The following is a 72,089-nucleotide window of genomic DNA, read 5'->3' as shown; positions in this document are numbered from 1 at the left end:
CATGCGTGCACTTACTTGCTTTGTGAGCGTGCATGCCTTCAACTCATGCACTTTGCTCATGTGCGTGGCTTGCACACATGCTTAGTAAAACATGGCTAAATAGGATGGCATAGAGCTGTGGTCCACCCATAGGTTGCCACTACCGGTTAGCCCAAACCGATCCGAACCGGCTGAATACCACTACTGTTCAACTCCATTTATGATACAAATTCATTCATCTTGTAATATGTACACTGACCTCTTCTTTATTACATCATTATGTTGCACTGATTGTGGGCTAACCTTACAGATGATGCCCAATATTACCACTAGAGTCATATGTATATTTGGGACATATTTGTGCCTTTGGGGTGACTGTTGTATACAGTCAAGGATAATGTAAGATGCTGATGCTTCCCCATAATGATATATTTCAGATATATACTGTATGTTTTATACAATATATATTTTAGATATCCAGTTCCATGACGCCATTTCACCCAATAGACTACATCACCCGCTAACTTCTGGGATAGGTTTGTTCATGATCCTGCCTGTGTAAGAAGTTATTAGGGCATATGTTTTTAAAAAATCCCTGGCCTTAGACACATTTGTTGATGAACTCAAATATAAAAGTTTGCTTGCTTCAAAATGAATCTCTCCTTATGAGCTAATAGCTACTTGAGCCTCAGGTAATTGTGATATAGATTCAATAGATACATTTCTGTTGTCTTGCTTCATCTTGAGTTAGGTGTATTGGGTGAGCTTGATGCCAACCATCTTTCTGGCTACCTTGATTTCTCTTCCTACATAATTGTATCATTTCTTTGTTTTGGCTCCTATTCCTGCAATTCCAGAATATATGTGTTTTCTCATTCTTTGGGGCTGCTGAAATTGAAAGGATCTATAAAATGTTTTGCTCTCTATTGTTTTGGAGACTGGCAGCCCTTAACCCTAAGAGTTAAGGTCCATGACCTCGTGACCATTGCCTAGATTCTTGTTGCTTTATAGGCTAATATTGTGAGCCTCTCCAGTCTTGTCCTACCATGCATCATTCCTTCCATTTGCCTTTCAAACTCTGCTTAGGTTATAATGAGGTGAGGCTTCTAGTTATATATATTGTTATCATATACATCAGTCTACCTTTTATCCAACAAAAGAAAATTGTCTTGTTTCATGCTATTTTTTGGCAATCTTTTTACTAACTGCACTTTATCTATACTGTAATATGTTTTTTCTTCTTTTTGCAATGTGTCTAATGGCTGCTTTTTTGCAATTACTTAGAAAGGGTGTTTTTTTTAGAAAATAATGTCACAAATTGTGAGCAATTGCAATATCTGTGGATACTTAGATAGACCTAACCCCCAATTTATTTAAGAAATAATAATAACATTGTTTTTTATTCGTATTCAGAAATTTTGGTTCTTTCTTTGTATAATCCAACATAAAGTATTACATCTCTTTTTGGCATCTGTTTTATTACATTCAAACCATCATATTTTAATCTTATGTTCTAATACTTTTATTTGATATGAATTTAGCAGTTTTTTAAAAAGAATAATCCTATATATCCCCCTCATTATTGGCTATGTAGTCTCCTATGGAGTTGAAATAAATGTTTGACCTAGTTATTTTTCTTTAAAATAATATATCAAGTTTCTGGTGACTATTTTTTATTTCTTTGTTTTATGAAGGAATTCAGGTCAAATCAAATCCCGCTATTTCAATCAATGACTAGATCATAATCTGATCTATGGAGATGGAATTAAATTTGGAAAAATAAGAAAACGAGCTATCTCCCACTGCCTGGATTTCTATTACAATGGGATTCTGATTTGTGATTTAAATTTGCCCAAATGTTTTTCTTTGTATTCTATTTAATGGTGATTTAGAAGTTAGAATATAATCCAGCCTACAATGGTATTGATGCCTCCTGAAAAATATGTAAAACTCCATTCTAAAGGATTAATTGTCCCCCATGTTTTTCGTACAACATAATCCTTTAAAAGGTTTAACATTTGATTATATTTTACATTCTACTTTTTCCTCTATCTCTTTTAAGTTTTTACCTCTTGCATTAATATTTAAATCTTCCCCATTATTAGATTCAAATAATTAATTCCTCTCTACTCTAAATGCATCAGTATTTTTGCAAGAATGATAGTTGCTGTTGGTTAATTGATGCAAATGAGTGGGACATAAATAAATATACCTTGAACATATAAAAATCTATTCTTATATTTTGGGGGCTTTTTTCATCTAAAACCACTATTTGCTCTAATGAGAACAGACATTCCCTTTGATTTATTTAACCCTGGAGTAAAATATTGTTTGACATAAGTTTGCCCAAATTGTTACATTTTGATTTTTACAACATTCCTTTTAAGTCCTAAGCTTCTTGAATCAGGGGTATTAGAGAGAATAAATAGTTTATAATCTTTTAACCCCTGGACATTTAAAGATTACTCTTTTAAGTATGGCTGCCATAAAAGTAGACTGAAATAGAAAACAAGAGGGGGAAAACATAAGAGTCCTCAGGTACTTTCCCTTTCTTTCTAAAGATAACATTAATTCCATTAAGAAATGTTAATAATGTGAAGAATGTTTTCAATCCAATTCTGAAAAGATACTTCAGAGAATCACAGAGTTGTGGGGGACAAACTCCAAGGTCAACCAGCCTTCTATTCAAGTTTGCTAAAGCATTGCAGATGCATGGCTGTCTAGCCTCTGTTTGAAAATCTCCAATGAAAGGGAACATTTGGCATTCTGACAAGTTCACCATCAACAGGCATCTGAAGTTTATGTCTAGGTTTATCTGGAGTGTATTTACCATTTGAAAGATGCCATCAAAAGTCAAAGCCCAAACCACAGTTCTGGCAACCAACAGCCAGATAAGCAAGAAATAGTACCAGGCAATTGGTCAGGGAGGCCACAATTTGCGCTTGTGACGTCCCGGCTAGACTACTGTAACGCTCTCTACATGGGGCTCCCCTTGAGATGCACCCGAAGACTGCAGTTGGTTCAGAATGCGGTCGCCAGGGCAGTCTCGGGAGTCGCTAGATACTCCCAAGTAACACCTCTCCTGTGCGGGCTGCACTGGCTACCTGTAGCTTTTCGGGTGCGTTTCAAGGTGCTGATTATCATCTTCAAAGCGCTCCATGGCACAGGGCCTAGTTATTTGCGGGATCGTATCCTGCCCCACACATCCCTTCAGCCAATTCGCTCACACAGAGAGGGACTCCTCCGGGTGCCGTCCACTAGGCTGTGCCAGTGGGCGACGCCCGGGGGAAGGGCCTTCTCTGTGATGGGCCCGACCCTCTGGAATGACCTTCCCCCTGATATTAGAACAACCACAGACCTCCGCTCCTTCCGTAAGAAGCTCAAAACCCACCTATTTAATCTAGCCGGCTTGGCCTAATTCCAGCTCTCCCACCTCAGTCTGTATTTTTAAATTTTTGGTCTTAGGCTAAGTTTTTAATTTTTATAAATTTGTACAGGGGTTTAAAGTTTAATTCGATTTTAACTATATTTATGATTATTTGTAAGGTTTTTAATTTGGTACCTGTACACCTCCCCGAGTCCCTTCAGGGAGAGGGGGCGGTCTAGAAATCAAATCAAATCAAATAAATAAAATAAATATCCGATCAAGAAATCCTAAGGAAAAAAGTACACCCAACCAAGATTTGCCAGGCAAGCTATAAATAAGCAGCTAGCAAGCTCCATGCTCCCAGACACTGCTGGTGTTACCCAGCCAAGTAAAGAAACATCTGCAGAAAAACAATCAATCTCAGAGAAGACCAAGAGTCCAACAAGGAACAGGCCACATCATGGAGCAGCCTGACGCAATGACTAACAGCTCAGTAATTTCCGCTACAAAGAGAATCTTCAGAGGACAGCTAGACCTAGGAAAAAGCAGAGCTCTTGCATGGCTTGCAGCTTTGACATAGAATCTGAAGTGCTATGTAGTCTTTGTTTTTTTCAAACAAAAATAACTGATTTAATTACATAACTCTTCCCACCAAGTAATTCTCTCTACTTCCCTTATCAGTATCCCAACATTATCCCAGTTCCTTTACATTTTCTCATTTTATGAGACCTCATGAAATGAAGGAATTATATACTCCTAACCCCTAAACTGAAGCTCCTTTATGCATTACTTGCTACATTAAGTTACATGCTAAGCCCTAAAGCCATAAAAAGTGCTTTGAAAAGGGTAGCCCAATGCCTTCTTTAAGTTGAATTGCTTTTTAATAAGGATAAGCATAAAATTGCAAGTGTGGTTTTTTTGGAGACTAAAAGCAAACAGATGATGTTTTATAGTTTAATTTTCCACAGAATTGAAATGCAGAATATTTTAGATAGACTGATTTTCAGTTGAAAAGTTGAGGTGGGGAGAGGGATTAGTATAGTGAGTAGGGTAAATCTGATGTATGATACTCCCTCTATTTTTCCATGGTCTGTGCTGGTCCACCTCCTAATCTTTTCAATATCTGTGTTTCCTTCTCTACTTATCTTAGCTGCTGCCATTCATTTTCAAGTATGGCATGTCAAATACACCTGTTCCTGATCTTCCAGAGTACTGGACATTGGTTTAAGTCTTCCACGTTTATTAGTAATATCCTATTCTGTCTTCTTCATTCTCTTGAAAGAAGTTGTTAATGAGAAAGTCTAGGGATTTACAGAATAACAGAGTTGAAAGGAACATTAGACGTCTTCTGGTCCAACTTCCTGTTCAAGTAAAAGACCCTATACCATTCCAGACAAATGGCTATACAGTCTCTTCTTAAAAACCTCCAGTGATGAAGTATCCAGAACTTCTGAAGGCAAGTTGCTCCACTGATTAATTGTTCTCATTGTCAGGAAATTGCTCCTTAGTTCTAGGTTGGATCTCTCCTTGATGAGTTTTATTTGTTACTTCTTGTCCTGCCCTCATGTGATTTGGAGAATAAGTTGTCCCCCTCTTCTTTCTGACAGCCCTTAGATTTTGGAACTCTGCTATCATGTGCACACTCACCCAACCAGTCCATCTCTTCACTAGACTAAATATACCCAGTTCCCGCTATTTTCTGGATTTGCAGAATTTGCCTCCCAAATGATACCAGGATTATTTCATTCTCCAACCCCTTTGGTTTCATGCCACTCTGAAAGATGTTCAGATTATTTTGGGAAGCCTTTATACATATCTGCAACTAGGCTAGTTGGACAATAGTAGCATGCCAACCACAATCTTGCTTATATCTGTTTTTTGTCTTATTTAACCCAGATTCTTCTGCTTGCTAATATCATTTTTAGGACAGGAAAAGCAAAGTTTAGCAAGTAAGAACAGAACATATCTTAGTGTCTCCTTCAAAAAATTAAAGTCAAGATATTGATATTCTGTCAGGTATACTGAGGATTTAATAGCTGCCAGCTGATGTAAGGTTGTAAACTGTAATCTGTAAACTGATGCAATAAGGATGATTCAGCAATACAAACATATCCTCTTTAAAATTCTGATGGAGTCCACACAACTCATTTGCCCCTTTAAGATGTATCTACTTAAAGGAGGCAATGAGAGGCCATGTATTTCTCTCCTAGAGGATCTCTCTCGTGTTTCTCACTTCTCTTGTGTCCGTAGCTGAGTGGTAAGGAATTTATCTCCATGTGTATGTTTGTATATATTTGTACATACTGTAAACCACTATTAATTGTATAAAAGCTTTGCATGCTGTGTGCTGTGTTTTGCTCCTAGGGTTTATCTCATAATGATAGTCATGCTGCCAAAACTCTGACATATTCCATGTAGTATATTCACTGAAAGAACACCAGATGAAAATTTAGTTCAGTTTAGTTTCAAGAAAAATACCCAATCAGCAGTGCTTTTATGGTATTGGTGATTTGCCACCTAATAAAAAGTGAATCAATTTGGTTTCCAGATTCAAAAGTTACAGCAGCTTATCTAAGAAATAAAAGTGGGTTAGATAAATGCTTTGCTGATTGTCCCACTATTGTCTGTTGAAAGAACCTTTTAAGATACAATTAGAATAAATAATAAGTTACAAAAATAAGAAAGAATGATGTCTGATCCACTTTAAAAACAAAACAATTGCCTGGCCCTGGAAATGTAGGCAAAATAATTTTACATTGGCTTGATTAATTTAACTTGCTCTGCCATTATATATTTTAATTATTCTTACAATAACTTCAATAAGGTAAAATAAAAAAACTGATTCTCTTATGTTTTCTATTTAAAGTAAAGTCATCTAAATCTTGAATAAGACATAATCATTCTAAATGAAAGGTTCTATTTTGGGATTTCTGGTTTTTATTATGGAACTCTTAAGTTTGATTCTTAAGGTGGGCTGTGAATAGTTGGAGAAGGTAGAACCTGCATCTTCTATTTCATTAATTTTGATTTCTGAACAGGAATGGATTTTTTTAACATAATAACATAGCTAAATGTCTATGGAGATTCTCAGTTATCCAGATCATAATTGTCCCAAAGGTGCTTTTTCAAGAGACAACTGGATTTTTTTTTCCTTGAAGTTATTTCATTTCTCATCCAAGAAGCTTCTTCAGTTCTTGGATGAATAGGCTAAAGAAGCTTCTTGGATGAGAAGCAAAATGTTTTCAAGGAAAAACGAACTCCAATTGCTTCTTGAAAAAGCTCTTGTAGGACAACCATGAACTGGATGATTGAGAATCTCCATAGATAGAATAACTACAACTTCCTCCATTGTCATTTCTTGTTCATTTTGTACAAATTGTATGTCTTGCTTCTTATTTATTTATTTATTTATTTATTTTGATTTATCAGTCGCCCCCTCTCCGCAAAGGGACTCGGGGCGACGTACAATTAAATAAAAATGCAAGTGTGGCATGGAGGAGGTTCTAACAGTTATGTGCTCACTTACACCATTAGTAAAAAGCTTTTCCATTTTTTCCTCTCTCTCTTGTTGGTCTTCCATCAGCTACATACAAAATCTTGGAAAATTTGTTTGGGAGTCTCCCTTAAAGAAAGCAAACTTCTATAAGCATCTCCAGGACTAATCATGGTTTGCTTTTAACTGAAGCCAGCAATATATGTAAACTCTGAATATATTTGACTGCAATATGGATTTCTAGAATTAAGTAATTAAGCCATTAATTAAGTATTTGTAAAAAAAACAAATGTATTAGATCTTTCAGTTCATGAAAGCATATACATAACACATTTGCTTTGATTTTTTTTTTTTTTTTTAGAATAACTCTCTAGTCAGTTCTATTGTATTCTTAGATTATCGATTTCACATGAATGACATGGACTGGCTTCTAATGGTAAGAAAACTGCTTGTCTATGTAATCTAATTTAGCAGGATGAAAAAAAAAAGGATGTTACTTAGCAGTAGGTCAAGACCTATTCATTCTCACTCTCCAGTGCAGCACAGAAAATATTGGATTTCAGTTACAGGACAGCTGATTCCAATTAGATGCTATAAGAACTTTTTGAATAATAGGAGCAACGTGATAGTAAAACCAGTCAAGCAGAAGGAAGACAGCCTCTCTGGGGTGTTTTAATTTGACTTTCTGCACTGATCATGGAGTGAGATCATTATGATTCTGTAAGAAAGACCTAGCTACCTAAGTCAGTTTTTGCAAAATTCTTTCATTCTCTTTCACAAGAGAATTTTTTTTGTTTTAGAACTGTTTTATTGATTCAATGCTCTCAGCTTTGATCATTGAAATATCAATAATTTGAGAAAAAGTGAAATTTTGAAAGACCTCACTATTTTCTAAACTGCTGGATCTTCAGGAGAGATAAGAAGAGTCTTGCACCCTTCTTGGAACAACTTATATCCTCCAACATTACCTTAACAATTCCTTGATCTTTGGTTAGGACTCGAGCTGTTAGGCTACCAAGCAGTCCCAAAGGCTGTGAATCTCACCAAAGATTAACCACATAATAATAATAAATTAATAATAATAATAATAAATGCAAAAAGCTGCACTGCTTGGATCCACACGTATATTACGAAAATACGTTATGACGTCCTAGGCCCCTGGGTGGGGCCCGACTAGTAATCAATGCCAAATCCGGCAAAACAACTGGCTGCTGTGATGCAATTGAATAATAATAATGATGATGATGATGATGATGATGATGATGGAGTTTTTAATAGTGGGATTTTAAAAATAATGTTCTCATTTTATGGCTTGTTTTTTATTGTATCTACCCAGTGTCATATTTTGTGAGGTGGGCAACTTTTCCTTTTCACTTTCAGCCAAGTACATGTGGTAGAAGAGAAAATCAGAAAGCAAGGTCTCTGTTAAGGAGCAAATTGTGACTTCACTTCATTTTGGATGTGATCTCACCTACTATTGGTATGATTCCAAATACTATAGCAGGGTGATGTTGCCTCCAGTTGTGGCAATGTTCTCTTCTTGGGGGGGGGGGGGGGGATACTTGTCTTTGATTTGGAGTTGTAGGGCTTGTGTGATTTGTATGAAATATAAGTAGAGTAAGAAAGAGGAGTGATAGAGAAGAAGAATTATTTGAATAAAAAGTAGAAGTGTTGACATCCTATTCAGTTGCATTTTTTCCACACATTTGGAGAATAAGTTGTCCCCCTCTTCTTTCTGACAGCCCTTAGATTTCGGAACTCTGCTATCATGTGCACACTCACCCAACCAGTCCATCTCTTCACTAGACTAAATATACCCAGTTCCCGCTATTTTCTGGATTTGCAGAATTTGCCTCCCAAATGATACCAGGATTATTTCATTCTCCAACCCCTTTGGTTTCATGCCACTCTGAAAGATGTTCAGATTATTTTGGGAAGCCTTTATACATATCTGCAACTAGGCTAGTTGGACAATAGTAGCATGCCAACCACAATCTTGCTTATATCTGTTTTTTGTCTTATTTAACCCAGATTAACCCTTGCACCAAATGATTGAGTTCACAATGCCATAAACATTAAGAAAATGGCATGTTTGGTAAAAGTCTATTGGCTCAAAATCCCCTATGATGTAGTAGCAAGAGTTTCAGTACTATTGGCAATTTTTTTTATCCAAGTAATTAGCATCTATACTTAGTATGCAAGAGAGGGCCACTTAAAGAATGGCCTTGTTTACAAGGTCTTTGTCAGTGTAATTATGAGCTGGAATAACCATAACAACAAGTCAGTCAATGGGAACTGTTTGGTGACTGAAAGCCATGTCAGGCAGCTCAGAGCCTGGCCATGGCTTAGGTTCACTGGTGTGTGTGTTTGTGTGTGTGTGTGTAAAGTGTTTTGCCAAAGCACCTGGTATGCCTAAATATGAGAGGGAGCATACTGCTTCCCTTTTGCCTTTCAGCCCCACTCCAGGAGCCTTCCATTACCCTGGCTCAGCTGATAAGAGAGGAGAGCTTGTGGCTTAGAGGTTAATATAACTCCCTAAGATATAAAAACAGCCCAAGTTCGAATCCCAGTAAGAGTATGGCTAGGTGATGAGAGCTAAATAGCTTGAAATAGATCTATACTAGTCTCCCTTCATTTATTTATCAGCAAAAATGCTATATGTATGTATGTATGTATGTATGTATGTATGTATGTATGTATGTATGTAGATAGGTAGGTAGGTAGGCAGGCAGGCAGGCGTGCGTGCGTGCATACCAGTGGTGGGTTCCTGCCGGATCGCACCGGATTGCGCGCTCCCTTTCGGCGCTAAACCTGGAAGTACGGTGTTGCCCCGCCCCTGGCGATGGGACGACGCTTGCCTGCGCTCCACCAGCTTGGCTGGGAACGGAGACGTTTCCTCAGCGGAGCGGAGCACCTGAAAGGGACGCAGGCTCAGCCTGCCAGGCTGCCACCACTCCACTGAAGACATTGCTGAGCAGAGAAACGTCTCCGTTCCCAGCCGAACTGGTGGAGAGCAGGCAAGCATCGTCGCGTCGCCAGGGGCGGGGCAACACCGTACTTCTGGGTTTAGCGCCGAAAGGGAGCGCGCGATCCGGTGCGATCCGGCAGGAACCCACCACTGGTGCGTACATACATACATACATACATACATACATATATATATATATATATAATGTTGTATTTGTGCTGATAAATAAATAAATAAAGGGTATGGCTAGCTGATGAGAGCTAAATAGCTTGAAATAGATCTATACTAGTCTCCCTTCATTTATTTATCAGCAAAAATGCTATAAGTATGTATGTATGTATGTATGTATGTATGTATGTATGTATGTAGATAGGTAGGTAGGTAGGCAGGCAGGCAGGCGTGTGTGCATGCGTACGTACATACATACATACATACATACATACATACATACATACATACATACATACATACATACATACATATATATATATATATATATATATATATATATATATATATATATATAATGTTGTATTTGTGCTGATAAATAAATAAATAAAGGGTATGGCTAGCTGATGAGAGCTAAATAGCTTGAAATAGATCTATACTAGTCTCCCTTTATTTATTTATCAGCACAAATACAACACAAATATAAAAAGGCAACATTAAAAATAAAAATATGGTTTTCTGCCTGGATGGTTTTCTGTAATGAGCCGAAGGACAGAAAGGGGGAGTAGTGAGCTTCCTCCCATATTTGGGGATACCAGGGGTTGTAACACAAATACATACCTATTTCCCTGGCTCAGCTGATAAGGAGGAGATCCTGTGGCTTAGTGGCTAAGAATCCTGCCTAATATGTAATACAGCCCAGGTTCAAATCCCAGTAAGGGTATGGCTAGCTGATGAGAGCTAAATAGCTTGAAATAGATCTATACTAGTCTCCCTTTATTTATTTATCAGCACAAATACAACACACACACACACACACACACACACACATACATGCACACACACACACATGAATCCTGCTGAATTCTTTACTTGTGTGCTGGTTGGATTGCTGCAAACTCTAACAGTCTCTTTATCAGAGGCAAGAAAACCTTTTATCTCTAAAGCTGAGGAATGCTGCCTTTGCTATTGATCCCACTAATGAGTAGTCTGAATGGTATTCTGGAAAAATCCTCTTGCAGAATACCTTTGCAACCTACCATTGCAACCTGCTTTAGAAATGGAGATGCTGCTGAAAAACAGTGAGAGCTAATCCTGGTTATGGATATATTGATATAATATAGGCTACTACTAGATTGGATAGTTTGTGGCTCACATTGCTAAAGGATCTCCTTTCTTAGCAGTTTCTCAAATGTAAGTCATGTTAAACAATAATGTGGTTTATAAATCTGGATACAGAATGTTATGTTAATACAAGAATTGTGTTTTATTGCCTGCATTTGATTCACCGTATGAACACAATGTTGTTCCCACTGTTGCTTCTATGGGAAATCTGAGGATTTCACACTGAAAACATGAGTGATAATTATTCACTTCTAGTAAAAGGGAGATTAAAAGCAGTTCTCCAGGGTGTTTTAGTCCAGCTGCACTGTACAGGAATATATGCTAATGAACAGGTTTAATTTCTCCATGCTACTAACTCAATTATGCCAAAGGAAATGGAAAGAAAATAATAAGATTTCTTATGCTGCATAGTTGCTAAAACAGGTCCTACCAATATATACAATTGAAATCGTTGTATATTCCCCTTTCATTGACTATTCTTTTGTGGTTTCCCCAGGGGTGACTTTTAAATGTCAAGTCCACATGTATAGCAACAGCAACAGCAACAGCAGCAACACCTACAACAAAATAGCAGAGTTGCTATGCAACTATTTGTTGATAAGATAAAGATTTCCCTTGCACATATGTGCTAGTCATTCCCAACTCTAGGGGGCGGTGTTCATCTCCATTTCAAAGCCAAAGAGCCAGCGCTGTCCAAAGACGTCACCATGGTCATGTGGCTGGCATGACTAAATGCCAAAGGTGCAAGGAACACCGTTACCTTCCCACCAAAGATGGTCCCTACTTTTCTACTTGCATTTTTATGTGCTTTCAAACTGCTAGGTTGGCAGAAGCTGGGATAAGTGAAGGGAGTCCACTCTGTTATACGGCGCTGGAGATTCAAACCACTGAATCACCGATCTTTCTGATCGACAAGCTAAGTGTCTTAGCCACTGAGCCATCACATCCTATTTGTTGATAGTAATCAACAAACTCACAATAAATTTAAAAACTATCACTTTGACTTTCACAAAAAACTATCTAATCTGAATGTGCACAAACTGCAGTATAGGAATTGCATACACCCTCTTGTCTATGAAAAGAATAATCTGTAGTTTGTAGCATTTCAGATAGTCTTGTCCACTTGTCCCATGGGAAATATGATCAGATTGATAGTAGGAAGAAAAAAACATGAGTTTACGCAGCTCGTAATGGAAGGCAACCAAGCATTCTGGTGACCACCAGTCAGCTGATTAAATGATCTGCATGGATGAGTAAGTCCATGTAATGGTAAAGAAAGCATATTTTTCCCCCTCTTATTCCCAGTGATCATGTTCAACATTGTTTGAAAAAGATACACAAGGGAGAAAAGGCGTGAATGTCTCTCTGTGTGAAGAAATGCCCATTATACACAAATGGTTCAACACAAAAATGCAGCTGTGAAGCCAACAATTACAGTGATTCTTGGATATAAAAATATTTTCCAATCAAATCCATACCTCAGCAGGCAGACAGAAACTCACCAAGAAGACAGCAATGTCACCAACCATTTCTGATCATTTCATTTCTTTTGTCTTTACAGTGATTCCTTCTGCAGCCACTAATAAAAGCAGAAGCTTTTAAAGAACTGTCCAAGGTACTGAATCAAATTAGTTTACTATACTTTACACTGACAGTATTACCTTTTTTGGCCATCTAATAATTGTAAGCTTCTGTTCTCCTGCATATCCACACCGGAAATGGTATAATAAAAATGGTTGATTTAAAAATGGCACCACCTCTGTTATTTTACTCTGGTTGATTGCACAGTCATCAGTATCCTTTTATCAAGTCCTTCTCAAGGACAAACACATTTGTAGTTCTTTAGTTACCCATAGACGTTAGAATTGATGGTTCTTATGCAGAGTTGCTTACAGACATCCTCACATCCTTAAATAAATAAATAAATAAATAAATAAATAAATAAGTAAGTAAATAAATAAATAAATAAATAAATAAATAAATAAATAAATAAATAAATATTTATTCCTTAGCCGCACCCTCTCCCGAAGGACTCGGGGCGGCGTACAATGAAACATATGAAATAAATATGTGGACAAAACAAACATATAACAGAGACATATACCGAGACATACACAAGGAGGAGGTCGGCTGATGAATAAAAAACAATTAGAATACAGTGATTAAAAAAACCCTAAATAATTAAATATAATTAAAATACCCAATTAAAAACCCGTCAGGAGCGATATGGTTAGATCAAAGTTGAGCCAGGCCAGCTACTTGGAATAGGTGGGTCTTAAGCTTAATACGAAAGGAGCGGAGGTCAGAGGTATTCCTAATATCCGGAGGGAGGTCATTCCACAGGGCTGGGCCCGCCACAGAGAAGGCTCTACTCCTAGGCGCCGCCCCCCGACACTGTCTAGTGGCCGGCACCTGGAGGAGGCCCTCTCTGTGCGAGCGGATTGGTCGCAGGGATGTATGGGGCACAATACGATCCCGCAAGTAACTAGGTCCTGAGCCATGGAGCGCTTTAAAGATTGTTATCAAAACCTTGAAACGCACCCGATAGACCACAGGAAGCCAGTGCAGCTCGCGCAGGAACGGTGTCACATGGGAGTACCTAGTACTCCCCATAATTACCCGCGCGGCTGCGTTCTGGACCAACTGTAGCCTCCGGGTGCATTTCAAGGGAAGCCCCATGTAGAGAGCGTTACAGTAGTCCAAGCAAGACGTCACCAGCGCATGAGTGACTGTGCGTAAGGCGTCCCGGTCCAGTAGGGGGCGCAATTGGCGCACCAGGTGAACCTGGTGGAACGCCCCACTTGCCACGGCTGTCACATGGTCATCCATGGACAGCCGGGCATCCAGGAGGACGCCCAAATTGCGCGCCCGCTCCACGGGGGCAAGTTGAATGCCCCCAATGGCCAATGATGGAGTTAATTGGCTGAACCGGGGAGCTGGTACCCACAGCCACTCCGTCTTGGAGGGGTTGAGCTTGAGTCGGTTGTCATCCATCCAGATCCGTACGGCTTCCACACACCGGGACATCACTTCGATGGCCTCGTTGGGGTGGTTCAGGGTGGAAAAGTAGAGCTGAGTATCATCAGCATACAGGTGGTATCCCACCCCGAAACCACGGATGATCTCACCCAGCGGCTTCATATATGTGTTGAACAGGAGTGGCGAGAGGACCGACCCCTGTGGCACCCCACAAGTAAGGGGGCGTAGGGTCGACCTCTCTTCTCCTGCCAACACACGCTGCGTCCGGCCAGAAAGGTAGGAGCCGAACCACCGCAAAACGGTGCCCCGGACCCCCAACCCCTCCAGCCGGCGCAGCAGGATACCATGGTCGATGGTATCAAAAGCCGCCGAGAGGTCTAATAGGACCAGGATAGAGGAACAACCTCTATCTCTGGCCCTCCAGAGATCATCCACCAACGCGACCAAGGCCGTCTCCGTGCTGTGACCGGGGCGGAAGCCGGACTGGCACGGGTCTAGATAATCATTTTCCTCCAGATGACGTGGAAACTGGTAGGCCACCACACTCTCTACAACCTTCGCCAAAAAGGGAAGGTTGGAGACAGGACGATAATTGGCCAGCTCCAAAGGGTCCAGGGAAGGCTTCTTGAGCAAGGGTCTCACCACCGCCTCTTTCAAGGCGGCCGGGAGAGACCCCTCGCTCAACGAAGCATTCACTAGGCCCAGGAGCCAGTCTTGTGTAACCTCCCAGGATGCCAGTACAAGCCAGGAGGGGCACGGGTCCAATAAACATGTGGTGGGTCGCAGTCGTCCACGCATTCTGTCCAAATCCTCGATGGCAACCAAGTCAAACTCCTCCCAGATCGATTCCTCAAGACTCGCCATGGACGTCTCCATTGGACCACTGACAGGGACCCAATCCCTCCGGATTTGAGCGATTTTATCCTGCAGATATTTACCAAATTCCTCTGCCCTGCCCTGTAGAGGGGCCTCCCGCGGCCTCTGAAACAAGAGGGAGCGGGACACCCGAAACAGGGCGGCAGGGCGGTTCTCCACGGATGCAATGAGAGTGGCACAATATTGGCGTTTGGCCACTCTCAATGCCACAAGGTACGTCCTTAAATGGGCTCGTGCCTGTGTTCGATCAAATTCGGAGCGAGAGGATCTCCAACGACTCTCTAGACGTCTCTTGCGGCATTTCATCACCCTTAGTTCCTCGGTAAACCAAGGGGCCAGGGTGGATCGTTGCCGCCGGAGAGGCCGCAAAGGCGCCACCCGGTTCAAGGCCCCGGTAGTCGCATTATTCCACGCGACCACCAGGTCCTCTACCCGGGGGCGGGTCAAGGTTACAGGAGGTGGCCCAAGCTCCGTCTGGAACCTATCAGGTTCCATCAGGCGCCTTGGGCGGAACCATCTGGTACTTTCCGGTTCCGCCTCCCCGCAGCGGGAGGTAGCACCAGGGAAGTCAAGACGAAGGAGTGAGTGATCTGACCATGACAGGGGAGTGATGGTTAAGTCCCCTCCTCCCAGATCACTCAGCCACTGGCCAGAGACAAAAACAAGGTCCAGAGTGTGTCCTCCCTCATGTGTCGGGCCCTGAATCATTTGAGTCAGGTCCATGGCTGTCATGGAAGCCATGAACTCCCGAACCCCCTCTGATGCTTCTCCCATCGATGGCAGGTTAAAATCCCCCATCACTAAAAGTTTGGGGGTCTCAACCGTCACCGATGCGATCAGCTCGAGGAGTTCGGGCAGGGCCGCTGATGTATAGCGAGGAGCCAGGTATACTATCAGCAGGCCCAACTGTCTCCCAGGGCCCCATTTCACAACAAGGGATTCACATCCGGACGTCTGTGGCACAGTAGACTCCCTCGGCTCTAAGTCCTCCCGAATAATTACTGCCACCCCACTGCCCCTTCCCTGGGCCCGGGGCTGGTGAAATGCTCGATAGCCTGGTGGGCACATTTCCACGAGGGGAAGACCTCCCTCGTGGCCCAACCAGGTCTCCGTTATTCCCGCGAGGTCCGGCTCCCCCTCTAAAATTAGATCGTGAATGAGGGGGGGCTTGTTAACAACGGACCTCACATTGCATAACAACAGCCTCAGGCCTTGGGTCTGTAACTCTTGACCACCTAGAACGCGGGGGTTGGTACAAGCGACCGGGTATAACCAGCAACCACGGTCTCCCAACCGACTGTAAGTTCTTAATCTGTCCTCGTATCTGCCCCTCCCTGCGACCGTTGGAATTAAAGACTTAGCACCCAGAAAAGGGAGATTTGGGTTTCTCATACATCAATTTTGCTGGTTTTGACTTTGTTCCAAATAGTTTCTGAATGAGTTCCACATAATTTCCTACATAAAAGAGTTCCTTCACTCATAATGATGAAACAGTGACTAATGTACATTTTTTTAATATTAAAAAATTTCTTCCAGATAAATAATGGAAAAAAAAATCCTTCTATGCTGTTTTCAAACTAATGCCCCTGAGCACAGGATTAAGGATTAAGAGGAGCAGAGAAAAACAACTTGTACCTATGAATAGATTTGACTTCTAGTATGCTTCTCCAAGACCTAAGCAATGGTGCTTGTACTGTAAAATAAGTGCTCTTATGTTTTGTTGTTAAAAATGTAGACTTGTGCATACAATGAACAAACATTATACAATCTCAATTCTACTTATATTTGGTAAATCTTCATATTCTAGAAGATGAAGAAGAATGGGAGCTTGGCTTCAGGAAAGCAGAACATTTTAAAAAAATGGACTAGCTTGTATTCATGGGTGGATGCTCCTTCAGTTGAGTACTCTTCATTTTGACTTTTTAGATGCTCACCCACCTTGTGTTCAAAGCAATACTGGCACATCGAAGCTTTAATTAGTTCATCATACAGATTCTATAGTGCTTCTCTCTCATTTCATTTGAACACATGGTGCTTTTTATCAATAAATGAATATGATAACACTAGCAGTGCATCCAAAGCCATTCATTTACAGGGTATGTGAGAAAGAAATATAAAAAATTCAGTCAAATTCTTGCTTAAGATTTGGGAAGGCAATGCACTGTATAAACCAAAGGGCTGCATACCTGGTGAACTGATGTCATTTAGAACACTGATTGCCTATCTTGGAGATTTATAATCCCTATAAATGGTGCCAGCATAGTTAGTCCTTGCATCCTTAACTGGAACACATTCTTCAGAATGAAATAATCAGGTTTACCTTCTTTATTAATAATTAATAAATAAAACAATATATTCTGTTAAGTAAAGCACTGATTTGCTTCATCTCTTTAAAAGGCAATTTTGAAAATTGCTCTTGAGGCAAGCATGCCTGACTATTGTTAAGGCAAAATAGAAATGTGAATGAGCATTTAGGTCAAGTATACTTATGTAGTTGCATTATAAGGTCAGCTGACTCATATCTAGCTTTTTAATCCCTTTCATTCGGGTTTTAACCATTCCACTTTGTAGTGGACAACATAATGTGCAGATAACTATTTTCACTGTTTATTAAAAGGGAAAGTAAGGTAAAGGTAAAGGTTCTCCTTGCATATATGTTTTAGTCATTCCTGACTTTAGGGGTGGTGCTGATCTCCGTTTCAAAGCCAAAGAGCCAGTGCTGTCCGAAGACATCTCCGGGGTCATGTGGCCAGAATGACTAAATGCCAAAGGCGCACGGAACGCTGTTACCTTCCCACCAAAGTGGTCCCTATTTTTCTACTTGCATTTTTACATGCTTTCGAACTGCTAGATTGGCAGAAGCTGGGACAAGTAACAGGAGCTCACTCCATTGCACAGCGCTAGGGATTTGAACTGCTGACCTTTCTGATCGACATGCTCAGTGTCTTAGACACTGAGCCACTGTATCCCTAAAAGGAACCTAAAAGGAAATTATTTGAATTTGGGTGATGATGGCAATGACAATTGTTCCGTGGAAGGATACTGGAACAAAGTCATATGAGTCATTGTGCCAGCATTTTATAGGCAGGAAATGCACTCCCAACTAGATCACTAGAAAGCCAGGAGGGAGTAGTGGTTAAGGCACCAGGCTAGAAACTAGGTGATTGTGAGTTCTAATCCTGTTTTAGTCATGAAAGCCATATAAGTGAGTTTGGGAAAGTATCTCTCTCTCAGCTCAACTTACCCCACAGTATAGTTGTGGGGAAAATAGGAAGTGGGAGAAGAATTAGGTATGTTCTTGACTACTTATAAAGAAATAAAGGTGGGATAAAAAAATCAATCAAATTGATTAATCATATAGGGTGGATTGCTTCTACCTGAAGAATATTGTTTACAATATATTTTAAATTTTGATGATAATGATGATTTATTTGAAATATTTATAGATTACCCTGCTATATATATGGATTCTAGATAGCATGTAACAGTTTAGAATAATAATTATAATATTATAATAATGATACCAATAAGAGAAGGTAATAGAAAGATGAGGAGGATAATGGTAGTAACAACCATACTACATGGGTAAAATATACTTAAACACAAGACACTGCTATTGAAATTAGGTGTTCAGCAGATGGATGAAATAAAGGGTAAAAATCACAATTTTTTAAAAAAATATTTTTTTAAAAAAAGTAATTAAAATAATCAGTTTGTGACAAAGAATAAATGTTGAGAACTTAGTTGCACAACTGATATGCACATTAAAAAGTTAACTTTGTGGAATTGTCAGACTCCAATATTCTCTCTTTCTAATTTGTGACCGTCCCCATGTGAAAATGGGGGCTTTAGTTTTCCAGACTCTTAATTGTACTGTAGGACATAAGTATTAAATTCAGCTTCTTTTTTGGATGAACATGAGCATACATATGCACCATCATAGACACAACTAGAGAAAAATTATTTAGATCTAATTATTTAGATTTAAATGTATTTAAATTTGAATAATTTAAAATTTATTTAGATTTGAAATCCTGGCAAGTACTTTGCTCTAATTTCAATCAGAATTTAGCTGTGTTCCTAACATTAAAGTCAGCAAGTTATATTTGGGCATTATTGGGAAAGAGTCAGGTAGCATGGGGTAGTGGTTTAGGAGCTAGATCATAGGCAGGGAATTTCATGTTCCAATCCTCCTGTAGGCATACATTCCATGTTAGCTAGTCACTGCATCACTGTTCAAATCAGCATCGGGCTTAAAAAATACCACTTTATAATGCCTTGGTAAGGCCACACCTGGAATACTGCATCCAGTTTTTGTCGCCACAATGTAAAAAATATGTTGAAATGCTAGAAAGAGTGCAGAGAAGAGCAACAAAAATGATTAGGGGACTGGAGACTAAAACATATGAAGAACGGTTGCAGGAACTGGGAATGTTTAGTTTAATGAAAAGAAGGACTAGGGGAGACATGACAGCAGTGTTCCAATATCTCAGGGGTTGCCACAAAGAAGAGGGAGTCAAACTATTCTCCAAAGCACCTGAGGGCAGAACAAGAAGCAATGGGTGGAAACTAATCAAGGAGAGAAGTAACTTAGAACTGAGGAGAAATTTCCTGACAGTTAGAACAATTAATCAGTGGAACTGCTTGCCTCCAGAAGTTGTGAATGTGAATTTTGTATCACCTTTTTTGAAAATCATCTTCTTTTTCCTTTATCTAAAACAGACAAATTGACATTTTCAATCAGCCTCTTCAAACCTGGAACAAGATTATAGGGATTATAATCCCACAAACGTAAATTTGGGAAGCTCCCTTGGAATATTTAGCCCCCCCCCCCCAAAAAAAAACCAGAGATAAATCTAATTTGAGTTGATATTGGTGTACAATACAATAGTAGAGTTGGAAGGGACCTTGGAGGTCTTCTAGTCCAACCCCCTGCCTAGGCAGGAAACCCTATACCGTTTCAGACAGATGGCTATCCAACATCTTCTTAAAGACTTCCAGTGTTGGGGCATTCACAACTGTGAATGCTTAGCCACTCCAGCAAACTGGTTGTCTCTACAGCTTTGCATAATCCTAATGGTATTAATCTATACACCTCCAAGAATCACAGTGACTTGTATGAGACATGAGCTTTTTCTCTTTATCTAACTCCTTCTTGCCCTTTATCTCAGGGGACTACCACAAAGATGAGGGAGTGAAGCTATTCTCCAAAGCACCTGAGGGCAGGACAAGAAGCAATAGGTAGAAACTAATCAAGGAGAGAAGCAACTTAGAACTAAGGAGAACTTCCTGTCAGGGTTCCAAGAAACAACCACAATGAAAGAAAACTCCGAGGTCTGACACTTTTTTGACAGCTAAATAATTAATCAGTGGAACAACTTGCCTCCAGAATTTGTGAAGGCTCCAACACTGGAATTTTTAAAGAAGATGTTGAATAACCATTTGTCTGAAATGGTGTAGGGTTTCCTGCCTAAGCAGGGGGTTGGACTAGAAGACCTCCAAGGTCCCTTCCAATTCTGTTATTCTGTTCTGTTCTGTTCTGTTCTGTTCTGTTCTACTCTACTCTACTCTACTCTACTCTACTCTACTCTACTCTACTCTACTCTACTCTACTCTACTCTACTCTACTCTACTCTATTCTATTCTATTTTTGGTCTGTCTCCCCAATATTCAGGAGAAATACCTGAGAATTTGAAATTAAGATTATTTTACTCAGATACTTGATTAGGCTAAACTGGAATCAGTTTGAATTTCTTCATCATTCTGATTTTCTTGTACAGAATGCAGTTTTACAGTATTCTCTGGGAATATATTTAGACTCAGAGTCTAAATATAAAAAATGTATAAAATCCTTAACTTAGCTGAGGGCAAGAACTCAAGAAAAATAAGATTTATATAGAAATGTGAGGTTATCTTGAAGACGCCAGATCAATTTTTTTGCAGTCTTAACATTTATATCCTTGCTGGCATTATTGCAAAGAACAGCTTAAAGGAATATGTATTTACTGGAGGGGAGAACCCTCCTCTGGTACTGCCAATCTTATATTAGAAGAAATTTCCTGGGTCAGTCTACAGATGAGCATTGCCAAAGGACAAAATATCTTCAAAGAATGCTATTTACTTTCCAGATAAATAACAGTTTGAAATCATTCAAAATTGACAGGTTTTTAAAAGAAAAGATTTCAGAACGACTTCACCAGACTTCTGATGCTTGAAGGATCTCAAACATAAAGGTAGGCCTAATTTTGTGTCATGAAAAGCAGAAATGTTTTATTTGTCAGATTTTATTATAGATTCAGTGTGAAGGAGGCCAATACTGAGAAGAAGAAGTACCAAACTTTATTGACTTCCTGCTTTAGAAGAAAGAGACACCAAACAATGGAAAAGCAAATATTTGCATAGATGTTGAAGGTTACAAGGTGTGAAGTCATAAGGATCTGATTTATTAGTCAATTTGGGAAAGCTAGATAGGTCCTTGTCATCATACCTGGAGTTACTTGTAAGGTAAAGGTAAAGGTTCCCATGCACACATGTGCTAGTCATTCGTGACTCTAGGGGGCAATGCTCATCTCCGTTACAAAGCCAAAGAGCCAGCGCTGTCTGAAGACATCTCTGTGGTCATGTGGCCAGCATGACTAAATGCCAAAGGTGCACGGAACTCTGTTAGCTTCCCACCAAAGGTGGTTCCTATTTTTCTACTTGCATTTTTGCATGCTTTCGACTGCTAGGTTGGCAGAAGCTGGGACAAGTAACGGGAGCTCAATCCGTTATGTGGTGCTAGGGATTCGAACTGGCAAACTACCGACCTTTCTGATCGACAAACTCAGCGTCTTAGCTCCTGAGCCACTGCATCCCTGTTACTTGTATTGTTAGGCAAAATGGATCCTTCAGATGGGTAGCAGAGCTGGACAAATGGATAGTTAAATGAGATGGAATATAGAGGTCATCAGCTGATGGCAGGACAACCTTTTCTAGGTTGCAGTTCCTACAGTTGACAGAACAGTCCTTGGGCTATACTTTAAGGTGGTGAGGAGGCTTCAGTTCTTTGGTTTAGATGGGATGGTGGTGTGGAGGGTTTATGTGGGACAGGGCAGGTCAGTTTGAGTCTGATGGGACTAGAGAAAGAGATTAAGTCAGGCACTGAGGAAAAAGATGCAGTCTCCATTTTGATTTATATATTTATTTCATCCACCACAATTTATATCACTGTGCAACTGACACATGATTCAGGGTAACTAACAATCAATAAAATAAATACTGTCATTAAGACAATTAAAAGCAAATTTCGTTTACAGAGTAAAAACTAAAAAAGTGTAAAAATTACCATTTCCAGCAGGATCACACAATATCCAGGGTCAGGAGAAAGAACAAAAAGACCCAGGTCTTCAGCACTTTGCAAAGAGCTGGGAAGGTTGGAACCTCCAAATTTTGGGAGGTGTAATGTTTCATAGGGCATGAGCCACAACAAAGAAGACATACTTCCTGATTTCTGTTACATGTCACTATTAAATAGAAAATCACCCTTCCTTCCTTCCTTCCTTCCTTCCTTCCTTCCTTCCTTCCTTCCTTCCTTCCTTCCTTCCTTCCTTCCTTCCTTCCTTCCTTCCTTCCTAGTGAAGCCAACACCATCTCCTTCAGTCTCTAACCTCACCCTATCCCAGCCCTTCCAGGATGAACTAGTTTTTTACAGCCTTCTGCAGAGGTGGGTTTCACAAAATTTAACAACCAGTTTGCCTAGTGCAGAACCGAAATTGTGAGGGTTCACAATTGAGGGTGTGCAGGTGTGCAACTTGTGCATGGCTTGAAATATATGACAATTTTCTGTGTGTGGCTTTTTCAATGAAAATTGTTCTGCTCATACGCAGAACCTAAAATCAAGATATAGGAGAACCAATTCGGGGGCGTGGCAGGCATGACCATGTGACAGCCGTGGCAAGGGGGGCATTTCACCAGGTTCGCCTGGTGCGCCAATTGCGTCCCCTATTGGACCGGAACGCCCTCTGCACAGTCACCCATGCGCTTGTGACATCTCGACTGGACTACTGTAATGTTCTCTACATGGGGCTCCCCTTGAGATGCACCCGAAGGCTGCAGCTGGTTCAGAATGCGGCCGTGCGGACAATTGTGGGAGTCTCTAGATACTCCCACGTAACACCACTGCTGCGCGGGCTGCACTGGCTACCTGTAGCTTTCCGGGTGCATTTCAAGGTGTTGGTTATTATCTTCAAAGCGCTCCATGGCACAGGACCTAGCTATTTGCCAGATCGTATCCTGCCCCATACATCCCTTCGGCCGATTCGCTCTCACAGAGAGGGACTCCTCCGGGTGCCATCCACTAGGCAATGCCAGCGGGCGACGCCCAGGAGTAGGGCCTTCTCTGTGATGGGCCCGACCCTCTGGAATGACCTCCCCACAGATATCAGAACTACCACCGACCTCCGCTCCTTCCGTAAGAAGCTTAAAACCCACCTGTTCAATTTAGCCGGCCTGGCCTAATCCCAATTTTAGTCCCTCAAGTCTGCATTTTTAAATTTTTAGGGGTACGCTTTTTAGCTGATTTTAACTTTTATTATTCTGTACAGCTGAATTTAGGTTTAATTCGCTTTTAAGGGTATAGGGTATTTATCTTTTGTATCTGTTTTTATGAGATGCCTGTACACTGCCCTGAGTCCCTTCGGGGAGAGGGGGCAGTCTATAAATTTTGAAAATAAATAAATAAATAAATAAGGCCTGGATTGCTGCTGTTCCAGCAACCCAGGCTGCCAAACCACTACCAATTCGTCCAAAACGGTCCAAACCGGTAAGAACCCTCCACTGATATAGGACAGGATAGTGCTGGGGTGGTTGGCCAGGCCTAGCCAGTGGTTGGAACCACCAGTTTGCCCAAACCAGTCTGAAATGGTAGCAACCCCCCCCCCTCTGGCCTTCTGGAAGCCCCGCTGATCTTCTGGAAAGCCAAAAGTGCTGGATCTCAGTGGAAGAGAGATCCAAGGGAGTGCAACATTTACCAAAATGAAATTGAAAACCGGTTCTGACAGAACAGGAGCTGCTATAGAAAGGGCCACGTACACGATGGGACCAGTACTTCTATTCAATGTGGTGGAGCAGGCAGGGAAAAGCAGTGCCAGAAATAGATGATAACTAACACTTTGAAATGAACCTGGGATTCCATTGGGAGTCACAGTAGAGATGTTACCTGGTTGAATCAAGATGCATCCATAACTACTTGTGCCACCTCATTCCGAACCAGCTGCAACTTCCAAACAGTCTTCAAGGCAGTTACTCACAATGATCTTAATGAACTATGGTACTTTAAGGAAGAGTTCTTAAGGTCTCAGATGCCATGAAGCATTGTGAAATGCTATTAGTATCCAGCTCTATTTCTATAACGTTATGATTGATTGATTGCATTTACACCATGGCTGTTCTTGAGAGCTCAAGTTGGTGTACACAAGAGGCTTCCTTCACTTTACATCTACCATAAGAATTTGAGATAGATTGAGATAGATTGATTAGTGAGAACAATTGGTCCCAAAACACCCACCAAGCTCCAGAATGGAAGAATGCAGACGTTCCCTCTGATAATTCAAACCGTAATATTAAATCTGAATCCAATGTCAATTTATTATCTCTTAATCAAATCTATCTCTCAGGCTTATTGAGAAGATAAATCAGGGAGATGAAAAACTTATCTACCTGACCCCGAGCTCGTGGGAAGAAGGTAATATGTTGTATAAATGCAATCACTGAATAAGTACAGAAATAAATATGTGTGAAGGATTTCATACACGTACACTACTTTTATCTCTTTTTCCATCTTGTCACGCACAAAACATCCACGGTCCACTTAGCCATCTGATTGGAGACAAAGATGATATCTCACTGTTTAGATAATCAGGAGGAAAAGAAAAGGAAAGAAAGAAAGAAAGAAAGAAAGAAAGAAAGAAAGAAAGAAAGAAAGAAAGAAAGGGGAAATTATCACAGAAAAATATTTTTCCTTCTATTACTTCTTCCACATTTTTTGCAGCAAATGAATCCCTTTCCCAAATAATGTTCTGCTTTCTTGAGCAGTTGCATTTTACTACTCTTAGCTCAACCCAGAACACAAAACATTCCAAGGTTTCTGTCTCTCTGTCTCTCCCCCCCTCCCCCCCTCATATATATACATACCACAAAATCCTGGAATTGATAAACTGGTCACTTGTTTATTTGTAAGGAAGGTGAAAGGAACTCATATTCAAAAGCATCAAAAAACCTAAGCAGACCCATTTTCCCTTTGTTGTCCATGTTAATAGAAGAAAAAGAAAGAATAAAAGGGGGTGGGAGAGGCAGGGGAGAAAAGGCAACAGATCTATCATATTTCAGCATGCCAAACCAAAGCACTCTGAAGAAATCAAACTACAGTAAAACTGGAATCTTCTCCAGGAAGATATTGGCAGAAACATGATTGAATACATCAGACCATGGTTTGCAAGACTGGAGAGCAAGACGGATGCTGAAGTGCTGAGACTTTTATGTCTGGAAACCCAAACTCACAACTTCCTCTTTGCCTGATTTTCATTGGCCTGAAGCAATGGCCTGATGTATAGTTGTTGAAAATAAAGCTACAATCAAAACACTGGAACTGCCTTTGTTGCAAAGGTCAACTGGACTCTCTTCTCGACTTCCTGTTTAAGCATTTCTTGAAACCCTTCTCATTTTATGCTTTTAAATGTTTTATGATCTACAGCCCTAATGGATTTTTTATGGCTTGCTGCTGCTTTAAAATTGATCTATTTTTAGTGATGCAATTTTAATATTGAGCTTTTTTTTAAAAAAAATATGTTGTTAGAGCTGAAAAGTATGGCTTGACCTTTTTGCTAATGATAATAATTTGCTTGGTGGCTTTACCAAAATGTTGATCCATCTTCATCTGCAATTCTAATAGCTTGGCTTATTGACTGAGCTACGCAGACCCATGTGATTTCATTTAATGATCTCATAACATAATGCACCACAGGGGAAGATGGTGATGGAATGCATTGATGTCATTTTATGAAAGGTAGCTTAAATCAGTGGTTGTCACCGTTTATGTCCTACCAATCCTTCTATCAAGCATCAGATGTCCCCAAGACTGAAACAAAAATCCCCCTTTTTCCGTGAAGGACATATCAAGATTTCCAGACATTCTCCTCTTATACTTATGACTTACAGTAAGTTTTAAAGACATCAACATTTATAATAATACTTTGGTAATATAATGTTAAATGCCTTACTGGAGGCTTTCAAAAACAAACTGGACAACCATTTGTCTAAAGTGGTATAGGGTTTCCTGTTTGAAGCAGGAGGTTGGACTATAGGACCTCCAAGGTGCCTTCCAACTCTATTATTTTATGTATAAGCAAGGGCTATCTGAGGCTGAAATAGTATTTGTTATGGTGAGAGCACCCTTCTCCTAAACCCTAATTTGGGACGTTTTTTTCCTAGCAAACACTAATGAACACTGATTACTCAGATATAGATAAAGAATGACAGACTTGGAGGTCTTCTAGTCCAACCCTCTGCTCAAGCAGGAGTCCCTGTCCCATTCCAGACAAATGATTGCCCAATCTCTTCTCAAAGACCTGCAGTGTTTGAGTACCCACAGATTCTGAAGACAAGCCATTCCACTGTTTAATTGTTCTCACCTGTCAGAAAATCCCTCCTTATTTTTAGGTTGTTTCTTTCCTTGATTAGTTTCCATCTGTTACTGCTTGTCTTCCTCTCGGATCTTGTTCTGTTTCTGAGTCTTTTATCATGGGGTGGAGGTGGAGAGTTGAGTCTCACCTAAATAACTTCTACTGTATTTACCAACTGTAGTACTGATATCACTAGGGGAGAAATGCTGGTTTAGAGAACTTCATTTGCTTCCACTTTCTGCTATACTTTCAGCCTCTTAGAACGCTTAAGTGATTTACTTAGAGCCCTCTTTAGTATGTGAGCATTGTTACTGAATGCCTAGTTAGTGAGTGGGAATGAACCATTGTCTTTCTGTCTGCCTGCCTGCTTTAAATTCCCCATCTTGACTATTCAGATGAAGTGTGCAGCAGTAATTGGGGCAGGATGCAGATTTGTGGAATCAGCATTTTTTATTTATTTTTATTTAAAAAGGTAAATGTTACCCTCACAAATATATGCTAGTCCTTTCAAAGCTGAAGAGCCAGCGCTGTCTGAGGAGTTCTCCATGGTCATGTGGTCGGCATGACAAAATGGCGAAAGCGCTTGGAGCGCTGTTACCTTCCCACCAAAGATGGTTCCTATTTTTCTACTTGCGTTTTTTACATGCTTTCGAACTGCTAGGTTGGCAGAAGCTGGGACAAGTAATGGGAACCCACTCCATTACGCGGCACTAGGGATTTGAACTGCCAAACTGCCAACCCTTCTGATCAACAAGGTCAGTGTCTTATCCACTGAGCCACAATGTCCCTTATCTACCTACTTACCTACCTATCTACCTACCCTCCCTCCCTCCTTCCCTCCCTCCCTTCCTTTGGTTTTTCATTGCACCAATGCTAAATATGTGTTTGGATCCAAAGTGTGGAGTCAGAATCTGCTGACTATCAACCACAGGCCTCTTGTGTATACCTCATCTCCTACCTTTGTAGGAGATTTTGATGTACAACATGAGGTATTTAACAACCCCTTCTGGTTTGAGGATACAAATGCCACATCTGTACAATGTACAAACTGTACATGCTTCGAATGACGGTAGAAAAAGCTTTGTCACTTCCAAGGAGTTCAGCATTCCAGAAAGACAATTTGTACAATGGCTGGCAATTGTTTTGCAAGGCCTATCCTTTCTTATTTCTACTCTCCTTCACTAATCCCTCAGCTTCTTACAGAATGGGACAACTCACCGTAGCCAACTCCCCATGGCCATCTTGCCACAGTTAATTCACAACTTGCCATGGCCAGCTTGCCACAGGACAGTTTAACAATTCAATGAAATTATTTAAAATAATTAAAATATTATTTTAATTTTTGTCATTCACGTGGAATTTTGTCCTTTGGAATAGTTTCTTTAATGATTCTATTCCACCATTTATTCGATATTAGTGTAACTCTAGTCCTGTAGTGAGTTGACCTGAGACAAGTTGTCCATGGTGAGTTGGCTGCAGTGGATTGGCAATGGCAAGTTGGCTGTGGCAAGTTGGCCATGCCGAGTTGTTCTAGACCCCCTTCTTACTGCCCGAAGAAGTGGGGATATTGATTAAAAAAAACTTAAAAGGAAACTGGCCAGGTGCCAGTCAAGTTTATACCCTAGTCTACAGGATAACAATTCTGACTTCATTGCAGCATTCTCTCTCCTTCTAAGTGACAGGGGAAGTGCTCATAACAAATGAATTCACATTATGCGAATTTTAATAATTGCTGTAGTAGCACATACACGACCAGTCATGTTCTACAAACTATGAGAACAATGTGTGAGAAAGCTGAGTTGCTGTCTTCCCTTATTTACTTATTTAAAATATTAATAGGCTTCCCATAAAGTCAACCCAATGCAGCAAGCAACAAGAATAAGCAACCATGAACACATTATTAAAATAACATAAGGTGTTATTAAAATGCTAAAATTGAAGCAATATTTCAAACACAATAAAACATAATTCAACCAGTATATAAAACCATCAAAACAGCAGAATGACTGTGAAATGTAAAGAATTACAATGCAGGTACACTCCTTTAAAAAACAATGCCTTGGGATTTCTTTATGTTTTCCTATGCAAAATATTAACTGCATCTGCTTTAATTTTTCTGATCAACCAAGGTGAAAGGTCCCACAACTGGCTACAAACATGATAACCATCATCTATAAACTTGGAGATTAGATAGTTTTATCAAAGTGGATCTATTGATGATGGTTAGCCATCTGATTCAATGGTGGGTTTCACATTTTGTTACCACCACCACTTCTGTATATGTACCCGGCCATCTGTTCATGTGCTTTGCTTGGGTGCGTGCCTTGCGTGCATGCGCCAGGCCTCAAAAACATGCCTAAATACAATGTCATAGAGCCATAAATAGGATGGCATAGAACCATGATTTCCGCTACTGATTCAGGCAAACCGGTCCGAACCAGCTGAATACCACCTCTGATCTGATTGTTATGGCACTGTCAGGGCTGCCTCTAATCAATTCTTAGGAAAGAAAACCCTTGACTCCATGGATTAAGCAAAAAGGTACTTTTACTAAGAAAGAACTGAATGCAGCAAAAGTCAGACAAAGTCTGAAGCAAATGTGCACAAAAAGGACAAATTGGAAGTCATCCCAGAGCCCACCCACCCCCAGTAGTTAAACACATGGAGTCCAATCAATGTCTAGAAAGATGTTTTGGGAATGTCTCCAGCTCAGATGTGCCATCTTTGTTCATGCCATTCCCAGGACAGTTGGCCTTGAAGCTGTGAAACAACCCAAGTGGGCCTCTGACTTTCATGAGTCCGATCCTTCCCATCAGTTTCCAGTATTTCTACTCTCACGCTACCAGCATGCTTCCCCTCCCAAATGTCGATTGCACCCTCCCTCCCCACATCCATGGCAGCTGGCAGCATGCTTGAAGGAAAGAGATGATGGCCAGGCTGACAAGCACTCACATCATGCTCTGAAGGCTGTCTGAAATACTTTCTTGGCTGTTGTTGGGAAGACAATGCCACACCTATACCTACCTACACTTCAATATAATCTTAAAGCTTCATTCGACTTGAACTAAACTACAGGTATCTTCATGGATATTTCTTGAAGTTTGATTGGCAACTATGCGGTTTATCATTGTCTTCTTCCAGAATATTTGTGGATTTTCTAATCTGATTTACAATCTTAGAATTCCCTGCTAGTTTACCATCTAGTTCCTAAAACAAGAAAATTTTGGATAGGTATTGCTATCTGCTAAATCAGACATACCTCTACTAATTCAGACCAGTGGTGGGTTCCTACTGGTTGGGACCAGTTCAGCCAAACCAGTAGTGGTTTGGCGGCCTGGGTCACTGGAATCGACAATGACCCAGGCCTGCCACACCCCCAAACCAGTTCTCCAGGCAACGCCTATGGTGCCACCATCTTGTTTTTTTGCTTCTGCACATGCAGAGAACAACTTTTATTATACTGAGCATGTGTGTGCAGCACACCCATGAGTGAACGGGCAGTAGTGCCTGCCAGAACCCACCCTTGATTCAGACATGTAACGGGTATAGAGATGGCTTTGAAAGAGAGAGAGAAGATCCATTAGCAAAGCAATAATCAAACAAACATGACTAAGGCCAAATGAAGATAGTGGTTTATGAACACACTGTCCTCTAATCAGGGATGGATTCCTGCCAGTTCTAACCTCTTCTATAGAAGAGGTTCCACAAATCTACAGTGCCATTTAGAACCAGTTCCAGCTCCCTCCCCCCACTTGTCCGCACATCATCAAGATGAAGAGCGAGAGGAGGAATTCTGGGAATTGACATCCACAAGTCTTAAAGCTGTCAAGTTTGAACACCCCTGGGTTTTTTTCTAAAGGGTTAGGGGTGCAAGGATCTTGTAACTTGACAGATTTAAGACTTGCACACTTCAGTGCCAGAGTTCCTGAGCCAACATGGCTGGAGGAGGAATTCTGGGAGTTGAAGTCCACACATCTTAAAGCTGTCAAGTTTGAACACTCCTGGGGTTTTTTTTCTAAAGGGTTAGGGGTGCAAGGGTCTTGTAACTTGACAGCTTTAAGACTTGTGTGCTTCAAATGCCAGAGTTTCTGAGCCAAAATTTTGGTTGCTAAGCAAGAGTGTTGCTAAGGTGAGTTTCACCACATTTTACAAGTTGCCCATGCCCACCCAGTCACATGACTGGCAAGCCACTCCCACCCAGTCACTTGACTGGCAAGCCACTCCCACCCAGTTACATGGCCAGCAAGCCACTCCCACAAAGCAGACCACACCTATAGAAGAGGTTCTAAAAATTTTGAAACCCACCACTGCCTCTAATGCACAGGAAGATAAAAGACAAGAAGGGAAGCATGTCCAAATTGCAAAATTCTGTTTATTATTATTTGTTTATGAAATTTACATGGCTACCCATCTCACAAATGTGTGTCTAGGATAGTGGTGTACAATAAAACCAACAGCTAAAAAATTCTTTAAAAACAGTTGGATATAAATATAAATGAGATCATTGAAGAATGCACCAGAACAATACAGTCTTCCTAACTACACCTGAAATTCCAGGATATCACTTAATTATCAGGTTTAAAAAAATAACTTGAGAATCTGTAAAAAAAACCTTTAAACTTTCTTTAAAATAGAAAAACTGAGATTTTAGACAAGCAGGACACACACTTGAACAAATATTTTACACAGCCATGAAGCAATAAATTAAATAAGCTGAGTGACAATAATTTTCAATCTTTTCTTAACATGATTATGTTGAATGAATCAATATGCTATGTGATATTTCATAGCAATCTGGCATTCAAAACCATGATAGAGAACTGAAAACCTGAATCCCTGTAAGGGGATTTGCCTGACCTTTTCTGGGCCTGACTTTGAACCTATGTAAAGAGGGATTTGATTAATACTTGAACTGAAAAGCTCCCAGAATATCCAGATGAGGCTGGGAAACTTAATAAGATATCCCAAAAGAAATCAGTGTCAAACCACTTCAGTCCCATTACACTCCCCCCTTAAGTGCATGGATGCATACATGTTGTCACCAGGGCTCATCCTTAGGGGACTTGAGGCTAAAACATATGAAAAAACAGTTACAGGGTTAGTCTAGTGAAGAAAAGGACAAGGGGAGACATGATAGCAGTCTTCCATATTTGAGGGGCTGCCACAGAGAGGAAGGAATCAAGCTATTTTCCAAGGCACCCAAAGGCCAGAAAAGGAACAATGGATGGAAACTGATCAAGGGGAGATTCAACCTAGAAATAAGGAGGACTTTTCTGATAGTGAGAACAATCAACCAATGGAACAGTTTGCCTTTGGAAATTGTGGGTGCTTCATCACTTGAGACTTTTAAGAAGAGACTGGACTGCCATCTGTCAAAAATGGTGTAGGATCTCCTGCTTGGGTGTGGGGGTTGGTCTAGATAACCTAAAATAGTTGAAGCAGCCATGACTCCAAAACATGGCTATTCTACTGCTTGGTGGATATCAAGAGCCATTGCAGTTTGGCAGTTCAAATCTCACCAGGCTCAAGGACGACTCAGCCTTCTATCCTTCTGAGGCGGGTAAAATGAGGACCTAGATTTTTGAGGGGAATATGCTGACTCTGTAAATGTAAAACATTTAGAGAGGGCTGAAAAGCACTGTAAAGTGGTATACAAGTCTATGTGCTATTGCTATTGTTATTGCTATCAAGATCAGGAGATTCTTCATTAGTTTGAATCAGAATCCCTTTAAAAAGCTTCCGTCCATTGGTTTCTTTGCTATCTCAGGTGTCACAACGAATGAAATCCTCTTCCCTGTGACAGTCTTCAAGTCTCCCCTTAACCTTTCTTTCTTTAGGCTAAAGCCATCCAGCTCTTTCAATCAAGTCCCTAATAATCTTTGCTGCTGCTCTCTGCACTTCTTCAATTTCTCAGCACCCTTCCTGTGGTGTATTGTGGTGACCAAAAATGGCCTCGGTATTCCAGGTGTAATTTGATCAGTGCAATGAAAAACCAAAATTGATACTCAGTGAGTTGGGTGCCTTTTTGTTTGTGTTCCTAGAATGATCGATTTCCCCCACTGCTTTCACTCTTTTGTACTTCTGTTAGAAAGACAAAAATAAACATGTCCTCTAGTTGAACTTAACCCTTGATGAATTTATGGACATGTCAACATTTGAGAGCCAGTTTGGTCTAGTGCAGGGGTGTCCAAACTTGGGAACTTTAAGACTTGTGGACTTCAACTCCCAGAATTCCCCAGCCAGCCATGCTGGCTGGGGAATTCTGGGAGTTGAAGTCCACAAGTCTTAAAGTTCCCAAGTTTGGACACCCCTGGTCTAGTGGTTAAGATGGCAAGCTAGAGGCCAGGAGACTCCGAGTTCTAGTCCTGTCTTAGATATGTATGCCGTCTGGGTCACTTTGGATTAGTCATGCTCTCTCGGCCCAACTTTACCTCACAGGGTTGTTGTGTGGGGAAAATAGGAGGAAGAGGGAGTATTAGATGTATTTGCTCCCTTGAGCACTAGAGATGAGATTTTTTTAAAAAATCTATTAAATAAATATTTTCTAGCTAATACTAAAAAAAGTGGTCACCACTGCCTATTTCTTATATTTATTTAACTTCCAAATTTGACTCATAACACTTGGGATTTATTGGTTGTTGTCCCTTTAAATATTTTGTAGGTCTGCTTCTTCCTAGATTCTTTTTAAAAAAAAATCTAATATGGATATCTGCTGGTACTTAATCATATTATAATCAATCACTTCTTAATAAACAATGGTAACACAACTTAATATTCTGGTGTTGTATTGTGCAGCCATGAGAAACAGAGATTAGTTGTTGGAATCTTCACTTTTCTATTTCTTTCTTATTTCTCTATTTCTGCACTTGCCTGCTGTCTGTCAATTATACAATAATACAATAATACAATAGTAAAGTTGGAAGGGACCTTGGAGGGCTTCTAGTCCAACCCCCTGCCTAGGCAGGAAACTCCATACCGTTTCTGACAGATGGCTATCCAACATCTTCTTAAAGACTTCCAGTGTTGGGGCATTCACAATTTCTGGAGGCAAGCTGTTCCACTGTCAGGAAATTTCTCCTCAGTTCTAAGTTGCTTCTCTCCTTGATTAGTTTCCACCCATTGCTTCTTGTTCTACCCTCAGGTGCCTTGGAGAATAGCTTGACTCCCTCTTCTTTGTGGAAACCCCTGAGATATTGGAACACTGCTATCATGTCTCCCCTAGTCCCTCTTTCTCTTAAGCTAAACATACCCAGTTCCTGCAACCGTTCTTCATATGGCTGCAATTATTATGGCTGCAAGTTGCAATAATCTTTTGGCAGAATTAAGAAAGCACATCCCTTCATACTTGCACTTAAGGATCACTATTGCTTTTATTCTACAAAAACATTTTGACTTACAACATGAAATTTAAATCTTAAAAACATTTTCATATATCTTTAATGCTCTGGAGAAAAACATGAGTTCCTGAAAGAATTAACACTTATTTTTCTTAAATTCATTGTGGAGTGGACTTAGACAATATGCATTTAGTACATGCATTTCATCCATAAAAAACAATCTGATTTAGAAATAGCTTACCACTAAAACCACTGGTAGTTGCTTGGTGCTGTGTGTTTTCTTATTTATTCACTGCCAGCCTTTATTATTTTTATTGGTAGTTCAAGGAGGTGAAAATACATAAAATAATCCTTCCTGCTCTTATTTTCCTCACAACAACAACCCTATAAGGTGAGTTGGGCTGAGAAAGAGGAACTGGCCCAAGGAAACCCAGCTGCCTTTTATGCCTAAAATGGGAGTTTTGATACACTGAAATCAGGAACTCTGCAGAAACAAGCTTAATGGATAGCTGTAAATTTCTACCATGATCATTTGTGTTCAAGTTAGTAAGATATGTGATCATAAAATATTGCAGAAGTTGCAAAGATTTCTCCTAAGTAGAAGTGTCTGTGTCTGAGCTCCACTAGTGAAATTGGAAAGGAGAGAAGAAGGAATGTCATACTAGACTCATTCTCCATGAGTTTTCAGATGCTTTATCTTGTCAAATGTTTCTCCAGAAACATTTATGGTAAGGCCAACAGCATTCTCAGACATGGCCAGAGTCCCACCATCTGTCCCTCCATCCCTCCATCCCCCCATCCATCATCTATCTATCTATCTATCTATCTATCTATCTATCTATCTATCTATCTATCTATCCATCCATCCATCCATCCATCCATCCATCCATCATCCATCTATCCATCCATCCATCCATCCATCCATCCATCCATCCATTATCTATCTATCTATCTATCTATCTATCTATCTATCTATCTATCTATCTATCTATCATCTATCTATCTTTCTGTCTGTCTGTCTATCTATCTATCTATCTATCTATCTATCTATCTATCTATCTATCTATCTATCTAATTCTTTATTGGCCAAGTGTAATTGGACACACAAGGAATTTGTCTTTGGTGCATATTAAGTAGAAGATGTTTCTCTATTATGAACTAATTCAGCTGCTCTTAAGGAAGTAAATTTGGATGCCCCCATTGAGACCTGAGGGACTCTGAATACTGTGGCTTTTTTCTCCCTGGGGGAATTACAGGAATTTTTAAACCTGGTTTGTGTGCTCCAACATTTTTAGTCCAATTTAGATATCAGGGTTTGAGGGCAGAGTTTCCGCAGGGTAGCAAGGGTTAAAAAAAAGACAGGATGGTAGCTAATGTTGTGCAAATCCCTGCTGCACATAAAAAAGAAGTGAAGCCTTGATGACACAATGCATCTGTCATCTTGACTTTTTTCTTCAATTCAAATAGCAGCATTTTTCCCATCCCCATGAGGGCACGCTGGAAAAACTGTTAAGAATTGATGCAGCATGCATTGTATTCCTCTCACTCTCAAATACTGCACTATGATGATCTAATTGTTTCTTGTCTATCCATGTGCTTTTCTTGAGAAATACAGGAGTGGTTTGCCATTACCTTCCAGTATGAAATTATGCCTTTATATCATTACTAAAACAAAGGCCTGGGTTAGGATCCTGAATCCTAGATCTTGGATCCTGGATCATCCTGGATAAAGTCGACCTATGTAGTTGCTAATAGGCAATGGTGACTTAATGGTACATAATCAATTTCTTTATTGTTGTTTGTTGTATAATTTGGGGTCGGGGTGACAAATCTATTGGTCATAAGAAGGGACAGATATTCAGAGGTTTGCGCCAGCTGTAAACACCCAGGTTTTGGGGGACTTAGTTCTCTTATTAGGTATAGGGACACATTATTCCAGGGTCACATTTGGAAATTCAGTGGTGATAGGTCTTAAGACTGTGTCAACACTGAAGTGGAGCTGAAGCTCACTGCATCAGTCTGGCTAGAAACTTCCCCCCGTTTCCCTTCTTTATTTGAAGAGGAATCATAGTCTGGGCCATGATGAAACCTTTGCATGTTCTCTCTTCATCAAGGGGAAATTATTCTGTCTGCAAAGCATTTCATACTAAGGTGAGGACAGTCTAAGAAGGAAGGAAAGAGACTAAGATTTATTTTAAATGATGCAACCCTAACCCCTACCCTTTTCCTCTTACCCCTTACCCCTAACCCCTTACCCTTTACTCCTTCTCCCTAACCCTGACCAACCCTGACTCTAACCCTAATCCTGACTCTAACCCTAACCCTAGCCTTAATCCTGACTCTAACCCTAGCCCTAATCCTAGTCCAATCAATCCAGGCATTTTGACATAATATGTGCTGGAAAGAAAATGGAGAGACTTAGCAAGACCAGCCTTTAGTAGCAATCAAATATGTAGTCTATCAAATATTTCTCTCTTTTTTGAATATTAAACCACAAATAAGGTTTAGATTGAATGTGATTTTCATTGGTAATGAGGGAGTGGAGCAAGGAGAGGGAGAAACATTGCTGGCAGGAAAGGGGCGATTCTACACTCTGTTGCTGAATCACTGAGAGACCCAGCCGGGGTATAAATCTGTGCTAATTGGCAAATGCAATAGTACTGTAACTTTATTCTAACAAGAGTTCTCAGAGGGGAGGCTTTAATGAAACAATTATTCTTTCCAATAAAATAACAATTAGTGGTTGGGATTGAACTAATTGTTGCTAACCTGGAGCAGTGCACTGCACAAAGGAAGCCAGAGATGGCTGCTTTGGGAAGAACTGCCAATTGCCAAAAAGAAAAAGAAAAAAAAAGAAGAAAAGAAAAGAAAAAGTCATCAGGCAGCATTGAAGAATTGTTGAATCAGAAGGGCCACATTGGCTATGGAGTCCAATTCTCTGCTCAGTGCACAAAGGTGAGTGAAACCTTCTCAACTGAATGGCTTTTTTGTTTTTGGCTGAGCGCAACCAATGAACAAGCATTCATTATCTCTCTTCATACTTGGTTCCTGGGATGGTATGTGGGGAAAACCTATGAAGACAGGGTGAAGAATTGTTACTTATGGAACTAGATTAGCCCAAAGCTGCATAATGGGCAGAATAAGGAGTTGAGAACAGACCCTCCATAGTTCCCTGGGTTGTAAAGGAGATGGCAGATGTACAGATAGTCCTCAACTTACGACCACAATTGAGCGCAAAATTTTCATTGCAAAGCAGTGAATTTTATCTCATTTTACAATCTTATTTTAACCCAGTTGTTAAGTGAATCACCGCAGTTGTTAAATTAGTAACATTATTGTTAAGTGGATCTGTTTTTCACATTGACTTTGCTTGTCAGAAGGTCACAAAAGGTGAACACATCAGCCCAGGAAACTGCAACCATCATCAATAGGATCCAGTTGCCAAGCATTGGAATTTTGATCAGGTGACCATGGGGATGCTAAAACAGTTGTAAGTTTGAAAAACAGTCATAAATCACTTTCAGTTTGCCGTTGTGGTCACTAAACAAAATGTTGTAAGTCGAGGATTACCTGCACTTTCAGACATACAAAATTCTGTTTTCTGTTCCTGAAAATTGGTCTACCGGGTAAGGCGGACATCAATCTTACAAGTCTGAAAGTACACTTCTCCCACCAACTCCTTTACAGCCCAAGAAACTAGAGAGGATGTCTTCTCAACATAGTGCCAAGCTTGGACTTGCCAAAATATTCCATGTGGAGCAGCTCACCAACTTATAGAATAACAGAGTTGGAAGGGACCTTGGAGGTCTTCCAGTCCAAACCCCTGCCTAGGTAGGAAACCCTATACAAGTGATGGCGAACCTATGGCACGCATGCCACAGGTGGCACACGGAGCCATTTGTCAGGGCATGTGAGACGCTGCCCTGTCAGCTGGCCAGCACGCATGCGCATGCTGGCCAGCTGAGTTCACCCTTTTTAAAAGCCATTTTTCGCCCTCCCCAGGCTCCAGAGGCGTTATAGGAGCCTGGGGAGGGCGAAAAGAGCCCCCCGCCCCCCGGAGGCCCTCCGGAGGCTTCATGAGCTTTCCTGAAGCCTCCGGAGCGCAAAAAACCAGCCCTATGGGCAAACCGGAAGTTCAGGAAGGGACTTCCGGTTGTTCGGAGGTTCGTTTTGCCTGCTCCGGAGGCTTCAGGGAAGCGTCCTGAGGGTCCCTGAAGCCTTTGGAGCACTAAAAATGAGCAAACTCTGGTTTGCTCGGAGGTTCAGTTTGCTCCGGAGGCTTCTGAGAAGCGTCCTGAAGGTCCCTGAAGCCTTCGGAGCGCTCAAAACGACCCTCCAAGCAAACTGGAAGTGACTTTCGGTTTGCTCGGAGGGTCATTTTGACTGCTCTGGAGGCTTCAGGGAAACCTCCTGAAGGTCTCTGAAGCCTCTGGAGGGCTTCTGGGGGACAGGGAGGCTGTTTTCACCCTCCACAGGCTCCTATAAAGCCTAGGAAGGGTGAAAAAGCATTCAAAAAATGGAGGGTCGTGCCTGTAGTGTGTGCATGCATTATGGGTGCGGCACGCCCGCACGTGACCCCCCTGCGCTCCCCCCACTTATGGCACGTGAGCCAAAAAAGGTTCGCCATTGCTGCTCTATACCATTTCAGACAAATGATTATCCAACATCTTCTTAAAAACTTCCAATGTTGGAGCATTCATAACTTCTGGAGGCAAGTTGTTCCTGATTAATTGTTCTCACAGTCAGGAAATTTCTCCTCAGTTTTAAGTTGCTGTTCTCCTTGATTAGTTTCTCCCCTTTGCTTCTTGTCCTGCTCTCAGGTGCCTTGGAGAATAGTTTGACTCCCTCTTCTTTATGGCAATCCCTGAGATATTGGAACACTGCTGTCATATCTCCCTTAGTCCTTATTTTCATTAAACTAGACATACCCAGTTCCTGCAACCGTTCTTCATATGTTTTAGCCTCCAATCCCCTAATTATGTTTGTTGCTCTTCTCTGCACTCTTTATAGAGTTATAAATTATAAACATCTTCTTTACATGGTGGTGACCAAAACTGAATGCAGGATTCCAACCAAGGCATTGTAAAGTGGTATTAGCATTTCACGTGATCTTGATTCTATCCCTCTGTTTATGCAGTCTAGAACTGTGTTGGCTTTTTTTGGCAGCTGCTGCACACTGGCTCATATTTAAATGGTTGTCCACTAGAACCTCTCAAAAATAAAATTTCTAAAATAATCTACTTTATCTAGAGGCACGAGAGATTGTATCCAGGTTCTTCAATATATCACGTATAGTGTTTATGGTCTCATTGAAAGGAATTAGCCAAGTCTAGTTATCCTCCGTTTGCCTCTTGGTAGTAATCAGGGTTGAGAAAGGGCTGAGAAGTGAGAGGGAACAGTTCTAAGGATGGTTTTCAGGTTAAACTAGAGCAGATGTACCTTATGCATTAAAGATTAGCAAACTCAGGGGCAGAGAAATAGAGATACCATTGTAATTCAATCAGTAGGATGTTATAATGTAATAAAGCAGGAGAGTAATGGCCTGTTGTGTATGATAACTCATTTTTTCTGTCTGCTTTCAATGATGCAAAGATCTGCTTAGCAGGTTTATGGAGATTTAATTTATATTATCAGGTGACACAATTGAACAGCCTAATAAAATACTCTCTAATATAATACTCAATGTTTTAAAGTGCTTCCTTCTTTATGGCTTGATATGTCACCTAAGAAAAAAATGAATATTACTCATGTCAAGCATAAATGGCTGAGAAAAATTACTTCCCTCCTTCTTCTGTTTCTTACTTTTACTCTTCCGATGATATTTTGCCTCATTTTACATATTTTTTAAAAAAAATCTCGGTCTTTTGCTTCTTCCTAAGACTGTCCTCATTTTGGGCACTAAACTTGGGGAGAAGGTACCTGCCATGGTCTTCTGTGCTGGGAACAAAAGGACATACTTATGCAGACTTAAATCAGAAATGAATTAATGTCAATACTAGCTTTCTCCAACATGGCGCATACATTTCAGACACCATCACATGGGTCAGAATTTAGAGTTGGGGAAATTAGTATTGTTCTATTAGTAATAATCTTTGTGTTAGCGTTCTAAATACCATGCAGAATTAAATCATTGTCCAAGGCAAAGTTATCCTTAAAGGTCCAATTTATTCGTACAGGCAAGTTAGCCCGTCTATGGAAAATTCCAACACTGATTTTCCTCTTGGAATTCCACCCAGTTGAAAGTTCATGATCTATCCCCACACCCCATAATCCATCACATGTTCCAATCATCATCTTCCACGCTGGCATCTACACCCCTCTGCTTCCGGTCAGGTGTCGAGGTGCGGAGACAAAAGATTACCTTGAGCTTCTATAAAAGAATGACAACAATACATTCCACAATCCTACTCCTTTCTATTCCCCCCTCCCAACTACTACACTAATGAAACACATAGGAAATTATAAGAAAGTGTGGCAGGCCAAAGATCCTAAAAAAAATTAACTACAGGCCTGACACTTTGGGTATTTCTTATTGGTTTTTCCAGTGTGACTGAATTTTGGGAAAATAAAGCTAGGATGCATTTGGAGAAATTAAAGTTACGACCTTTCATATGCTAAGTAATGTACTCTCATTTTATAGATGATTATTTGATTATTTCTATGAATGGAAACCTGAATCTGTGACCATCTAAAACTCCTTATAGCAGACTTTTTTTAACTGGAAAGGCTGAACTAATTACAATGCCATAAAAATTATTTGGATTCCTTAGTGCTCTTTGTGCTTGGTTGTTTTGCTTGTAGACATTTCATTACCCAATTAGGTAACTAGGGATTCTAGGAGTTGAAGTTCATACAATTTAAGCAGTTAAAGTTGAAAAATGCTGGTCTAAAGGAACTGTTAGAAGAAATGTCCCCCTGGGTCCAATTCAGTGGTGGGTTATGACCGGTATGCCCTGGTACAGGCATACTGGTGCCTGCTGGGGGCACCAGGTACCGTCCTGGTACAGTGCTCCAGATACCGGTATTTGAAGTTTTTGGGGCTTCTGCGCATGCACATGGAGCATATGGTGCCTGTGCGATGCTCCACTGAGCAGCTGGAGCATCACGGGTAGTAACTACACATGCGTGTGCTGCACATGTTCATGTGGTGGGTGCCCGGCCCCGTTGCACCGTACCAGTTGCACCGGGATCCAGAACCCACTACTGATTCAGTTCCAAGTGGGAAGAAAGTCACTGGAAACATGGAAACTGCTTGGAAAGATGGTTTTAATGGTGGACCACATGGTTTGAGGTCCTGGGCAAAAAGAAGCACATGGGTGAGTGTGAGAGAGAGAGAGTGATACCATCTCTTGGGCCTCGCCTTGGAGCTTCCTGTTCCTGTGTAAGAAATGTACTCTCATTGGTTGTCAGACTCCCACGGGGTCATGCAGGGGTAACTTAGTAGGTTGTCTTGAGTCCCAGGCCTGGTTGAATCTTGTTGGGTGATAATGTAATCAAGGGGCTTTGGGCAATTCCTATTATGGCTTAATGGTATGTCCTGGTTTGGATCTCGAGCGATTGCTACTCCTATCATGTCCTGAGGGCCATGTCTTTTGTTTTGTAGATAAGCTGGCCCAGCCTTTGTCTTGTAGATAGGTTGGCACCAAAATATCTGCTGGAGGGGGGGGGGCAGGGAGTTGAGGTTCTGAGTTTATGTCTTTAGAAACATGTTTCTCATTTAGGAAAAATACAATATTCTGCCTTTTTAATATTTCCTAGAATATTTCATTTTTCTAGGAGAGGGGTGGGTTCTAACTTCCTACAGAACAAGCATTTTATAATTAGGTGATCTTTCAAATACACAGAGATGTCATTAATGTAGAGGTACAGAAGGCCCCAGAAAGGAATGCAAATACAATCCAATTGGGTTTTTTGTTTTTTGCAAAGGATGGGGTGAATCTGCCAAGATGAATCTGAATAATGCAGGCATAAAATATGTTTAAAAACCTCATGCTCTGTGGCTCTTCCAGCTGAGGAAGAGGCCAGAGCTCTCCTGAAAGGGCCATCCCTTAGCAAGGCACTGTCTAAAAATAGCTGAGGTTGTAATGAAAGAAAGGAGGAGATTAATGGTTATTGTTGTACAGAAAGGGGTAATCAGGAAGGAAACAGCTCGGTCCTGTTCTCTAAATTTAATTTACAGATATACAAATCTCTACTTAATGAGAAGCCAGCGAGTATATTCTGTGGCAGAAAAATAAACTTGGTCTCACAAAGAAATATTCACCGATTTTGCCCATTATCTGGTGTACTAAGCAATTCAGAAAGAAAGAGTTGTAATGTGCAACTACCTGAAAACAATGTTTGTTATTGCAACTTGCTGACGGTACATCCCTGAAACTCAGGTCTCCCTTATGCAGATGCAGAACTGAACTGTATAAAGTTTTATTTCTGTCTGTACACCGCCCCGAGTCCCTTCGGGGAGAGGGGGCGGTTTATAAATCTAATAAACTGAAACTGAAACTGAAGTGGTTTTTTTTAATCTATGAGTATAATTTATTGTGATATGCTTCAATTGTCTTCCTAAACTGTGGCTCCAGTCTATTTAATAGCATGTTACGGTAAATAAATAAATAAATTAGAAAGCCTCTTTGCATTGGAGAAGCAACACAGTACCAGTAAAAGGAGGGCTTGAGTAGCAATTCTAGGACCATCTCAAGAGAAAGAGAAATTTGACACTGGAATCAGTTAGCCAAAGAGATGCCAGAGGTTGGACTAGAAGACCTCCAAGATCCCTTCCAAACCTATAATTCTAAGTTGGAGTCTCTTATATTGAATGTAGAAGCAAGGGTCATCTGTTGAGTTATTTCAATATGCATTCCTGCAATGAATAGAAGATTGGACTCAGTGGTATAAATACCACTACAAATCCTAGGAGATCTGAGATTGGGGAAATCTCAGGGCTTATCAGTTTCATTAGCTCCAATGGCACAACGGTTAAAGTACAGTATTGCAGGAAAAAAAACTCTTCCCACAGCCTGGAATTTGATCCTGATGCCATCCTTCTGAGGTCAGTAAAATGAGGACCCAGATTGTTGGGGACCAGATGCAAATAATGTTTCTGCCTTATAAAATGCCCAGAGAGTGCTGGGCATGATATAAGTGCTATAGGATGGTATATAAGCCTAAATGCTACTGCTATTGCGCTCAGTAATGGGAAAGCCAGAAGAGAAGAAAGAGATTTCTTTTTGATCCAGTCCAATGCAACAGGATCAACTTACAACCACTTGTTTAGTGACCATTCGAACTTATAACAGCACTGAAAAAAGTGACTTATGACTGTTTTTCACACTTGCGACTATTACAGCATCACCATGGGTCATGGGATCGAAATGTGGATGCTTGATAATTGTTTCATATTTATGATGATTGCAATGTCCCGTGATCCCCTTTTGCAACCTTCTGACAAACAACATCAGTGGGGAAGCCAGATTCACTTAACAACTGTGTTACTAACGTAACAACTGCAGTGATTCGCTTAACAACCATAGCAAGAAAGGGGCAATACTCACTTAACAACTGTCTCGCTTAGCAACATAAATTTTGGGTTCAATTGTGGTTGTAATTCGAGGACTACCTGTATGAGATAATGTGCATGACAGAAAATGGGACCAAGAAGGAGCATATTTTTGAATGGCAGATTCAACAGAAATGGAAGAGTTATTGTTCATTTGCTGTGTTGCTAGAATATCCAAAAGATTAGTGGCAGAGAAGATTCCTCGCCGCCAGTGTCAGAACGGGATGCCATCTGGAAAGTCACTGGTTTACCACTGCTCCCAAAAACCAATTTCTGCAAACAATTGATCATGTTCAGGCCATGGACTTTTTAGAGACATGTGGTTAATGGAGTAATTCAGAAGCAAGCTTCTGGGCTCAGTTCTGTAAAGAGGATTGTTTGGAAATTTTCCTAGCTGTGGTCAACTGTACTATTCTGAGTTTAATATTTTATAAATAATAAAATCGAAGTGATTTTTAAATGGTAACAAATAGCCTTATCTTTCCTTCAGCTTTTTGCTGCCTTCTATTAGTTCTTGAAATTTCTGCATTCCATGTGTGGGACTCCTGCATGATTTGCATTGGAATGAGGGTTTCATCATTTTTTTTTTACCGGTGGGTTGTGGAAAAAAGATACAATACAATACAATACAATACAATAGTAGAGTTGGAAGGGACCTTGGAGGCCTTCTAGTCCAACCCCCTGCCTAGGCAGGAAACCCTATACCATTTCAGGCAAATGGCTATCCAACATCTTCTTAAAGACTTCCAGTGTTGGGGCATTCACAACTTCTGGAGGCAACTTCTGTTCCACTGATTAATTGTTCTAACTGTCAGGAAGTTTCTCCTCAGTTCTAAGTTGCTTCTTTCCTTGATTAGTTTCCACCCATTGCTTCTTGTTCTACCCTCAGGTGCCTTGGAAAATAGTTTGACTCCCTCTTCTTTGTGGCAACCCCTGAGATATTGGAACACTGCTATCATGTCTCCCCTAGTCCTTCTTTCTCTTAAGCTAGACATACCTAGTTCCTGCAACCGTTCTTCATATGTTTTAGTCTCCAGTCCCCTAATCACCTTTGTTGCTCTTCTCTGCACTCTTTCTAGAGTCTCCACATCTTTTTTACATCGTGGCGACCAGAACTGAATGCAGTATTCCAAGTGTGGCCTCACCAAGGCATTATAAAGCGGCATCAACACTTCACGTGATCTTGATTCTATCCCTCTGTTGATGCAGCCTAGGACTGCGTTGGCTTTTTTGGCAGCTGCTGCACACTGCTGGCTCATATTTAAATGGTTGTCCACTAGGACTCCAAGATCCCTCTCACAGTTACTACTACTGAGCACATATGGATGATAATACATGGTTTTGGTGGCTAGAAACCACAGAAGACACTGTAGATTTAAGGAATACTTCATTATTTTTGTATATAAGAGGATATATACAATATATATACATATATAAGAGACTTTCAAAAGCCTGTCCAAGTCTCTTCCTATTCTATCTACAATAAACAAAATTAAGGTGGGGATGTTTTGACTTCCTTTCTCATGCTTCCTTCTATTTCTGTACTGAGGTTATATGCTGTATAATCTTGTCCAAGACCCTCTTAATGGCTTTTTCATACTTTCCCAAAGGTCAGCTTTAAATTTCTTTACATAACCCATACTAATGTATCAGAAAATGCAATCTAATAACAATTGTAAATTCTTTACTTATCACTTTTCCAACATTTCATTCCACCTAATTACCAGGAACAGCTACAAGTAGAAAACTGAATATACAGATTGTTTCCCCCTCTCTCTGTCTCTCTATTTCTCTCTCTCTCTCTGTGTGTAAGGCTATACCTGAGAAATAAAAGATTTCATGATATTGAAATGGCATGTCTCCCCATGGTGGCCAATTAACATGGTAAGCAATGAAATCATCTCAAGACTGATAACTATGCTTGCTTAATGAAAGTACTTACAAGCCTTCAATGTTGGAATAACAATAGCATACAAAAAAGCAAAAGCGAGAGTGAATTGGTGTATCAAGCATTAAAAGAATGTGAAAGCAGAGTTCGCCTCCATACAGATTTATTTAAGAGTATGTACTTTTACAGTATTTCAGTACGTATATAGGCTAGCAATTGGATAGTTAAGGAATGAGTGTGTTTGTGTGATATCTCTCTAGATAATGTGGAATCCTTAGTGCAAAAAGCAGTAGCACATACCAGTTTTCATAAAGAAAAAGAGACTACAAAGGATGTTATTTTTAATCATGGCTCACATGCTTTGGTACACCTTTCTCTTACAACAATGTTTCTCAACTTTGGCAACTTTAAAATGTGTATATTTCAAATGCCCAACCAGCATAGCACTACCAAGGTTGAGAAACACTGCCCTGAAAGTTAGATACCCCCAAACATCTTGCCCTAATACCAATGAATTCTGCTGGCCTTTAAATACCTTTCTGAGTCCTGGTCAGATTTCGGGTTGTATGATTGGCTGGATGTAGTTGCTTGGTTCTTGGTTTTTTTTTGGCAGTTTCTTTTGCCAGGTTTTTTTTTTTTTTGCCAGCTTTACCCATTCAAATTAATTTGTTCCCTATCTAGCACAGATGATGTTACCTAGTTTGTGTAATGAAACATTCAGAAAACAACATACCATCTCAAAGAGCACCAAAGAGTCCCTCATTTCAACCATGAGCTACAAATATTCTCCTTTATTGAAAGTATCTTGATCCAAAGTTCTTTAGGGCCTTAGGGTTAAAAAAAAGCAAGGTCTTTGTTAGGATCCAACAATTTCTGGACAAGTCTTCTGTGAATTGTTATGTGTCTCTTTGTCTATCAGTCAATCCTCTTGCCTTCAGTTCTGTTTAATTTTGAATGAGACAAAGCATATTAGTTTCTTAATGGATTCTATCTGCTCATTCAGTGACATCTTGCTAACATCAAGCCCCTACCAGAGACTGCCAATTGCTGTTTTAGCTCCAATTCCAGATCCTAATTTTGTTCCATAAAAGACTCAGAAAATGGCAGCAAAGATTTAAGGTGTCTGAAAACTAATTTCTATGAGAAGAGATGAATAAAACTAGATCTTTAATCTGGGAAAAGCCAAGGGAAGATAAAATAGCAATTTTCAAGCACTTGAAAAAGAATCAGTCAGAACAAATCCACACCTTGTTTTTATCATCCTGGATTGTGTAGACAGTAATCAGAAAATACAGATCATGACTGAAACTTGGGGGGAAAAATTTAACAGTGGAACCAATTACTAAGAGGTGGTATACTCTGTATTGGATTTGTTAAAGCGGAGACTGAACAATCCTCCAATGGGGAGCACTTTAATTTCCTATATTGGGTGGAGAATCAGTCTTAATGACCTGAAAATGCCCCTTTCTGTTTCTGTAATTCTGTAATTTATAGCTTTATAGATAGAAGTGATATTGCCTTTTATATTCCACATCCGGATCTGAATTCTGTCCTTCTAAGCAATTGCCTGCTTAATGGAGAGTGTTGCATTCTTAGACAGAACAGAGTAGCAATCTCTTAATGTACAATAGAAATGGTACAGATGCTGTACCCATTTGAAATTTCATTATTTTCCCTGGAAATTGAACTGTGTGATGCTTACTAACATCTCCATTCTGGAAGTTCTGGTAGAAGCTTCATTCCAGTAAGAGATCAAATTAGAATGGACAGATTTGATATACAGTATGTAGCTAATCAAACATCGACTATTGCTGTGACAGTGGAATGGAAATGGAAAATGATAGATGTTGATATGGAAGACTACGGTAGTCCTCCATTTATGATCACAATTTAGCTGGAACCTTGATTGAATGAGGTGGTCATTAAGTGAGATGCCCCTTGACTACTATGCTCAACAACTGCAACCTCAGCTTTCCTAGTTTTAGTCATTAAATGGCCACATGGGCATGGTGGGGCAAGGAAAGGGTATGGTCATCTCACTACACCCAGCAGGTCCAGGCCCTCTCTCCACTAGGGAGAAGGATCAAGAGAATGATGGTACTTGCTAGTGTTTTTTCCTGATCTGAGCTCCATTCTTCTAGCACATGAAGGGGTTGATGAATAAACTTGAAATCTGGTGAAATGCCATCATTCTGAAAGGCTAGCACTTTCACCAGATTTGAGGTCCGCTCTTCAAGGAGATGAGGAGAGATCCCTCAGCACACTGGGGGAAGAGACCTCAAATCCAATGTCCCTGCACTTGTAGTCTTCCCTGCCAGTTTCCCCACTGACTTTCTGAAAATTGCAAAATGCATTCACATGATTGCAGGGCATTTGGTAAATAATTTGGTTCACATTCATACATGTGAACAGTCTTCCAAGTCCTTAAAATGCAACCATGTGATTGGCAGGGGGCCACAAGAAGTTTCATGATAACCATAAAATACTTGTTTGCATCTGTTGTAGCTGCAGCCCTTAAGTGACCAGTCGTAAGTTGAATTCTAGTTGTACCACAGCTCCAGGTGGGGCCTGCAAAATCAAACTATGTTGATCCAGACAGTAATACTTTTCATCAAACAAATTGGAGCGAGGACAGTAAAACAGAGCAGACTTACAGTCAACCGGAATTGTCCTTTTTTTTATCATCAGCAAAGTTATTTTATAGCCATTTCTGATAACCTGTGATAATCCAGAGATCATCATGCTATCTTACAAACACAAATAGGCAGGAAATATATATTGAAAAGAAACATTCAGATTAGCGAAGAAAGCATTTAAGCAGTAGAAGACTGAATTGGACATATTCAAAAAAAGAACACTAATTTGGAAAACTGGGATCTCCACTACTCCCCAGAACATTTGTAATAATATAAGGATGCATATTTCATGCCCAAAATGTTCATGTGTGAGCAAAAATCCTAACATTTTAGCTCTAAGTGTAGCAGACATTGCAGACAGCTGGTTTTCAGCCCCCTCCTCTCCTCTCCATCTGTCAAGCAACAAAGTGATTTACTTCCAGGTAATTACAGGAAAGAGTTTTATGACTGGAGGCAATTGTCATAATTCTGCTTAGAAATTAACTCTCTTTTCAAGCTGAAACATAATTTAGAGATGGGAGACAATTGAGACAGCTAGTTTATTTTTGGCATAGGTGACAATCTCAATTGCTCATTCAATTATTTAGAGCAACTATTTAAATCTAAATGACTGCCAATTTAGTGAAGTGGTTAAAGTCCCTCGACTAAAAGCTGGGTGACTGTGAATTTTAGTCATGCCTTAGATATGAAAGCCAACTGAGTGAATCTGGGCCAGTTCTAGAAAGAAAATAATGACAAGGTGAAGAAGTCCCTGAGGATTTCACTCTGCTAGTCATTGCCAACTATAGGGGATACCGCTCATCTCAATTTAAGACCATTGGGCAAGTACTGTCCAAAGACGTGTCTGTCGTCATGTGGCCAGCATGACATCACAGAGCATTGTTACCTTCCCACCAAAGTGGTACCTATTTATCTACTTGCATTTGACTGTTTTCAAACTGCTAGGTTGGTAGGAATTGGGGCGAGGATGGAAGCTCATCCCATCGTGCAGTACTCAGGTCTCACCAGTTTTTCTGCTGGCAAGCCTGGCATCTTAATGACTCAGCCATCACACTTCTCACAAAATAATGGCAAAGCACTTCTGAAAATTCTACTGAGAATGTTGCATCAAGTTTTCCATAAAAGGTAAATATTTGGAAACATAAAATTTAAATTTTAAAGGCAAAATATGAGAATACCAAAAAGATGAGCATGGTAGCAAGCAACTTTCTGTCTTCTCAAAAGACTTCTAAACAAACAAATCTTATACTGTGTGAAGTGTAGAAGATAAGCCACTACTTTAAAGAGTCATGAGACACATGTCACTATGTTGTTTCTGGTTGTATAGCTTTTTCAGGTTTTGGAACAGCATCCAAACTTAAAACACTTCCAGCCTCCCAGAGAAAATTACTCATTATCTTACTGGACAGAAGAAAAAAAACAAAAGAAGAAGAGGAGGGGGCAAACTATTTTCCAAATTATCAGAAGGCAAGATAAGAAACAGTGGATGGAAGCTAATCAAGGAGAGAAGCAAACTGGAAATAAGGAGAAACAATTAGAAGTTAGAACAATCAATTAATGGAATATCTTGCTTTCAGAGTTTTGGGTGCCCCATCACTGGAGGCTTTCAAGAAGAGATTGAAAAGCTATTTGTCTGAAATTGTATAGACTCTTCTGCTCAAGTTGGTTGAACTACATGACTTCCAAGGTCTCTTCCAATCTATTATTCTATGTTTTGAGAAGAAGATAGTAGAAACAAGATATGATCCACAAAAGCCCCTCTTCTGCCATAGATGAGAAGCTAGGAAAGAAGTCTTCTTCTGTTAGTCATTCTCTGTTCAAAATATTTGCACAAAAACAGTAGGTTTTGGAGATACTATAGCTATTTTATAGCGGGACATGGTGGCTCAGTGGCTAAGATGCTCAGCTTGTCAATCAGCAGTTCAGCAGTTTGAATCCCTAGTGCTGCGTAATAAAGTGAGCTCCTGTTACTTGTCCCAGCTTCTGCCAACCTAGCAGTTCGAAAGCATGTAAAAATGCAAGTAGAAAAAATAGGAGCTACCTTGGTGGGAAGGTAACAGCATTCCATGCGCCTTTGGTGTTTAGTCATGCCGGCCACATGACCATGGAGACATCTTTGGACAGTGTTGGTTCTTTGGCTTTGAAATGAAGATGAGCACCGCACCCTAGAGCCGGGAACAACTAGCACATATGTGCAAGGGGAACATTTACCTTTACCTTATAGCCATTTTACAAAGTGTATATTGGAAATGTTGCACTCCAGTAAGTATGCTTATTTTCATTTTTTTTAAAAAAACCCCAATAATAATAAAAAGCCTTTTTGAGACCATATGTTGGGTGGGAGGGACACAGAAAAAGAGGGGGGGGGGATCACAAAACCATATTACAGAAAATGTGAAAAAAATCCATTACTATATAAAATGGCAAGAAATACATTTTCCAACTTCTGTTTAAAATATGATATATTCTTATTCAATTTAAAAAAAAGTTGAATGAATTTTGAGATCTTGCAAGGCTGAATAAAGGAGAAATTTGAACTCTGAATTACAGCTATGGTTGATATTGCTAGCATAAAATGATAGTCCCATAGCTAAGAATGTTTTGCCTTGAATCCTAATTCCGAAATGTCATAATATTGAGTACCAGTTAATGCAAGGATATTATCTTAAATGTCATGGGATATGAAAGAGAAACATGCATCTAGATAAAAACAACCCAAAAGAACAATAGGCACACAGCCAGTACCAAAGCAGGGGTGGGTTCCAGCAGTCACTACTGCTGGTTCACTCGTAGGCATACTGCGCGTGTGTGCAATGCAATAAAACTTGCTATTCGCATGCGCAGAAGCAAAAACACAAGATGGCACCATCCGGAGAACCGGTTCAGTGGGTGGCAGGCCCGGATCACTGCCAGTTCCAGCGACGAACCAGGCCCAACCAGTAGGAACTCACCACTAAACCAAAGGGACACATTGTTCTCACCAAGTGTAGCATGTTGTGTGAGAAGCTGCCAACAGCCAGGTGTACAGGATGCACTTCTACAGAGCTGTGGATCTTATTCAAACCAGTGTGAAATTCTATCAATTGGAATTACTAAGTCCATTAAGGAAATTTATGCACTTAAGTTAGAGTTACGGGGAGATAATAATAATAATAATAATAATAATAATAATAATAATAATAATAATAATAATAATAATAATATTTATTTCTTAGCCGCACCCTCTCCCGAAGGACTCGGGGCGGCGTACAATAAAACATATGAAATAAATATATAGACAAGACATACATATTACAAAAACATATACCAAGACATGTACAAGGAGGAGGTCGGCTAATGAATAAAAACAATAAAATACAATGTTTAGAAACCCCTAAATAATTGAATACAATTAAAATACCCAAATAAAAACCCGTCAGGAGCGATATAGTTAGATCAAAGTTGAGCCAGGCCAGCTACTTGGAATAGGTGGGTCTTGAGCTTTATACGAAAGGAGCGGAGGTCAGAGGTATTCCTAATATCAGGAGGGAGGTCATTCCACAGGGCTGGGCCCGCCACAGAGAAGGCTCTACTCCTAGGCGCCGCCCCCCAACACTGTCTGGTGGACGGCACCTGGAGGAGGCCCTCTCTGTGCGAGCGGATTGGTCGCAGGGATATATGGGGCAGAATACGATCCCGCAAGTAACTAGGTCCTGAGCCATGGAGCGCTTTAAAGATTGTTATCAAAACCTTGAAACGCACCCGATAGACCACAGGAAGCCAGTGCAGCTCGCGCAGGAACGGTGTCACATGGGAGTACCTAGTACTCCCCATAATTACCCGCGCGGCTGCGTTCTGGACCAACTGTAGCCTCCGGGTGCATTTCAAGGGAAGCCCCATGTAGAGAGCGTTACAGTAGTCCAAGCGAGACGTCACCAGCGCATGAGTGACTGTGCGTAAGGCGTCCCGATCCAGTAGGGGGCACAATTGGCACACGAGGCGAACCTGGTGGAACGCCCCCCTTGCCACGGCTGTCACATGGTCATCCATGGACAGCCGGGCATCCAGGAGGACGCCCAAATTGCGCGCCCGCTCCACGGGGGCAAGTTGAATGCCCCCGATGGCCAATGATGGAATTAATTGGCTGAACCGGGGAGCCGGTACCCACAGCCACTCCGTCTTGGAGGGGTTGAGTTTGAGTCAGTTGTCATCCATCCAGATCCGTACGGCTTCCACACACCGGGACATCACTGGAAGATGCCTCTTCCAGTTGCCAAAACAAATATTTAAAACTTAAAATTTGAAATCCTCCATTGTAGAAGTTATTCATATTCTGTTACATCAGGTGGGAATGAGAAATCCAAAGGATTCCCACATGGGCACAATAATACTGGGAGGGTAATAACTTATTGAAATAGTTTACATTTCAAAATCAGTTATTAAACAAATGGGATTGGCCTACTGCCTTTAGAAAAAATTAAATTATCCCAAATTAGCTTGCAGATACAGCCACTTCAGAATTCATTTTAGCACAATCTTTAGAAACAAAAATCAAGGTCTTACAAAGGGAAAATGAATGTACAAATTAATGTGATGCAAAAATAAACCAAGAGAGTTAATGTTAACAAGGAGAGGGTTTATCCAGTTAAAAAAAGGAGAATGTCTACCAGAGTGTTACCATCTAGTTAAAATAAATGATATGTCAGCTGGATTTTACAGAGTAAAATGAATCAGTGCAGATGTTAACTTAGTAACACAGTTGTTAATGAATCTGGCTTCCTCAGGTCACAAAAAGTGATTAGATGACCCCAGGATACTGCAACAGTCACAAATATGAGTCATTTGCCAAGGGTCTCAATTTTGATCCCGTGACTAAGGGGATCCGCAACAGTCATAAGTATGAAAAAAGGTCATGTCCCTTTTTTTTCAATGCCATTATAACAGTCACTAAACAAATGGATGTAAGTCAAGGACTACCTGTATTGGTATAATATGGAGGTTGTGGCATGACTTGTTCCTAAGTTGGGTTTTCTGCCATTTGCAGTTGCTATCTTTGGGTTGGTGGTGCGAACAAATCTTCACTTTGTAAATCAGACTTTGTTTCCTCAAGTAATTCATGATTCAGTGCTTGGACTATTAAGCGGCTTTCACTGAATAAATGCTATATAATCCAGACTTTCTTTAAAAATAGCAAGTTTAATTGGACATCTCCACTGAATAATCCTTTTACACTTTCTTCCCTTTTCAAATGATCAAGAGCCAGATCTTGTAACATCATTATCATAATGCTGTATAAGAGGTCTTGTATCTCTCTTAGACCTACCATCACCTTTTCTTTAATAGTAAATCTAACAAATGTTGCAATAATGTCTTTCAGGTAAAAAGAGAAACCTCAGAGCCTAATAGGTAGCTGAGCTGAGCCGAGCTTAACTAAGATGTTGGACTAGGGTTGAAGAGATACAAGTTCCTATCCAAAATCAGGCACTAGGTGATTTTGGATTAGTCAGCCCTTTTCAGACTAACCCATCCCACCATGCTGGTGATGAGAGTACTGTGAAATCTCCCTTGAGCTCTTAGAAGACAGATGTGATATAAATCTAGCAAATAAATAAAACCTATCTCTCCTGCAGTTAGAAGACTCTATACCACTGCAAAACAGCAAAATGGATCATTCAAATCATTCAAGCTTTTTTGCTTGTTTGTGAAATTTTCTTTTTCTTACTTTTATATACTTTGAGTATACAGTACATCAAAGAGCAGATTTGATCTAGTGGTTAAGGCACCAGATTAGAATGCAGGAGACTGTGAGTTCTAGCTCTGCCTTAGCCATGAAAGCCAGCTGGATGATTTTGGGCCGGTCACTCTCTTTCAGCCTACCCCACCACACAGAGTTGTTGTTGTGGGGAAAATTGGAAGAAAAAGGAATATTAGATATGTTCACCACTTTGAGTTATTTATAAAAATAATACAATAATGTCCTGGGCTTACAAGAGTAATTGAGCACAGAATTATTATCATGGCTCCTGCTAGTTCTTAAGCATGTAATCAACCCAATGTTACGTTTTTACAGTGGTTGTAATTTTTAAAAGTTGCTAAGTGACCAGTCATTAAGTGAGGAATACCTGTAAAAGAGGGAAATAAATATAAGGCGTTGGTTACTTGATGTTGTTTCCTGCTTATCTAGGTGTTAGTTGTTGCACAGATATGCATTTTAAAAAACTGGATATACAAATGAGATCTCCCAAAGTTTTGAAAAACTTTTTGAGAAATGACAAAAAGGATGAATTCCTCTTACTGGGTATACAAAGAAGACTTGCTAACATTCTGAAAGATTTGGGGGGTAGGATAAAAAAAAGATAACAAGAAATCAAGTTGTGGTACTCTTCATGAAGAGGTTAAGGATTAAGGTGGTTGTAAGTATAGAAAAGAAATACAAGTTAGGCTTATTGATCAAGGTTAAGAATTTAAGATAGACAATTTAGTTGTATCTGACAATCCTTACTGGATTTTGGTAATAAGGAATGAATGATGGGAATGTGGTTTTTAGCTAAGAAATGAGATATGAGGTCAAGAAAATATACGTTGTAACTTAAGAAGAAGATAAATTTTCTTAAATTATGTGTACTTGTTAGGATGAAGGTTACTTCTTCTTTTCTTTTTCACGCTATATTTCTTTTCTTTTTATTTAGTTGTAATTTGTATAGCTATTCTTTTCAACTGTAATCTGTAATTAAATTATTAAAAAGAAAGAATCTAGCTGTAGCCACCAGAATCACCAGCATTCTGCAGAACATTTTTTGCTGGGAAAAGAAAGAAAAACCCAATACTGTATTGTACATTTTCTGCCCATAAGTGGATCAGCAAATTTATGTCCAGATATTTTATTAAAAGCCCAGACATAAATCTGTCAAATAAGAAATCTGCTCTGCAAAATAGGCAGTAAAAATGATCTGCACATTTCTAATCATAAAAATGTTTCATCATAGAGTAGGGTTGTGTAAAACTTCAAAAGGTGCCTTGTTTCACAATGGTTTGAATTACCTCTTTGGCTGAATGGGTAAGAAGATGTCACCTTCATAGTCCAAAATGCCTCCCTGAGGCAAATGAAAGCTGCATAAAACTAAACTTATGTCTAGTGATCTCACTGGGGCCACTTATCATGTTTGGGCTGCAATGTTGCCTTCTGGGAACAAGCCCCACTGAGTGTCATTGGGTTAACTTCTGAGTTCATTATAGCACTCCAGTACATTATATAGATTCTCTTATGTAACCAGCAGGAATAAAACTAGGGTGATCGTCTTACCAGTCTTACTGATTTAATTCTAATTTGTGCACAATACTCATTTGGTTGTCTGGACTACAAATTATCATTTCTGGGATCATGAGGTGCTTGGTACTCTCTGAGCTTGGTTGTTTTCTTGAAGATATTTCATTACCCAACATCATCAGTACTAAATGGGAGTGAAGTTTGCTCTCTATTTATATACAAGTTTATCCTGTCAGTATTGGTAGGAATGTTCTTGATGGTTCCTTGAAATGGGTGTTGTTTATTGCTTGATCATTTGTCTGAGGTGGTAGTTCTTTCATTGGGGTATTGTTTATTTTTGATTGTTGATCAGGTATTAATCTTGGTGTTAATCTCTCTTTATTAGCTGCTGCTTGCTGGCAAGGAAGTATTTTAGTCTTGTTTTTTTTTAGGTTTTGGATTGTGTTTTTTGAATGCTGTGTTTATCTCTCGGGCCTGTTGATGGCTAATTTCCCTGAATGCCAAGTTTCCAGGAATTCTCTAGCGTTTTTTGACTTGGCTCGATCTAAGATGTTCAGTTTCCCAGTTGAAATTATGACAAAGTCTTGAGGATCACACTGCTTTTGCCAAAGGCTCTGGCAACCATTTCATAATGACACTAACATAATGAAAATACCTAGTGTCATAATGAAAAGGCTCTGCCTGTTCATTCCTGCATTGAAGATGATAAATAGTTCCCAATGCATTATTATTACAGCAAAATTCTAAATGTAAACTCATTGCAAAAAGATTACATGAAAATTGTAGATAGAAAGTAGAGACTTGGTAAGTAATGAGATTGACTATGATGTGCTGGCCACACCAGACAATCAACCAAATTGTACTATAAAGACTTGAAGAGCAAAATTGGTATTTTGATAGTGGGAGATAATGTATGCTAAAACGTATCTCACAAAACAGAAATTGATGCCAACAGATTTTTTTTTCAGGAAGGAAAGGCGCTTTTTAATTAAACAAGATTGTGAAAAAAAGTGTCACGACGGGAGCTTTGAACATCCCAGCTAAAATTCCCTAAAGAAGCCCTACAAGGGGCAACTTCTCTTCCCCCCTCCCCCTTCAAATCTCTTACTTTTCTGCCACTTTAAGTAGACTGAACTTGTTAGTTTATGAAATGCAACTCCTAATCCCTTCAGTGTTTCTTTTGGGAAAGATTAACTGCAATTGAGAATGTAGATAGTGCCTCATTCACACACACTCACTCTTGGAAGAAAATCCTTCACCCTTCCTATTTATCTTATGCACTGAAATTGCATGAAATGAAATGAAAATGAAAAAAAAATGCAACAAAGACGATTAGGGAGCGGGAGGCTAGAACAGATGAAGAATGGTTGCAGAAATTTAATTTAGTTTAGTTTAATTGAAAGAAGGACTAGGGGTGACAAGAAAGAAGTGTTCCATATTTGAGCATTTGCCACAAAGAAGGGGATCAACCTATTTCCCAAAGTACCAGAAGGCAAGATAAGAAACAATGGATGGAAACTAATCAAGGAGAAAACCAACCTAGAGGATAAATTTCCTAACACTGAGAATAATTAACCAGTGGAACAGCTTTAAATCAGAAGTTGTAGTTGCTTAATCACTAGAGGCTTTTAAGAAGAGACTGGCCGGCCAATTATCTGGAATGGTACAGGGTCTCCTGTTTGTGTAGTGGGTTGGACTACAAGACCTCCAAGGTCCTTTTCAACTCTGTTTTTCTCTTAAAATAAGAATGCATGGATTAGTAATATTTACAAATTACATTCTAACATATGGTGATAATTGAAGAACAAGGAATGAATTTTGGGAAGCACTGCAATGTACAATACAATACAATACAATACAATAGTAGAGTTGGAAGGGACCTTGGAGGTCTTCTAGTCCAGCCCCATGCCTAGGCAGGAAACCCTATACCATTTCAGACAGATGGCTATCCAACATCTTAATGACCTCCAGTGTTGGGGCATTCACAACTTCTGGAGGCAAGCTGTTCCACTGATTAATTGTTCTAACTGTCAGGAAATTTCTCCTCAGTTCTAAGTTGCTTCTCTCCTTGATTAGTTTCCACCCATTGTTTCTTGTTGTACCCTCAGGTGCCTTGGAGAATCGTTTGACTCCCTCTTCTTTGTGGCAACCCCTGAGATATTGGAATACTGCTATCGTGTCTCCCCTAGTCCTTCTTTCTCTTAAACTAAACATACCCAGTTCCTGCAACCGTTCTTCATATGTTTTAGTCTCCAGCCCCCTAATCATCTTTGTTGCTCTTCTCTGCACTCTCTCCAGAGTCTCCACATCTTTTCTACATCGTGGTGACCAGAACTGAATGCAGTATTCCAAGTGTGGCCTTACCAAGGCATTATAAAGTGGTATTAACACTTCACGTGATCCTGATTCTATCCCTCTATTTATGCAGCCTAGAACTGTGTTGGCTTTTTTGGCAGCTGCTGCACACTGCTGGCTCATATTTAAATGGTTGTCCAGTAGGATTCCAAGATCCCTTTCACAGTTACTACTACTGAGCAAGGTATCATCTATACTGTACCTGTGCATTCCGTTTTTGTTGCCTAAATGTAGAACGTTACTCTTTTCACCATTGAATTTCATTTTATTAGATAGTGCCCAATGTTCAAGTTTGTCAAGATCCTTCTGTATCTTAAGCCTATCTTCTGGAGTGTTGGCTATTCCTGCCAGCTTGGTGTCATCTGCAAATTTGATGAGTTCCCCATTTATTCCCTCATTCAAATCATTGATGAAGATGTTGAAGAGTACTGGGCCTAAAACAGAGCCTTGGGGTACTCCACTGCATACTCCCCTCCATGTAGATGCAGTTCCATTGAGGACTACACGTTGAGTGCAGTTGGTGAGCCAGTTATGAATCCATCTGGTGGTGATGCTGTCTAACCCACATTCTTCTACTTTATCTAGTAGTAGGTTATGGTCTACCTTATCAAATGCCTTACTGAAGTCCAAGTAAACTATGTCGACAGCATTCCTCTGGTCCTCTAATTTTGTCACATTATCAAAGAATGCAATAAGATTAGTCTGGCATGATCTGTTTTTGAATGTTTTGAATTAATGTTGTCTATGGGGGTGGAAATTATGTTGGGTGAAAACAAGATGAAAGAATATAGAAAAAACATTGAAACATTTGGGGTCCCCAAGAATTAATACAAATGTTTATTTTTGGGGTGAGAATCTGCTGAGAAAAATATCTGGTTTGAATACTTGGTTTTGGCATAAATCTATAAGTTCAAAGACATGGTAAAATAATATTTAACCTTTTATTATATTTATTTTTTATTATATTGAACAGCAAGGGAGAGTTGATCATTTATGATGAAAAGCTGAGAAAAATTGTGAAAGAGACAGATGATAAAAGTTTTAGAATGTGGGACAGAACAGCTTTTGATAATGTCAGGACTGGATGTGAAAAGTTGCTTGGAACCAAGTGAAAAGAATGTTATGAAAGTATACCACAAAAATGTATAGAATTGTACTAATAAAAATTATGAAAATGAGGTGAAGTGGAACACCGAGGTAAAAGAAGCTGCGGATAAGGAAGGAAATTCCTGTTAAGGGAATGAATAATGAAAAATATGAGGATGAGAGAAATCTTACATAACACAAAGACGAAAATAAGTGGAAAAACATAGTTAAAGAGATAAAGAAATGAATGCAGTCAGTGAAATTGTAGAGCAGTGTTGATAGAAAGAAAATAAAAGTGTTTTGGGAGAAGATGAACTACAAAAGGGCTCCAGCAGAGTGAACAGAATTAAAAATAAAACCAATAAATTATTTAGCATGAAACTGGAGTCAGGGAATACTGGAAGGAGCATATGAGAGTTCTTTATGGGTATAGTAGTGACTCATCTAAAGATGAAACATGAAATTGATATCAGAGGGTTGTTGTTGTTGTTGTTCCTTTGAGTCATTGTTGACTCCTGGCAACTGTCTGGATTAACCCTTGCAGTTTTCTTGGGAAGATTTCGGAAGTGGTTGCCATTGGCTCCTTCCTAGGACTGAGAAAGTGTAACTGGTTCAATGTCATCCAACAAACTTTGTGCCTACAATGGGATTAGAACTCACAGTCTCCTGTTTTCTAGACAGATGATTTAACTGCTTAACCAAAATGGATCTCCTTAAAATATTTTAAAAAATGTTTTTAAAAGGTAAAGGTGTTAGATCGAGTAATGGAAAGGTACACACAGGCTAACGGTAACAACAGCTCTTTATTGTAACAGAACAAGTATGAACAATCCAGCAAAGGTTGAGTCTGACAGCAGCCATTTTATAGGGAGCTGTCAGACCCTTCAACCAATGAGATTAAACCTCTGTTCCCACTGGAACACAGGACTTTGGTGGAAACCATTATAACTGTAGCTAGTATCTAACACCCCTCCCTTCTTAGATGTAATAATCCTACTGGTAACGTAGTCACGCAGGTAGGCGGGCTTTTTGGTAGCTCTGCCAGACCTGCGCAGTTCAGTCGGTGGGTTCTCTTCGGACAGGTCGGACGGACTTGTTTGCTCCGCAGCTCCGCTTGGTGAAAGCTCCTGGAACATTTCATAGGCCACCCCTGGAGCTTCTAGAGCCGGTTCGCTCGGAGCTTGCTGTGGGCCTGCAACACAACACAAGAGGCTAAATATCCCGGTGACTTCGGGTTTGAGTTGGCTGTAGAAGGAGTGACTTCGTGCTCCTTTTGGGTAGGGCTTTGGCTAACTCGTGCAGGATTTATCTCTGGCTGCCTAAGAGTGGCATTGGAGCGGGAGCCACAGAGTTGGATAATGTGCCTTCTCCAATTCCGACCGTCCTCGAGCTCTACGAGGTAAGAGTGAGGCCCAGTGATTCCTATCACTGTGGCAGGAATCCACAGAGTTCCCCCGGCATACTTGTGGATGTAAACTGAATCCCCTATGCTAAAATTCCGAATTTTGCTTGTGGAGTCTGGGGGCGATGCGGCAGAATAATTTGGGTGTAGCCGGTCTAAGTGGCACCTTAGCCGGCGACCCATAAGAAGCTCGGAGGGGCTTCTCCCTGTAGTGGCCCTGGGTGTGATGTGTTGAATTAGCAGATAATGGTCAACCCGTGTTTGCCAATCTCCCGGGCCCATCCTAGATAGTGCCTCTTTTGCAGATCCCACCATTCTCTCCGCCTGACCATTGGAGGCCAGATGGAATGGCGCGACCAGGGCATTTCTGATTCCCTGTGCTGCTAAGAAGGTCTCAAATTGCATGGCCGTGAATTGGGGCCCATTGTCAGAGACCAGGACGTCGGGCAGGCCGTGCATGGAGAAAAGTCTCCGTAGTACCTTGATGACTGCTTCTGCCATAGTGGAGGTCATCAGGACTACCTCTAGCCATTTCGAATAGGCATCCACAATTACAAGGAATGTCTGGCCATGAACTGGGCCAGCAAAATCAATGTGCACCCTAGACCATGGTGCTTGAGGTCACTCCCACTCCTTAGCGGGCACCTCTGGGGGAGCTGGTCTGGACTTCTGTCACGGTGTACTGGTAGCCACCCATTCTTCGATCTCCCTGTCCATGTTAGGCCACCACACGTAACTCCTGGCCAAAGACTCCATCCTGACAATTCCAGGACGCCCTATGTGTAAAGCCTCTAATACTGCAATGCACAGTTTGGGTGGAACAAGAACCCAGTCCCCCCACAGTAGACAGTCATTTACAACTGATAACTCATCGCGTTTGGCAAAATAAATTTTGAAATCAGACCCAACAGGCCCTTTGGGCTACCCCCTCCACCCCCAGTTCAAAATTTGCTTGATGGTGGAGTCCTTTGCAGAGTGACGGGCAACATCACTAGACGAGACAGGACCGGTCTCTAAGCAGTCAATCAGGAGGACTGGCATCTCGGGGCTAGGGTCTGCAAGAAGTTCAGGCAGCAGGCAGTGATTCAAGGAGTCGGCATGCCCCAAAGTGGAGCCAGGTCTGTGGATGAGACGATAGGTGTAGGCTGCTAGGAAAATAGTCCATCTGGTTACCCGCAGTGATAATGACACAGGAGTAGGTCGGTCCCCAGCCAGCAAGCCCAAAAATGGTTTGTGGTCTATAATTAGTTCAAAATCATGGCCGTATAGGTACTCATGGAACCTTTTTTACTCCGGCCCCTGCAGCCAAAGCCTCACGGTCCAGTTGGCTGTAGTTCCGCTCGGCAGCGGACAAGGTCCTTGAGTAATAGGCTATGGGAGCTTTGGTTCCATTGGGCATGTGGTGGCTGAGGATGGCTCTGACGCCAAATAGGGAAGCGTCACAAGTCAACACCAGTGGCAGGGTCTGCCTGTACTGCACCAGCAACGTGTCTGCTGACAGAAGTCTTTTTAATGTGGCAAATGCAGCTGCCTCGGCACTGCCCCAGGCCACTTCACATCCTTCGCCAGGAGACGATGTAAGGGTTCAGCAATGGTGGCTTTCTGTTTAAGAAAGATGCTGTAGAAATTAAGGAGCCTGAGGAAAGCCTGCAGCTTGATTTGATTGCGAGGTGTAGGGGCGTCCTGTATTGCTTGAATTTTTTTAGTGGTTGGGTGAATCCCAGAGCCGTCGATTAGGTACCCTAAGAATTCAACCCTTGGCACGTTAATTTGGCAATTTTCTTTTTTGAGAAGGAGGACTTTGTCTCGAATTCTGGTCAAAACAGTTCGCAAACGTTTGAAAAGGTGTGCCTCATTTGCAGCCGATACCAAGATGTCGTCAAAATAGGGGACAACTCCTGGAATCCCCTGCAAAAGCCATTCTATGATGCTTTGGAACAGTCCAGGGGAGATACTAACTCCAAATTCAGGCGGTGACATCTGAATGCACTCCTGTGCATCACAATGGTTGGGCCTCCGTTGTAGCGCCATCTACCAGCAATTGTTGGTATGCCTGTGCCATGTCCAATTTAGCGAATACTTTGCCGGTGCCGAAGACGTCCTTGAACTCCTTAAAAATTGCTTCGGCGCTCTCGTCTTTCAAGGCATTGATACGATCACTTCTAGGCCCAGGGCTTCAAACCAGTCAAGCCCCAGGAGGCTCAGCAGGTCTCTGCTAACCACAGTCACTGGGAGTTGGCTGCTGTAGTTCTTGAATTGCACCCAGAAGGTGCCCTGGCCCACAATGGGGACTCGGTTCCCCTGGTAATCACGAAGGTGGATGTCAGGGGCATGTAGATGCTGCTTCTTCAAGCTAGGGATAGCCCGCTTGAGTGTAGACCATGGCATGATGGTCAGTGATGACCCCGTGTCTATCTCCATCTCGCATGGAGAGCCCTCAATGAGGACTTTGACCTTCAGCTTTTTTGGCCGCCTAGTGCGGACTTGGTTGATTGAGGTGTGGTAGGTGACTCTGGTGTTGCCCTCTGAGCACCATGGTGGCTTCTGCCATACCCCTTGGTTGGACCTCTGCTGGCGGTTAGGTCAGCTTTTTGGCTGCCAGGTCATTGTGGGGTGCTTGCTTCTGCAAATTTGGCGATGTACCCCTTTTGCTGGCAGCGCTGGCAGATAGCATGGCGGAAACGGTAAGCCCATCAGGCATGGTCTCCTCCATGTGCAGCGGGTATCCAAATAAAGTCAGAGATGCTGATGTGAGCTTGTAGTTTTATATAAATAAATATATTTTACATCTATATTTATAGCAGAGACATAGACAAGATAGTGAGGCAAAACAGGAGCGTCATGAGGTAAATCACAGAGCACAGAGAGAATGCAGAAAAAAAGGCGGGAAAAATGGGAAACTCCCCCTCCACACTCACAGCAACCAATCACAGTGCAGATTGCCTTCCGCGGGAGCCAGCACTCTCCAACCAATCAACTGTAACTGTGTGTTCTTGCTCATTGTACAACTCCACAGATCCAGCTTTTAAATTTAAATATCTTAACAGAAACTCTGGTTAGAGGATATTCCCAGTTTTCAGATGGGTATCTTCAATGCTTTTGTTGCATTATATATATATTTTGAATCCCATGCATCTTTTAAAATAGGGACAACAAAGATTAAAAAAAGGATAGTACCTGATTGTGATTGATTACATTTATCAAATCAGTGTCAACTCTTAGTACCGCAACACCAGAGTGTTCAGCAAAGAGGCTAAATTATATTGTACTGAATCAGTACAGTGAGCGTTCTACTCTAATTTAAGTGCAAAAACTTTCAATGTCTTACTTTTCCAAAGGCACTTCTCGAGCCCCAGACAGGGAATGCATTGAAGAATGCCCACTGATTTACCATTTGGAGTGGTGTGCCTTTGATATTTGAGCAAGCATCTCTAAGTGTCAGATGGCTAGCCATTCACTTTGTAGCCATCTAATTTGATTTGCTGCCTGGGAGTGGTCTTCTGCTTTGATTCATTAATCCTGCTTGATGGGGGGATTCAATCAGTGCTTTGTTAAATCACTCCTTCAAAGCATTGCATAGCCCTAGTCTAGATACATGCCTTCAAGGTTCCGAGAAAAAAATAACACTTTGATCACCAGCCAAATATATGTAAGAAGTTATTGAAAGAGATTTTTTTTTAAAAGGAGGAGCAAGATAAAAATGAGGTACAAAAATTTAAATGCAGTTTCACACAGAAAGCTATTCCATCTGGATCTTCATCCTACAGTGATGGTTGCCTTTGAAGACAACTTAGATGTTTCATTTAATGCAAAATTTAGCAGCTAATCTGGTAACCAGAGGCAGTGGATTTAGTAGCATTGCACCTATGCTGTAATTGCTGCATTGGCTACGGATCTCTTTCTAGGTCCAATTCAAAATGCTGGTTATTATCTTTAAAGTTCAGCCTTGAGTACTTAGTGGACCATCTAGTCAGTCCAGACACGGTCCATCTTCTGTAATCATTGATGGAAAGAATGATAAGTGTTCCCATTCCACAGGGAATGAGTGGAGTAGGAGTTTGACAATATGAATCTCAGTGACTGCATCTCAGTGACTGTACCAGTGCCTATTGTACCATTTTGCCCCCCGAGATATGGAATGCTCCTTACCTTATTTTGCACTATGTTTGGGTGGTGATGCTATTGAATCCTCTTACTTAGGTTGCTTAGTCTGTTAAAGGTTTTAACTGCTGAAGTTTAATGCATAGTTTTATAAACTGCTTTGAGTCCTTTGGGAAACAGGTAATCAATAAATAATTACAGAAAGAAATAATGAACAATAAATAGCTCTGTGTGTGTGTGTGTGTGTGTGTGTGTGTGTGTGTATGTATATATGTATGTACTTCTCTAGTAAACTCAGGAATAGCACTTCTGTCCTTTATTTTTGTTATTGAGCAATGGAACACATAGTTAATGGAAAGTTACTGTCAGCATTAGGTAAGAAAAATAAAAATGAGATAAGCTTCCATACTAGCAGATACTTTTATATTGTCAAAAGGCTGAGAGTGGATATCCCAATTAATTTAGAGAGTTTTTCTTAATTGAAGCCAAAACTGGCTTAATCACAATAGATTTACATCATTTACCAGTATTTAATTAGAATTATACTCTGCCTTTCTTTCTAAATTACATTCCAGTTTGACTTGCAATACAATAGACACCAGAAAAACACAATAATATGTAATACCATATAACACATAAGACAACATATATTGCCAATAGCTTAAATATTGTTTTATTGTTTTATTGTGGTCTGTACACCACCCAGAGTCCCTTTGGGGAGAGGGGGCGGTCTATAAATTTAATTAATTAATTAATTAATTAAATGCCTACTTTTTAAAAAGGACAGATAAAAGTGGTTTTTTAAAAATTAGACACAATCAGTCTAATCAAGAAGAAGTGTGAACTACAACTCTATTCTTGCCAAGCCAGGATGGTCAATCTGAAGGGGATTCATTGTAGAGAAGCTGTTTCCAACCACTGTGATGGCAAGTTCTAATGGGGCACCCTAGATAGAGATGGAGGCAAGTAAGTAGACCTTGCCATCTTACCATGCTTCTTGACTGTGTGGATTTGCCAGGTTTTCTTTAGAAGAAATAACAATAGCACTTAAACTTATATACCACTTCAAGGTGTTTTGCAGCACTCTCTAAGTGGTTTATAGAATCAAAATATTGCCCCCAACTATTTGGGTCCTCATTTTACCCACCTTGGTAGGATGGAATGATGAGTCAACCTTGAGCTGGTCAGGATTAAAGTGCTGGCAGTCAACAGGATTATTTTACAGTACTGTGTTCTAACCACTGCACCACCAAGGCTCTTACTACATTTACTAAATACTATATTTATGCCTTTTTAAAAAATTGGACATCTGATCCATTCCATATGTTAGGGGCTTCAGAAATAGCAGTCCCCATGGAACTTGTGTATCATGGGCATCTTGAGATGGTTTCTGCTTATATCAGAACAGAGCAGAATAACAAAGTTGGAAGGGACCTTAGAGATCTTCTTGTCCAACTCCTTGCTCAAGCAGGAATCCCTATCCCATTTCAGACCAATGGTTGTCCAACCCATTCTTAAAAGCCTTCAGTGATGGAGCATCTGCAACCTCTGGAGGCAAGCTTCCACTGTTCTCATGTCAGGAAATGTCTCCTTAGTTCTAGGTTGCTTCTCTCCCTGATTAGTCTCCATCCGTTACTTCCCGCTCTTAGTCTAAGTCTAAGTGCTATTGCTATTGCTCTGCCTTCAAGTGCTTTGGAGAACAGGTTGACCCCCTCTTCTCTGTGACAGCTCCTCAAACATTGGAAGGCTGCTATCATGTCACACCCTGTCCTTCTCTTCATTAGACTAGACATACACAATTCATGAAATCATTCTTCAAGTCCTAGCTTCCAGCCCTCCAATTATTTCCATTGCTCCATCAATAGCAGACCACCATGTATTTCAGTGTTACTGACGGGTTCTCTAACTATTTTTATTTATCAATACAAAGTCTTGATTTGAGCAAGAACACTCTAAGGACAAAGTATATTGACCCAAAATGAATCTTTGCACTCTATCTAAATATGTGTATATATCTTGGAATCCCTCTAGAACCTAAGTGAACCAGAGTTCACTTCTGAGGAATGGCCATTCCTGAATATAAATCTAGAATAATCTTGAGGTTTAGGTAAAATCCAAAATTTGAAACTGTCTGCCTCCAATTCCCATCTTAGGTCCCAAATCTTAGCAAAATAGGTCTACTACTAGGATTGTACAAGACTAGTGACTCCTGAAACCCAAAATTTGGGAAACCAATCTAATGAGGCATCCTTGGAATGCTTTGAGCTTGGTTGTTTTCTTGCAGACCTTTCATTACCCAAAGTAGGGAACATCATCAGTGCAAAAAAGAGTTGACTTTTCTAGTTTCTTTCCTAACAAGCCCATTTGTTTTATAAAACACTGAGTTGTTACTTTGCTATTTCTACCAGCACTAAGCTGATGCATTGGGATTCTGCACTGATCTGGGACGTCTCTTCTATTCCTGCTGTGCTCATATTCAATCACTATAAATCAAACTTGTTGCAGTTTTCTGAGTGTACTCTTCTTGCTACGCTGCTTCTCCTTAAAATGCACAACAATCTATTTAGGAAGATAAATTACTCTCTAGATTCAAAATCTACGAGTTTCTGCTCCACTGCTTTTCAAAAGCTATTTATTTATGCTGGCATATGCAAGTATGAGGGGGGAGTTTTAAAAAAATACAGAAAAACTTCAGCATGTGTATATTTTCCCATTTTAGATTGAATTCATTTGCCTTAGGTAAAGCACCTGAGATAAGGGTGCAAGGAGAAAACTTCAGTTAGTTGTTGATATCCACTTACTGATTCATTACTCATAGTAGTAATTATGGAGCATGGCAATCTAGCCATTGATCCAGGTGATTGTTTCTATAGTTGTGGCAAAAGCTACCTGCCCCCTCCATCCCATATACATGTGAATTTCATTCTCCACCAACATATAGGATGCACCCTATACATCTGAACTACGTAAATATGTCTTGAATAAAACATTCAAGCTAAATTGACCCTGGGTGGTAACGGATGAATTAGACTGAAGAAGTGGCCTACCAAACCACAAACTTTATAATTCACAGACCATAGTCTCACATATACACTAGTATAGCTAGTGTACTGACCTAGTAGAATGGGATAAATAATTAGAATAGGTCAAATATATTTCAATGTCCTGCTGCAATTTATATTATGTCTGCCTTTTCCTTTGTCTTGCCTTAGTTATGTAATAGGCCAAAGATATATAAACTCTGATTCTGTCTTTGTTTAGGGCAGCTCAGCAACATGCAAATGCTTTACTGGGAGCTCAGTATATGATTTTGTTTGCCTGTTTAATGCATTTATCATCAAGGTGATTTAGTTGCTTTAGATGAGCTAGGTTTTGGTGAAAACTTTGGTGCAGTCACTTACTGATATCCCCTTCCAACCAAAGAGCTACCCTGAAAAGAAAGAAGAGAAATTCACACTTTTGTTTGTAGACCTGTAAGGAATCATTACTACCATCTAATGAAGATAGTTCTTTCTTTCTTTGTATTTGAAAATACAGAATTCTGAATTATACATGTGAAAATGAATAGAATGACAGTTGGAAGGGACTTTGGAGGTCTTCTAGTCCAACTCTCTGCTTAGGCAGGAACTCTACACCATTTCAGACAAATAGTTATCCAACATCTTTTTGAAAACTTCCAGTGTTGGAGCATTCACAACTTCTGGAGGCAAGTTGTTCCACTGATTAATTATTCTAACTGTCAGGAAATTTCTCCTTAGTTCTAGATTTCTTCTCTCCTTGATTAGTTTCCACCCATTGCTTCTTGTCGTACCCTCGGATGCTTTGGAGAATAGCTTGACTCCCTCTTCTTTGTGGCAGCCCCTGAGTTATTGGAACACTGCTATCATGTCTCCCCTAGTCCTTCTTTTCTATGATTCTATGATAAATTCTATGATGAATTCTAAAAGGACAACACTGAAATTCAGAAGTATATTGACAAGTTGGAGCAAGGAGCAGAAACCTGAATAATTTTTCAACAGAGACTAATGCAAAATATTCCATTTGGGCTGGAAAAATCAAAGTCACAAGAATAGGATCTAGGTGTTTTGGTGAATCACAACCAATCCCAAGCTGCATCAAAACCGAAGTATAATGTCAGTAACAAGATAAATCATTCTTTCTCTGTATTCTGCATTAGTTAGATTGCACCTTCAATATTGCATTTCCTTCTGGGCACTGCATTTTAAGAAAGGCATTGATAAATGGGTTCATGTTCTGAGGCAAGTAACAAATTGTAAGAGGAACATTTAGAGATGTTATTTATGTTTAGCCTAAAGAAAAAAGGATTGAGAGGAGACAGCTCCCGTCAAGTATCCGTGAAGCACTTTCATACGGAAAATGCAGTCATCTGGGCAATATCATTCCAGAAGGCCTCCTCCTCCTCCCTCAAAACTGAAAGTGATCTTGTTTGTTTACACTCTGTGGAATCATTCCCACTTGAGAACCCAAAAGAAAAAAAAATCACATGAGGTGGCATGAAGCTACCTTTTGTTTTTCCTAAATTTCCATATGTGGGTGTCCTGGATCTTCTCTGACTTGGTTGGGATTTTTTTTTTGCAGATATTTCATTATTAGGTAACATTATCAGGACAAGAAGGGAGTGGGGTTTGCTCCCCATTTATATATAGGTGGCTTGCTCTGTCAGTGATGATGAGAGTGTTCTTGATGATTCCTTGATTAATCTGTTGTTTACTATTGGATTGTTTGTCTAAGTTGGTAGTTCCTTGAGTGAGATTGGCCACAGTGCCTATAGTTTTCCCCACCACTGACTTTTGCATCAGCTGAAGCTTTGGAATCCTCTTTAAGGGCAGCTCCAGGTAGATGGCATTGCAGTAGTACAAAAAATGCCAATGAGCAAAGATTTTCAATTCAGAAACAGGGGCAAATGGCACACAATATTTAGCTGTGCAAAAACGATGAAGGCAATATTCTTTGATGACAGTGCATAAGCCGAATTAGGAAACAATGGAAGTTTGTTTTGAGTTAATAAGTGCTTATTTTAGATTAAGAATGTTTCTGACTAAGGACAGATCTTCACTGGGAAAAAACCCTAATATTCAGGAAGATTGAAGGCAAAATGAGAAGGGGATGGCAGAGGATGAGATGGTTAGATATGTCATCGATGCAATAAACATGAATTTGGGCAAATTGTGGGACAGAGTGGATGGCAGGGGGCCTGGCATGGTGTGGTCCATGGGGTCACAAAGAGTTGGACATGACTTAGTGACTGAACAACAACAACAAGGAGAGGTGTTGCACTGTAAAACCATTTATCATAAAACTTAAAAAAGATAAAGCACTGACTCTAGTACACCCACTATGACAGGTTTCCTTGGTTTATTTTACCCATTCTGATCATAAACATATTCTTTTGGTTGTTTGAGGTTTTCTAAATTTATGCACAAAATAGTCAATTTTGAAGCATGCTCACAGCACTTTTTCTGATTGCTTTTTGGGGTGGGTGAGTTAGGTTTTTTAATTGTTTGGAAAAGAGTCATAAAATAAATGGATCTATTGTCACACAGGAGTCTCCAACTGTCTCTAGTTAAATAGTGACACACTAAAGAATAGATAGGAATTGAGTTTTTCTCCTAATTAAATCTTAAAAGAAAAGTTTCATGTGGAGACTGAAAGGATCTTTAGGTAAAAATCCATTAGATGTGGACCTTCTTTTACCAAACTCCAGAAGGCTTTGATTTTCCCAACTGGAGCTTAAATCAAAGCAACATGAAGCCCACTAGAATTCTGAATTGATGTTTTCTTCTTTGCCATTCTGAAGATTGGGATTTTCTTTGTAAACGCAAACTATTACGTTTTCTACATATTATGGCCAAACAGAAAAGTCTGAAAGATTACCAATATCCAATTAGCCAGAGAGACAGATGGCTTCCTTTCATTGGATGTATTAAAGGGGAGGTTGAACATGCATCTGTCTGGGTTGTTTTAATTTGGATTCCTGCCCTAAATAGGAAGCTGGACTCTATAGCCTCAATGAGTCTTTGAATCTTTCATCAGCATCAGATGAAATCCCAGTGCCAAGAGTAATGAGTGGGAGTGATTTGTTGTTGTTCAAACCCAGGGTTGACATGGGGGAACAAGTACAGAATCAATGTGCCTTCAAGTGATGCATTTTTGTAAAGTGAAGAAGTCCTAATGAGGAGAGGACAAGAACAAGGTATATGACTCCAGAAAAACTATTCAATAATTTATAGATACCTTAAATCGATGCTGAAACTTGCAAATTGAGGTTGAGTGACTGTGGAAAAAGAAATCATGTGTTGTCCCAATTGTAATTGGAGCCCTTGGAGCAATGCCTAAAGGACTACCTTGCTATTTGAAAATTCTAAATTTACCCGACTTGAACATTCCGACTCTACAAAAAACCACCCTACTTGGAACAACTTATATCCTCCGACATTACTTAACAGTTCCTAGGTCCTTGGTTAGGACTCGAGCTGTTAGGCTACCAACCAGCCCCAAAGGCTGTGACTCTCACCAAAGATTAACCACATAATAACAACAACAACAATAACAACATATAACCTGGAGGAAAAAAACAATAATGGGCATTATGGAAGAACTAAAATAATGTGCAATAGCAACAGCAAGGAAAATTGAAAGATACGAAGGACGAATAAAACAATATCGTGAAAATGTCCAGTTTAGAAGAAACCAACACCTCTTCTACCGGTCCCTTAATGAAAATTGAATCCAAAGTAATATTCACCCATGTAAAGAAAAGACTTTGAACTTTTGGAAAGAACTGTGGGAAAACCAGTGGAACACAACAACACTGCCTTTTGGATCAAAGATATTCAACAACAAACAACACAAAACAAGGAAAAGAGCCAAAGTCACGACGTGACAATGTGCGGTCTCAACTGTCTGAGACCACTATTGATACTTTTATCACCACATGGTCCAAACAGACCTAAGCCATCCCGAAGAGACGGTGAACAGGGAGACAAAGCCTTGCTGGTCTCAGGGACATCGCAAATCCCTGATTGACCCAAGGGAAGCGCTCCAAGCTGGCGATAAACAGACAGCCGCATGCTGACAAAGTCGAAGACAGCTCTGGAAAGAAGGCAGATGAAAGTGAGTCCATCTGGTGAGGCTTTTTTCTTTGAGAATGATTGCCCAAAGGGATTTTTTTTTAAGATAAATTAGTCCTTTAAGCAAATAATAAAGTGGCGGAATTTATCTTTATTGGACTGCCTTGGAAAGTTTTTATTTCTTTTTTTTCATGTTAACGATGTTTTGTGGATTGAAGTGACTAACGCTTTTTGTTTCTCTTTGTAAGTGAATGAACTGGTTTTTTTCTCCTATTTTCTGCTGCCTTATCTGTTGGCTGGAACTAAAATCTTTTTTATTCTAATAATTCTTCTTACTACTTCTTATTAATCTTCATTAAAGACTTTTAAAGATTATTGTTCTCCATAAGCTTGAGATAAATAGGAGAAGAATTGAATCTGCCATTTGGAAGTTAGAACTTGGTTTTTTGCTCTTTGAAACAATGTATCATTTGCTCTCTCTGTCTCCGATTTCACTGACGCTGTAACGGAGAGCTTTGGAGCTTTGGAGCTTATCTGTGCATTTTGATAAGAAGTCAAGGGTACAGTTGTTTTTACAGGTGCCTTTTTTAAAAAACATTCTTGGCAAGGGAAAGAAATTCTTTTTTTTTCCTCCTTGCTTTTTTTTTTTTCATTTGGAAACATGTATCAATCTTCAGATGAGGGAACACTGAGTCTTAAAGATTTGTTGATTGAAATTGAAAAGTTATTGGAAAGATCTGAGAGATTTGATAAGAAGTTGGATAGACTACTATCTCCTATAA

Source organism: Natrix helvetica (assembly GCF_964273705.1).
Source record: "Natrix helvetica genome assembly, chromosome: 1".
Lineage (NCBI taxonomy): Eukaryota > Metazoa > Chordata > Lepidosauria > Squamata > Natricidae > Natrix > Natrix helvetica.
This window is presented reverse-complemented; position numbering follows the sequence as displayed.